The following is a 72,089-nucleotide window of genomic DNA, read 5'->3' as shown; positions in this document are numbered from 1 at the left end:
GCCCCACAGTGAACCAGATCAGGGAACTCATCCAGGTTGAAACTAACCTGGGGAAAGGAAATTGTTTAGTTTTAACCTGGCAAAGTTCCCTGGCCTGGTTCACTGCACAGCCATGTGTGTGCTAGTGCCAGCATGGGGGAAGGAGCAGCCCTGGGCCAGGAAGGAGGAGGCAGAGGAATGGGAATGGTGGACCTCCCTCTGAAGGAGGTTGTTGCAGGGCTGGCTTATGCCAGCTTAAAGTGTTTGTAGAAATGTGGCACATATTTAAAATCTCTCTCTTCAAGGAATATTTGTCTTCAGAGGATTAATGCTTCCCAGGATATTCCAGCCTTGGCCATCTGTAGAGCATTGCTTCTCCCTCTCTCCCCCCTAGCCCAATATACTGGCATGGTATTAAAGCCCTGGGAAACATGAAAGCAACAGGCCTGGGGATTTTGTGACACATGCAAAAACGCTCATATTTGTCAAACCATTAGCAAAGGGGCACAGCTGTTGTGACAGTCTTGACCCCATGCCAAGTACGCTCAAGCCTGCTGAAGGTTGTATGCCTGAATCGTACTCAGTCTGGCAATTCCCATTGAGATCCCTTCTGCGTACCTGACAGGTGCCCAGACAAGTGCAGTTGACTCCAAGATTTCCAGAGGAAAATTACTGCATGTCACCTGAGCCACAGATATTTGCTAAAATGCAGCACTGTTTGCTTGTGGCTACAGCACTTCCAAGGACAGTCAGGCTCCAGTGCTGCAGCTGCATTTGCCCAACATGGAGCCTGAATGCAGAAGTCCTGCCAGACATGAGCCAGTTCCTGCAGGTCAAAGCAGGGTGGCTCTGTGCTGCATGACTAGAGCCTGTGGTGCTGGAAAGCCTAACACAGGAACAGTGGAGCAGCTCTGGATAGCAACAGCCTGGACCATGCCCAGGCTCAGTAGTGGCCCTGGAACTGGAGGCAATAGCTGCAGTCCCAAATTTGGAAGAAGACAAAATGAAACCACAGCCTTCACTCCTCAGTGTTGGGAATGAGGGAAGAAGGGAAGAAGGAGCAACCCTGGAAGTGTGGAGCAAGAAAAGAGGAGGCAGAAACTGGTAAATCCAAGGGTGAGGAACAGATGACAACAGGTACCCCTGCAGCACTGCTTCAGGGTACCGTATATTTGGTAGCTTCTTTCATTAACTTCCTTTACCCTAGGAGAGCTAGGCAGAACACAAAGCAGACATCTAGGGTTTGGTTCTGATAGTCTAGGTTGAGTCTACTAGAGACAAGGGCAGGACTGTTAGTAATCTGTCAGGCTTCCTGGCTTTGCACTGAGCTGATTGGTGCTGAACTGTCACAGCACAGAATTCCAGACGGTCTGTTAATAGCTAAGCCCAAAGCATTTCAATCTGACTAATCGTCCAAAGTTCAGGGCTGATCCCAAAGTCCTTGGTCAGCAAATCTGGCTAGAAATGTCATGCGATTTGGCCTCCACCACTTTCCCAGAAATCTGTGGGCTGAAAATGCCATGAGGATTAGGCAAAAGTGAAATCTTTCTCTTAGTTTACCTATATATATTTGACCCTTCTCAGCAGATCAAATATGTTTGCCTTCCATATCTGCCCATCAGTTTAAAGCTTTTTTGTTACTGCTGCCAATTTTGGGCTACTTTAAAGCCTGGCAAATCTTTCCCTTCTTCTGTACCATGTAATGCTTGCTGGGAGAACTGACCAACACCTTTCCACCCTATTCTTTGAAGAGCAATCTGTATGCATTTAGGAGGAGTGCCTCCAGGGCTACAGCAAGCCAGATAGAGCGATGTTTAAGAATGGCGCTGCCTGCTAAAATAATCAGTACTAATTCTGGCTGATTTTCATTGCACTCTCTGACCTTTGGTCAGACTCCGCCACATTTACTCATTCTCAGAAGATGTATATTTTTCTTATCTCTAGGATTTGTACATCCCTAGTACTCTGTTGGGTGGAATGAGCGCTAAACACTTTGTTTGCACAGTGTGGTGTAGAGTGAGAGACACTTTCACAACTTCTACTCTAACCAGCCCTGGTGACACAGGGCGGCAAGTGAAGTCAGCACTGAGGAAGGTTATGTCATGACTTAAGCCAGGGAGAGATGTCCTCTCCTCCATGTAGCTGTACCTGTGTGAGTTGTCCCCAGGTATGTGACACTGACTTGCCTACCAGAATATATCACCTTTACCTCTTTAGACATGCTGATGGAGCAGGCTCATGTGAGTGTGCTGTAGTTCACTTCCTGCAAAATCACTTGGATCAGTTCATCCATCCTTCCACCTGGTATTGCTTGAATTCAGGGTCACTTATCGGATAGTTCATTGGCAGAATGGCCAGGGCAGTAACCTCTAGCAAGGTAGATTATAATCTCATGGGAATAGCAACATCTTCTACCAGCACAGCTGGAATTGTCTACAGCTGTGTAAACTTTGACTAGCTAAATCCAGCTAGTCAAAAATAGACTTTCAAATCAATCCCAGGCCCCTTGAGCTCAAGTTGAGTGAAGTCTCCTCTGTCACACAGCCCTTCAGCTGCTGGGAAGAGCTCCAGCAGTTAAAAACAACTGAACATGCAACAAGGGAGGAGGGGGTATCAGGCCTTGTAAAGCTTCCAGTCTCAGTGCTCCCTTCTCCAAACAGAACTAACACCTCTCTCAGAGCAATTTGAGTAAAAAGCATTAAAACCATTGCAGTGCTTTAAGAGAGATAATATGATCAAGAAATGGTAAGTAAAATTGATAAATACAGATGCCCACGCACAGATCAAAGACAAAACAGAACTCTCAAATGGCATAAACAAGTAATGTTATTAAAATCTCCCTCAGCCCCTCCAGCAGTGGCTCCTTTAAGACCTCTGGATAAGTAAACTACTCTTTAGAGCTACAGGTAAGCAAGTTTATAAAGTAATGATCATGTCAATTGAATGCCAGATTTTCCCCCCATATACAGTAACTAATGTCTTTGTAGTTGTCAGTCAATGTGCTGTGATGTGCAGTTCAAACAGCAGAGACAAGAAAGAGAGATGTTTCACAGAGATACTACTAGGTATGCATACGTGTACATGCAGTCACACACAGATACAGATACAGATACAGATCTAGGGCTCAATGGGCAAACAAACATGTTTTCAAGAACATTTTCCAAATAAAATAATGAAGAAAAACTCAGAACTGAGAAAACAGGGAAATAAAACCGTATGGGCGTTTTTCCAGCTGTCAGCTAACTTTTTTTTCACTAATTAAAGGAAGAAGTGGATGAAAAGAAAGGAAAAGAAAATAATTTAGGGAATATCCCAGGTTGGAAGTTTAAGAGGTATATTCAGAGGGAGGGTTATAAACCCTTTGTGAGGTAGGAGACTTAGTTCTGTAGCCTGCCAATCAAGACACACAAAAGCCAGGTAGAGTGAAAATTATTGCTGTGAACATTATCAGGAGTGAAAGAGAATCTGTGCCTCCTCTGTGCTGTGAATACAGATAAGTCAGTCTTGATGGAGTCACCAGGAAAATGTCCGCTCTTTTCAAGGGATGCTGAATCAGACTAACTGTGGAAAAAAAAAAAAACAAAACCAAAAAAAACATGTAGAGACTGGAAGGAACATGAGCCACCCCGAGTAAAACTCATCTGGAGCACACGCAGGGACAGCTGAAATTCCAGAGCCTTTTGTTGGAAAATGTCTACTGAAGGAGCAGGGGGCTAGTGTGAGCTGGCTTTTTCACGGCAGTATTCACCCATTATTATGCCAAGGATGATTTCCTTTTATTCAGAAAATTAAAAAGGATCTAAGAAAAATGTTGATGAAAAGAAAAAAAAAAACTGTAACTGAAATATTTTCCACTGGAAATAAAGGAGCCGAGCCATCTGCCTGCTGGCAGAAAGTGTGTTCACTCATCCCACTTGAACTAACCCTCCACATCCCACCTGACACCTCTTTGCTTCTACTGAAGACTGGCCTCCCAGAATTGCAGCGCAATGCAACCCCCTGCCTAAGATCATAGGGAGAACAAGCCAGTCTTTCCAGTCTGCCCCAGCTCCCCAGGTATTTTGGCATAATTTCACTGACACAGGCCTTTTCACTTGTAAGGAATTCAGAACTGGAAAAACTTGAGATATTTGAGGCCAGAACCAGGCATGTCAGCAAAGCTGAGCTGAAAGGAATCTTGCACAATGTCTGTGTACTCCGTGCCAGGAAGCAGTTAGTCCTAATACCCCTCCAGTTCATTAGCATCAAATAGACTTACAAGGAAAAAAAATTAAAAAAAAAATAAAAAAGAAAGAAGCTGGCTGTCCTTACTCCTACAGATCGATTGGCTTCTGTACATATCCCCTCTCCTCACTGAAATGTGTATCCCCCTTGCACCTAAATGCCATTGCCTCTGGCAAGGGTGTCTTTCACATGAGGGATTACACTGCCTAATTGCCCTGAGCTATGGAAACCTAGCATTCTGCTGGGTCTGCAGAGCTCCTTTAACATTCATCCCATCATCCTCTCAAGTGCAGCTGGTGTGTTTCTCAAGAGCCAGACTGGGCTGATCCCATCCTCTGGAAAACGACTCACATCATTGTTGCTCAGCAATGGGTGTGCTGGGAAGAAATTCTCGCTGTGGCAAGATTTCAGCAGGCAGTTGCAGTCTGCAGTAAAACTGAATGCAGTTGGCTATAGCCAACCCTTATGTGGTTCCTAGCGACTGTTCAGTCAATCATGGTCCCCAGGGCCGACTACACCTAGGCACTTGCCCATTTTCACAGGACATTCAGCTCTTTCTTTGCCTTGAGGTCTGTCAGTGGGCAGGCATTACAGCCACACTTGGTGTTTACCCTTTTCTTTCTGATTAAAAAACTATACTGAACCTCAAGTGATACCATCCTGTGCGGCAGATGGGCTGTGTTCAGCTCTGTGTGCATGCAGGTGCTGAAATGGTAAGAGTTCTGGCCTGGAGATCAAGAAATGCTGCTGTGGGACACGTCCTCTGGTGTGATACACTGGAGAACTGCATTTTAAGTGCCAGGCTGGCATGCAGTCATATACTAGCTTGTTATAATCACTCTCTATACGAAATGCAAACAGTGACATAGTAAAAAGCAGCATTTGCAAAATTTTTGTCAAACGCTCTGAAGTGCTCACTCACTTTCCTATACAACAACTCAGTGAGACATGGCAAAAAGTTCATAATCGTGTGCTTAAAGACTGGGCAGATTTTCAGCCAATTTAAGTCACTATATGTAATATCCACTAGCTACATGTATACAGCATGCTGCCTGGTCAAGGACTCCACTGACTCTAAACAACGTTCTCACCCAGCAATACACGTATCATTTTACGAGTTTTTGATTGTTGTAATTTTCAGTGTCAAAATATTCTTACTAAACACAAACGGTGTTTTCAAATTCCACCGAGATCAAAAAGCATTTCAACCACCTTGTTTTGTTCATACACATTTATGGAAACCCTATCAATTATTAGTATCTTCTTGCAGCTTCAGACAGTGTAAAAATCCATCCCAACTCTTTCCTACCCCAATTACGCATTCAGACCCTTTTGTATTCTGAACTGACTCTCACAACATAACTCTAAGGATGTAAAGTTAAGTGGATAAACAACTATGAGAGGTTGAAGTTGTGTTTAATGAAAATTACATCCAGTAGAAATCTAGGGAAATCAAGCTTTTCACAACTTTTGAAAAATTGTACGGATAGGAGAATTTTGGTTATTGAGTCCAAGCATGAAAAGAAAAAGGGAAAGGAGTAGACTTGTTTAGTTAAACTCTGCACTGCAGCCTGTGTCTGGGTTGCCTGAGCAAAAGAGAGTAACCAAAGAGTCCTTGTACTGCCCAAAGCTCTGAATTCTCTCCAGCACCAGATGGGACTTAATTCAGTCCATGGAGCGGCAAGAAGATTCCAACACTGTTTTTTGCAGGAAAAATGAAACCCTTTCAACTAGCTAGTCAGAGCCTCTGGGCACTTATGATTTTGTTTTCTTTATTACTTTGCTGTGAGTGAGCAGAATTTTCCTTCCCCAAGTCACTTGCATTTTTTACATGACACACATTAAAGCCAAGCTGACCAATACACAAAACCCCTGGGAGCTCTCTGGGCTACCTGCAGACACAACAGTGATATGAAGACTGTTGCAGCAGCTCAGTTATTCCTTCCTGACACTTTGTATCCACGGCACCCATCCATGCTCGGAGTCAAGCAGTTTCTCCGAGACTTCATACCAAGATCAGAGTTTTAGGAAATGAAACCAAATATAATAATAATTCTATTCATTAAGGCTAAGGCTTGTAATGGTACTTAGCCATGAAAAGATGCAGCCAGTGGGATTTTCAAATTGCCTAAGTAGATTACGCATCTAATTCCCATTGACAGCCAACGGGAATTAGGTCCCAAACTCCCTTAGGCACTTTTATAAATCCTATTAGGTGTCTGTCTGCATCTTTGTATGCTTAAATACCTTTGTAAACCTGGGCAAGAGTGTGCTCCCAGGCTCCTTAGGTTGCTTTTCTGTGTTTCGGTAATAGAACAAAGTCAGACCTTCTAGCTTATTTTGCAGATCTCGAGATTTGGAGTTTGAACTACAAATCAAGTAATTCCCTGCTACCTTTGGAACTCTGATGTTAGAGCAGTAGACCCGCTGAGCTGTGTGTTCAGAGGTTGCTCACTAGTGTTGGCTCACTGCTGCTAGAGCAACTCTTTTTGTTTGTAAATCAGCTGCCCATCCCCTCAGCACTGCTAGAACAGGTCAGGGAGCCCAGAGCAGAGCCAGAAAGCTCAAGCCTTGTGGCTTGAACCTAAACACTCAAAAGCGCTTCCTCTTTATTTTATGCTGCCATAAACATAGATACAGGAGATTACAATGAAGACACAGTTCACTTGAATTTTGCTGTGGCCACAGATGGTTTGTGCGCTTCTGGCTGAAGGGCACATGGAGTATGCACAGAGTACTAATTGGACTAAGCCGATTCCCTGGAAGCACAATGGTGGAATTTTTAAAAGACCACAGCCATGGTTTTGCTAAGTCTTAGAGAATGCATCCATTACTGAAATGGCTTTGTCACAATATGAAACTAAGCAGTCCAAAGTGAAAGCAAACATTCCCCCCCTCCTCTGAAAGGCTCCAGTGTGATCACAACAATACCAGTTGAACCCTACTCTAAGCTACAGTAGTGCTGGTGACTATTTAGAAAATAATTAACTGAACTTTACATGACATTCAGATGTTTCTTGGCTCAAATACCAGCCTATTCCTCTGCTGAATTCTAGGGATTCTGCAAACAATGAAAAATATTTGCTTAATGGTAGACTTGCATACTATGTTCTTGTTGGGCTGAGTCACTGGATCTGTGAAGACAAATGCTGAAAAGAATGTTAGATAGGGAAACAACTTTGCTAGACAGACTTTGAGTGTGATGAAGATTTGTCATAAATATGAAGCAAAGATGGAGTGGTTTTATGAAAATGTGTTACTAGGTTCGAAGGCACTTTTTTCAGCTCCCCAAGGAGATTCTTCAAAGAATATGGAATTTTTATTTTGTTGAGATAAAATTGCTAATGTAATTGCTAGAAATGTTAAACAATCTTTGGCCTGATTATATCAAGAAGTGAAGAGTAGGTTTGACAGTGGACTTAAGCTTGCTAGGCATGTGCCCCCCTGCATTTCCGTTTGCATTGCTGGCTATGGATTGAGATCAAAGTACTCACGTAATGCTTCAGAACAGCCATGTTCTGGACACCTACTGCTGAAACAAGAGTTAAATCCAGTACCCTGTTCATATGCACTCACACCATATGAATAAAACTGCTAAAGTTTTCTCCAGCTCTCAGCTCTGAGGCTGGGACGGTGCAGACTTGATAGTTGATGCTTGATGCTTTACCGCTATTGCTTGACTTGATAGTGCCTGATAACTCTTGTCTTGAGAGTGGGCTCAAACTTATGTCAGGGTGACGGTGTAAATGGATGTGCTACATTTTATCCTGAAAATCTGAATAAGGAGAAGCTTGTTGCTTGGCAGCCCAGAGAACGTTCCAAGACAAAATTGCCAGCTTGTAAAGAGAAAGAGAAAGGCAGACAGATTATGAAAAAATCTTGGTTGAAACAACGGGAGTAAAAAAGAAAGAATGGAAAATTTAAAAGTACAGCTTAGTCCTCATGATGTTTTTCCTTTTACTGATGGGTGGATGGGCAGATGTCTCTATGCATGCCCACAGATGTGTGTGTACACAATGCTGGAACTGGAATTTCACATATCTGATGGAAACTGCATTCTGAATTGTCATAAAACCCTGGATATTCAATTTATTCTAGAGAATGACATCTTCTAAAAAGCACCATGACAGATCTATGAAAACAGACACAGCAGAAACCTAGATGGCTGGTAAAAGAAGCAAAGGTTTCAAATTTGGCCATAGCAACTAAGCGGACTTATGAAACACTTGCACCTAATATGCATGTTCTTAAAAGCATCTGTTGCCAGCCACTGTTGCCTGTTTTTTGCAAACAACAGTTGCAGTGTTTCAGTTTCACAAAGATGTTTTTGTTACGAAACAAATATGTGTGCAGGTGCATCCTAAAACAAATGGCTTAGATGCCATTAGTGGAGCTGGCTTTCATTTACGAAGCAGAAAATAAAAATGACCCAAAATAGATCTTTCACTAAGAAGGATTTAATAATGATCATAACTGTGGCCATGCTGAAATCAAGATGATGGCAAATAAAAAGTACACAGATTGTGCAAAGGTTAATGTAATCTCAAAAGAAGAGAGATGACACCTAGTAAATATTGGTATGGAAAGATAAACTCTGAGCAGCAGCTGCACACTAGACACTTTCTCACTCAAAATGGAAGTGTTTCTCAATGACTTACAGTTGCCAGATTCTTACTTAATGGTGCCTTGACTAGCACTCTCTGGGCTAAACCATTTAACACAATCCTTTTAGCATTAAATAGTTCCTACTGTCAGTACCATAAAAATATCTCCAAACACAAAAGCATCCTTCAGATGTACTAAATACAAACTGCAGTTGAAAAAGCTATAATGTTGGATGTCTCCTCAGAAGGATTTGAGAAATTCCTTTGAATGGCTTCTGCAGGGTGTGTTTGTGCTCCAGAACAGCTCAGAATGGCTCAGCACTTCTAACCAGCTAGGCGAGGAGCCAAGCAGGTTTGCAGGGAAGTACACGTCACTTATAGCAAGTACTCAGTGGCAAAGAGCTAAATAGTTTTTGAAAGATCTGATTACTGAACGGTTCCCTTTTATTGGCCATGTGCTTTCTCCATGGATGGATTCATTGGATGTGCAACAATAATTGAGTTTCATCCCATGGGTGAAGTCCATTTGGCGACTTAAGTGCAGTCACTTGTCAGGATGGATTTTTCCACAAATGTACGTTTTTCAAGTTTGCATGTCTTTTGTCAATACCTCAGCTCTCCGAGGGACAGCATGTCAACTTCCTACACTCTCACATTTGACTGGTACCGAAAATCCGTCTGCTATGGTTCTCTGAAGTCTGTTTGATGGGGAAGGCTTTTTGACAACTCCTGCCTCTCCAGAGCTCTTACCTCTTTGTTTTTGTTGAGGGATTTGGTTTTGTTTGGGTTTTTTGGTTGGTTTTCTTCCCCCCCACCCCCATAACAGAACCTTTCATTCAGGCTAGCAGCATTTATATTCTCTTTTCCATTTCCTGTCTTCCAAAACAGCAAGCAGTTCTCAAACCAATGAACTCTAATGAACAAGCACCTTGAAGCTTAAGGGCTGCTAATATTTCTCTTGCAACTCAGCCCTCAGCCTTCATCCAAAGGTAAGTACTAAGTTCATGTCACAGGAGGAGACGGTAAATAAAAGCCACACTAAAGGGAACAAGAGAGGAATTGGAACTATTGCAAATGAAGAAAGCAGTAGAACAACTGGTACAAAATTAACCAGGCAACTACATTATGGTCTTGTGCAACACACTTGTTTTACTGGGTGGTACTGTGTGCAAGGCAAAATTTTAGATCTGTCTGGCACTTATTCCAGAAGGAAGAGACAGGCAGTTGGAAGTGAGCATCACTTTGTTCCCAAACCTATCCTCAAGATCAGAGAAAGAGTAGATGGTAGCTCTTACTTTCTTTGTCAGGATCTAAGGATTGAAGGTCCCAGACACAGTAAATTCAATACTGAATGAACTGTGAAGAACCTCACAGAAGAACTTTGGAACTGGAGATGATCAATCTGTTTAATTCAAAGAATTTTACCTGATGGTGGCCAGTACCAAATAATCCTGAGAAAGAAGCTGTAGTAAATGACTGTGGATAAGCTCACTCAATGCTGCAAGAAAATGTCCACTTAAATCTCAGTGGATCAAATCTGGTTCTTGCAGACAGCACAAGAAATACATGCTGTTAATTTATGCTATTTTTTTCCATCTGACAATCCTCTCCACTTGACAATAAACCTCATCAGTTTCACCTCTGAGATTGATTTTGCTCTTTCAAGTTTCCTTTTAACTAATTAAAACCTCAGTAGCTTTTATGCTGGTGATGGTGCTTGCAGTTTTTGTAAAATACTAATAGTCAACAGCAGCTTTTAAAGCCTTATTTTTGTAAAACACATGAACCAAAACAACCACATTCCACGCAAGCAACTGAAATAGAAAAAAAGGATGAGGGAAGCATGGAAGTAAAAGTCGCTAAAGCACCATTTCCTCCCGCTAAGAGAAGTTACTCAGGTGGGAAACCTTCATTACAGGCCTTGCATTTGCACTGTTTTCCTGTAGATGCATATAAATTACAATGTGAACTGATAGAGAGAAAAGAAACACATTAAACAGCTTTTCTTTTTTCTTGAATGTAGAAAAATCAGCAACACTTTCTTCCATTCTTTTCTTTGGAACATGATCTAATTAAAAATTGTGGTCAGGGAGAAAAAAAAGGCATTTTAAAGCATTGTCTCCCACTTTGAGATAGAAAGCCAGTTTCTCTGACTAAAACTGGCTGGATAATTCCAGGCTGGAGAGTCCCAGCCTGCCAGTCTGTAAAAATGTCTCCATCTACTGTGTTTCAATCCAAGTCTGGCTAAACATTCTGAAAAAGGAATTCAAAGACCATCTTGTAAAAGTGTTCTCAGTTTTAATTTCCAGCCAAATAAAAACGAGACTAATTTTTGACTGTTCAAACACTGTTTTCATCTTTCCTTTTTTTTTTTTTTTTGTTGTTTATTAGCTTGCAACCATGCAAATATGTATGTATGACCTTCAAGAGAAAAAAGTTGTAGTGATGTCACTGATGATGTTTTACTGGCTTACCAAACAGCAGTTGCCCTGGACCATAACTTGAAGATGATTTTGATTTGCCATTTCTTTCACTTCTTTAGGCGGCTATTTAGTGGTGTCAATAAGGAAGCATGACTACAAGTCTGTCTGGTCGTTCATAGCTGATGGAAAGCCATTGTAGGGCTTTATCTGATGGGGCATGGGAGACATTTATGATACTCGTTAATATATATGAGAGTAGCCAGACCAAAGAGAAACAAATGTCTTCAGTCAGCAATGAAGGAGATCTGTTTTCCTATAGTTTTGTGCCTCATGGTTGGATTCTCCTGTGTGTAAGAATGAACAAGCTCCCTCAGAAGCAGGAACACTGGTAACTCTGCTCTCCATGGGGATTCCTAGCTATTTAATGGAACTCCTACTACAGCCTCTCTACTCCTTCTACATGCTTACAGGGCATCATATGGTATCTCTCTGCATACAGCTGTGCATTTTCACAAAACATAACTTCATATCTTCAAGCCTGCCACCCCTGTATCCAATTCGTTTGAAATTGGCCCAACAGTAATTGCAAGGGGATTGAGAGACACAAATACAGAGACAGCAAGATCTCATAAGCTTTGTATCCTTAGGAAATCGGGCAAACAAGACCTTTCTGGCTTGGGATCTGGCACAAAGCTGAGTGACTTGGACTACAGTCAAACTGACAACATAACAAATGAGAACACTTACGGCTGCAACCATACCCAAGAATTCTGACCTCACTAGTCTGGCATGTGCTTCTGGTTCAGCCCTGTTCTGCTACCAGTTTTCTAACTCTGGCCACTGTCACAGGAATTTTGGAACTTGAAACCCAGACTTCTAACCAAGACAAACCTGTCAAGGGCTGACTGTTACAAAAAGCAGACAGCAGTCTGTCCTTTTCTGCTCCTCCTGTATAGTTTAAATGCTAGAGAGAGATGGATTGTTGTCAGTGGACAAAAGAACTTACTGAAACAGCTGCACAATAGCAAATACCAGCTACAATCCACGCTCTAGATTCTTAGAATATACTGGAGTGAAAACAAAAGACTGAGGCATCTGGAGATGAGTTTCTGTGAGAAGAATAAAGATCATGCATGATTCATCTAAGAGAAGAGAACTGAGGGTCAGTTCTCAAAAAGAACCTCCTAAATGTCCCTTGGAAATTACCACAGCCACTTAAAGGAGGTGTAGAAGGGCATGACAGAGAGAGCTGTGACATCAGGACATAATTCACAGGAGTTTTCCCCATATCTTACACTTCTAACAGTGGGAACTTTTTAAAAAATATGGCTCCAAAGCCTCCCCAAGAAAACTGTCAGACAATGCCACATCATCAGCCTGAAGGAAAGCGCAACATCTAGTATCAGCCATTAGCTGGCAATCCCCAAACACCACATTTTCATCCTAATTTGGAGCCATGCACACACTTCCAGTTGCTAATGGAGAAAATGAGAAACCAAAAAAACCCCAAGTAGCTCTGTAAAAAGTGGAACTAATGAAGACTGCTTCCCTGGGGACATTTGTCTCGCAGCTGATTGGTTTGATAATTTAATGGTAATATTTTGGCAGTGGGAATTCACCCCTTTCTAGACATCAGGGAATCCACAACAAAGAGCAACATTGTGAATGCCCTAAGCACAGGAAAAGCCAGAATTTACTGTTTACTGGACAATGGAGAACCCCAAGAAGAGAACCTTGACCTTAAATGCTTTCCATTGAAGGCTGAGCTCAGCTTGCACTACATTTTCAGGAGCAGTAACAATAAGGTCTCTCCTATTCTGTCATTTATTTTCAGGAAACCTGTAAGAATATTGCATGAATTTGCAATTGCCTTTGAGAACTAAGAACCTCTGCCCCATCTAAGTGAAATGGTTCAACTGTTTCAAAAGACTGTGAGGAAACAGTGAAATCCACAGTACGACCACAGTATGGAATCAACCTTCATTTCTTCAGGGTAGAAAATAAAGCAGCACTAGGGCTGATGCAGACCAATGTTAACATTCAGTACAGCCTCCCTGCGGGGACTTCCTGCAGAAAAACTGCTAGTGTTATCTTGGCAGAAGCAGCTGTCTGAGTGGCAGAGTTGTCCTCTCAACTTCTGAGATAGGTCACCACCTCTGCCTGGCACTCCCTGTCTTCCACAAGCATAACATGGGCAGTTGTAGTCTTGGCTTTAAAGCTTAAAATAGGATCATTTTCACTTCTTAAAAAACTTTGAAGAAGTTTGCTACTGACATTCCTTTATAGTGAATCAGTCAGGTCCTGGACATGCAAACGCTGTTAGTAAATGGGTGTAACACTTTGGCGTAGGGCGAAAGAGGACAGTGTTAGGAGGGATAAAGTTGGAACAGCATGCATCACTGCCAGAGTCTCCTTTTCACTCTCCCCACACTTTTCACAGAGGATATTCACTGCCAATATTCCCTGCACCCCAACACTCTCTCCTTGTGATGTAAGTGTGATATGGGCTTGGGTACTGACTAGTGGAAGCTTTACAGGCAGCTTTATGACATGGAAGTGACTGGAGGATTTTACCATTTTTACCACAGGCAGAACCATTCTGTGGCAGAGCAGGAAGACAGTTTCTGAAACAGTGCACCTAGCGACCTTCTGTTCGTAACACGACATTTTCGTGTGTATGGGATGAGTTATGGGAAGACAGATTTGGATACGGAGATGCTGCAATTGTTCAGAAAAAGCCTGGGACACTAACCAGCCTACAAACAGAGAATATTTCCATGTTACTTTTGCCCTATTGACTAATTCTTAGAACAAACAGACTTCATGAAATTCAGACTTCAGCTGTGTAAGTGGGTAAAAAGTGGAGCTTTATGAAATCATGAAAACAAATCCTGCTTTAAATGAAATGTTTGTCTCAGTCTGTGCCACAGCCTCTCTCCCCTGCCACAATGTGATTTTCCCTGACATTCCTCTTTTTTTCCCCTACATTTTATTTATAAATTAATCACTGACTTGGACATCTCTCTACTGTGCATTAATATGGTTGATATTAACAACAATATTGCTCTCCAGGCATTTGGAATGTGCAAGACTTTTTGTGCACCAAACGGCCCATATTAACTTCTGGAATAGCCAGGTGCAAACTCTATTGCAGTGTTCAAATTAGTTCAATTTCTCTAACTGCTTCTCCTGTAATTGATGGCTCAAATTATAATAAAGTACAGTTCCTCTACATGATATATGTTACAACTACTACCTGTTATGCTGAATATTGCATCGCTTTGAAACTGCATTACCCTCTACCTACACTGATCAGACCTTTCTTTTAAAGGAACTACTTATGAACCAGAAAGTGTCTTCACATCATTCAGAAATTATACATATGCTCATGCACTTTATCAGTAGCTGACAGAATGGGGATGGCAAAATTACTGTCAGTCATGTTGCATTCAATCTCACATAAAGACCTGCTTTTTAGTATACCTTAAAATTGACAATAAATGCCAGTCGTCTCTCCTTGCCCCATTACTGCATCCAGACAAAGCTAGTAATGCTTAAGATACACACCTTCATCTTAACTGCTTTTAAATTCCAGCTTCATTTTCTCCTTCTTCTGTGCATTCTGTTATTCTGCTATGCCTGCATCTAAAATACTCTCTCTTTACTATTCCCTTTTTCTGAAGTGTATGATTGCAGCAGGTTGTGATTTTTTATCACATGGAAATGAAGATTTGTAAAAAACAATCAAATCAACCAAATCCTGATGGCTTATTGGCCCCTAACTCTTTCAGTCCAGATGTCATTCCTGATGGGAAAATAGGGAGGAATGGGTGGATTTGACTCTGGGGTCATGTGCACCTTCAGGTGTGGCTAGAGTCTGGACCCTGAAAACTGCCTCTTGCAGCCCATCATGAGTTGTCAGGTCTGTTCCAGTACTCAGAACTCTGGGAGCAGCTTGCAGCTGCTCAAGGAAACCAGCACTAACAAGAACAACAATTTCATAGCACCACAGCAGAATGTGGGGAACCTGCAGTTCATCAGAAATATATTTAGAAATTTGCTTTTGATCCAATATGGACTGAAGCCAAATTTAAAAATAACAACACTTCTAGCAAATCAGGAAAGTTGTATCTCTGCAAGCCCCAATTGTAATACTTTATTCCTTCTTTAAACAGAGGTTATAAATGTCTTCTCCTACTCCTGAAGACCAACATCCTCAGTTTATTCACAGAAAAATATGAAGGGCAGATATCAAAGAGCAAAAGTCCTCACCCAGCTTGCTTTGCCAGGTGTTAGAGTATGAAATTAAGGATCTCCCTCCTCCCAATCCATGATGGAAAGGCACGTGGCAATGTGCCCCGCATTTGTGGGGACAGCAGAACTGGTGAAAGACCAACCACAAACACTCACCATAGATGTGCTGCAGATTAAAATACCATCTCCATGTTCGGTAGCATTCAAAAAGGCAAATTATGTTAAGAACTCTTTTGAAAGGAATTGAATAAAAAAACCTACACAACATCAGTAGGCCATTCAGTGTCTTCACTACTGCACGCAGTGCTGGTTCTTTCTCTTCAGTTTCAAAATGATACTGTAGAATTGAAAAAGTAGGCACAACTTCTGAACAAGGAGAAACTAAGTAAACTGCAAGTCTTAGGCACAATGAAGAAAACAGTGCAGTAAGAAATCTACAGATTTCTAAATTCGCAGCTGACAAGGAAAGGAGCAGTAAGGAATTGTTATATACTAATTCTCATAATACTTGAATTAGTAACACTATCAAGCAGATAATTTAAAACATAGAAAAGGAAATATTTTTTCACACAACAGTTATAACACCAAAATCATTGCCACAAGGTGTTGTGTAAGCTAATCTAAAAGGATTCAAAAAGCAATCGGTTAAATTCATAAAACAAAAGTCCATCCACTGCTCCTACACAGAAAGCTTTAGCACCAATGTTCCAGAACCAAGTCCCTAAGCAACAAAAAACTGAAAATGGGAAATATGTACCTGTGGATTGATCCATCCACATTCACCAGTTCTTACATTCTTTACATTAACATCTAACAATTACAACTCTTAGTGAGAGGATGTTGGATTTGATGATCCATTCAGGATGTTCTTATATTCAAATAGACTTCACTGAGATGTGCAGGAGACAGAAGCCATGAAAAGTACCTATGTAAAAAATATAACGGGATGTCAGAAAGCAGGCAGGTGATCAGCAGTTTAGTTTTCTTGAACAGTTTAGAGAGCACCAACTTTTAAAAGAGGTGACTGTTATTTGATCAGTAAGTGCAGTTGCAACTGGTCTTTCTCATGTATTTTTTTGCTTGTTCAGACTAAATAATTAAAAGGCAAAAAGTTTACAGATACATGTTGCCTTTGGGTAAAAGTTTGCAGATGTATATTGTCTATAGGGAAGATATGTTCATTTATGTCACAAGCACACAAACAAGAAATATACATCAAGAAAATATTATTGACTAACTATAATAGGTAGGTACTCTCTTCATGTCCTGTGACCTGCAAAGAAATAGCCGCCAGACTTCCACTCCTCTTGAGAAGAAAATCCCCCCATCATGACTGGTCATCCAAAACTCACATTGAAAACAAGTTGATGGAAAACAAAAGTGAATGTACGTAGTGAAACTGTCTGACAATCCTAATTATAACCTCACTTCACTGACTTCACTCTTTTTGTTATACCCAGGGAGCTGTGATTCCTGTTCAATAGCCTGCATAAGCAATATATGAAGACGGTCTTGCAATGCTTGTTGACAAGTTTGCTAAAACACTTATTCTCCTGAGGCAACTTTAATATATGGGATTGTTCCTTGGCTTTTTGTCAATTGACTCCATCTTTCTCGAGAAGTGGAGATAACGCTCCCACACGTGCTGTGCCACTTTGGACTGCGCTGTCATGCACAGAGCACATGCTGCGTCCTTTCACCTGCTTTTCTGTGTCACATTTCTCGCAGAAATCCCAGTCTTGGCATGCAGGAGGAACCCAGAAAGTCCACCCAAAAGTCATGGCAGTCCGTACACCACAGACAGGCAGTCATGAAGACAGAATGCTGCTCTTAAATTACTTTCTCCCAATAAAAGCAGGGTATAAATCCATATTCTAGTCAGACGTGAGTCTTACACCTGCGTTTTGTGCTTTAACCAGCTATTTGCAAAGACCTTTCTCCCTCCTGTGCCTCGCCCGAGTCAAGAGGTTCACAGGGTAGATGCTGCAGCGGTGTGAGGGCGGGCCAGGGCCGGCCTGTACCTGCACCCCGAAGCCGAGAAGGGCACAAAGCCTCGGTTCCACCGCTCTGTGACAGTGTCTGCGGGACCCTCACGACGCGGCCCTCCCCGGCGAGGCCAGGCCCGCCCCGCCGCCCGCCCCGCTCAGGGAAAGCTGCGGCACTACATCTCCCAGCAGGCCTTGCGCGCAGCAGAGCCGGCGTCCTTCACCGGAGACTAAACTTCCCAGCAGGCTTTGCGGCCCAGCCCGGCCTCCCGCCCCGCCCCGCCGGCGGGAAGACTACATCTCCCAGCAGGCCGCGCGACCCTCCATTTCCGGGAACGGAGCCGCGTCCCTTGCTTGGCGGAGGCGGCGGCGGGCCCGGAGCGGGCCTGGCTCGGCGGCGCGGCGGCGGCGGCTGCCCGGAGCGCGGCGAGCGGGGCCTCCTGGGGCCGGCGGCGGAAGGCGGCGGGGCCGGGGAGGTCTCCAGGTGGTCGGCGCCATGCTCAATATGTGGAAAGTGCGGGAGCTGGTGGACAAGGCGTGAGTACGGCGGGGCGCGGGCGGGCGGGGCGGGGGGCTGGGGGCGGCTCGGCTCGGCGGTGGCACCTCAGCCGGGCCCGTGCTCCCCCGCCCCCGCACAACATGGCCGCTGCCCCTCCCCCTGCTGAGGTGGCTGCCCGACACCCACTCGTTGCCCAGCCGACCCCTTCCTGCTCCCCCCGCCTCCCGCCCTGTTCCCCCAGTGCCTGCCCGCCCGCTGTGGCCCCCTGCCCGCCCCCCCGGCGCGGCTTGGATCCCTCCGGCGGGCAGGGGCTGCTTTCCAGGTGGTCTGTGGCCTTGCCGTTATGGCTGGCTGCTTTCCCGTCCCTCTTGGGCTCGTCTGGGCCGTTCCAGCTCTTGGCGAGCTATGCTTCTTCCTCATGTACCCTCTTCCCTGCCAGGGTCCGGGCGGGGGGGGTGTGCCCGCTTTGGTACAGGAGCCCTTAAAACCTCTCTCTGCTGGGCTGGCTCCTGCCATGGCCCCTAGGCCCCTGATGAAGAAACACAGAAGTCGCTCAAAGAAGGAGGGAAGAACCACCTGTACAGCAGTAAATTTTCAGAATGCTTCCAAAGTCGCTACATGCTGTCTGTCTTCCCTCTCCCTAAGGACAGGTTGCCGTTGTCTCGCCACCCCTGGGCTTTTCAGAGTTGGAGTGTGGTAGAGGAGTGAAATGCTCTATTCCACCCCTTAAACATTTAAATAGCCCAGATATCTGCAAGTTTACTTCCTTGACTAGAACCTCCTCCCACTGTAAACTTGGCTGCAGTCTTGGTTATTGTGATTGCCGCGTTGCGGCTTGAGAATGTAACGTCGTTGTTGCATTTTTCAGCCACTCCTTTATTTTTGATATGAGAAAATTTGATATGGTGGAGAACTTACCAAAGATCACGTTTTGCCTCCTTAAATAATAAATCTTTAGGGGGAAATCTGGAGTGCTTTTCCACCAATTGTGGACTACTTAGAGGAATAACTGGCTGAAGGTCTGTAGATGTGTACATACCACATGAGATTATGTGAACTAATAGTTCTGTCTAGCCTTAGATGGCAAAGGGCAAGCCCTCCAACACTGAGGTTCCATTCTGAACGTTTCTTACTTTTGTTTCTCCAAACAGTTCTTAAACTGGCCTGCTTTATATATAGGTGTAAAGACAGCAAACGGAGGAGAAATGGCAGCTCGTTCCTGATAATCAAGTGTTTTGCTTATGGTGCTGTATACCAGACTGAGACTTTTCTAGGCTAAGAAACAGATAACATTTAAAAACCTCTCCTGAGGAGGTTGTTTACGGCTCCTTGCATGGAAAGACAGCCCTTACTAAAGTAGCCTTAATAATGTGACAAATGAGATCTGTGGCAGGACAGCCCAAATAGGCCCGTCTTGAGTTCCAGGACCTAAAAGGACGCTTTCAGGGAAATCAAATTTTTCTAAGTTTTCCTTGTGTACTTTTATTTGTGTAGGATTAATGATCACTATAGCATTATAACACTGTCACTGTTTGTAAAATGTTTACTTTTAAGGATATTTCGTTAGTTAAGTCAAACAGTACATCCAGATCTGTTTGGGAAAAGGTATTTTTGCAAATCAGGTGCAAGAAGTGAACATTTCAACTAATCTAAATGTTTTTTTTGAATAAACTTCAGTTTCTGGGAATAAAGTCCAAATAAAGCAAATTGTATATTTAAAAAAAAAAAAAGGTGGAGGAGGGCAGGGGGAAGTGGAGCCTGCGGAGTAAGGAGTATTTAGAGACCTCAAAATCAATAGTCCCATTGTGTGTGGTGCAGATTTGTCATAATGTTTTCTGTCTTAACGCCATGACTTAGAAAATTCTCTGCAGAAGAGGCTGAGTGATATTATCTGCCTCACAAATAACGGCGGATGCTATGGCAGGAGCATACTGAACTTTAACAAGAAAGTTTCTTACTTTCATTAAAGGAATATGATTATATGGGGATTTTGAAACAGTGCAAATAGCTTAAAATTTTGCTGGTTCAAACTTTGATAGGTTTGTTGTGGTTTTTAGCTCTACGTCTTGGTTCTATATTAATCTGATACTTATATTTTTAGAGTTTCAACTTGCTCATCTAGTGTTTTTTTTAAATCCTCATTTGGGCTTCAGGTGGCTGAGAGCTTGGTTGGGTCAGATATTTCAAGGTGGAGGACTTGAACAATTCTCAGATTTTTCAGTGTGTGAAAGTTCAGTAAGCAATGGTACATAGTTAAGCTACTATTAATTTTTTTAACGTTTGCAGGCTACTTTAACAACAAAACACCAAGTAAAAACAGAAACCTATTAAAATTCTCCAAAATTTTAGAACCAAAAAATAAGTTAACAACTGCAAAATACACAGTGAAACTTCAAGTTTGTATTTAGTATTGTTGAAGTATTTTATGTTTGTTTTTCTTCAGTATGATAGAAGTTGAGTGATCAAGTTCATTAGGTCAGTTTTGCTTTGTAGTTCTCTTCATGCTAGAATCATCTCTGTTATTTGTATTGTAGCATTTTCTAGAAACTCAGAAGTATGGATCTGTATCCTTTTGTGCATTAGACAGTTATTTTTGATACTGAATGTGGTCCTATTATATATGAAATTTAGGAAGACTGATAGAGTACTAGATTTAGACTATTCTAAGATGCAGCAAGATACTTTGTGTCTTGTTCTCTCTTTTTTTTTTTTACTTTATTGTTCTTAGTTCCTAATATAACACACACACCCTTGAATTTTAAGTGCCTTGATTAGTTACGATTGAACAGTAATACCTTGTTTCTAACTGGGCGTTGTGAAGAATTTGGGCTTAAACCAGATAACTAATAAAGCCTGTCTGTGCCTAGTCAAATTTGCTTGTCCTAAGCTTTATTCTTGCAGCTTCTAAATAAATGTCAAAATCCTTTCACCCTCCAATTTCTTCCCAGGTACTGCAATGTTTGTGAGAGTCCTTCAGATGTGTGGAATTATATTGAGTTTCTGTTGAGTTTCTGGTTAGCATGTAGTTTAGAAGGTATAGGTCTAAATTTTCTTTTTTCTTCTGGAATAAATTAAGTTCACATTATTATGTGAATAAATCCATTTCAGAAGGCAGCTTTTAACTAATTTTTGGATGTTGACTTGTATGGGTTCTTTCTCCCCAGTAGGTCAAAACTGAATTGGAAAATCAACTGTATAAATGCAGCCCTCTGTGCTCAACTTGTTTGCTCTATAACAGTAAACTTGGTTTAAATGGCAGAGGTTCTGATGGCTCAAGTCCAGGGTGGTGCTTGTTAGTGGTGCAAAGTTAGTGAGTCAGGTGGCACTTCTGAGTCACTCCTGAAGTAATGTAGTAGACTTGATTCTGTTTTGTTATAGGCTTAGGGTAGGTCTGCAGTAGAAATATGTAGCCTATGCAAGAGGTGCCCAATTTTTCTGACCTAATGAGCCGAATACCAACATCTTAATGTGACAGAGCGCAGAGGCAAAAATCACATGCTTTAGATAGCTGGTGGGAGTGTGAGCTGTAAGAACATTTGGCAGGTGAGATGTTATGCTGGTCACCAGCTATCCCACTGCTGTGCTGCACAGTGGGTTTTGCAGCTTTGTCTCTGATGACCCAGTGACAGTAGTCCTGGAGGTTCTGTGGCTCCCATAGCAAGGGGTTCAGGTTACCCCATGCCTACTCTGAAACAGCCCTGTAGTTGTAGTGAAACTTGAGGGTAAGCGTTGTGTTTGAACAGCTTGTGAGCTGCATGAGACTAAGGATCTGCAGGCTGGCCAGTACAGTGTAGAAGCAGCTTATACAAGAAATGTCATATTTGTATTGGTTTAGGTGCATTTGTACTTTTGATAATCAAACCATTACAGGCCCCAACCAAGTATCTCACCACTGTGTGATAACAGAACCTGCAAAAGGTATTGTTGTCCCTGAGATATAGTTCTGGAGTCCTGCCTATGGAAATCTAGAGTATTATGCAATTTAGCAACTTCCTTTTTTAATCTTAGACAAGTGTATGTTGTCCTTTCTGTTCCCTGTCAAATTTCTAGGGGAGTTCTAAAAAGTAAACCCCATGGATTTTTCAAAAGAAAATAAGGAATACTAAGAAACCCTGTCAAAACAATTTTTAGCTTCACAGAAGCAGGCGGGGATTAGCTCGGCCTTGTGGCTCAGTTCAAAAGCCAGGCCATCACATCTCTCACTAGTTTTGTTGAATTCTCTTTTCTTGAAGTGGCATCTGCTTATTCTTATTTTCCTGAAATGTTACTCTATGTTGTTAATCTAGCAAAAGTTTCTTCTGCTAAAGCAGAACCCAGCAGTTGTGCATATATGCTTAGCAAGGCTAGTTGGACGACTCATGGCAATAATTCCTCTAATATAAGATGTCATTGTAACTTAAGGTTTTAGCTAACTAGTTTCTGTCACTGACGTATAGGACATGCAGTAAGCAGGATGGAAGACCTTTGGATCCACTGAGATTAGACTGCTTGTGTCACAATGTGATGAGACTTTACAGCCACTTTCTTTAAAATTTCATTGCCATTCTTAGATTTTGTGATCTTCTACATGCACAACCAGAATGTGAGTGAGCTCACTTTAAGCACCTTCCACACATCAAAGGGTGAGAAACAGCCTAATTAAAAATTTGGTGAAGGTGACAGATCTGTATGTAGTAAGGATGGTATAATCCAGATGTTCATTTGAATTAGTGAAGGTGGGCAAGATAGTTGTCACTGAGTCTTTGAGCTTCTTGTATGTATACTTAAAAAGATGTGGAGAGAGCCTGTGAATTTCTTGCCAGTATTTGGAATATGACAGCTGCCATTCTCCTGTTTTTTCCATCCCCTTTCCAGTTCAGCTGTTTGTCCACCTAGCTGAGTTCTAACTGCTTTGCTAGTACTGCTCTTAGCCACACCTTTCTAGTGACCCAGCAGGAGTGTATTTGCACTCCCTCGTATTGTAGACTGGAAGTGGAAGCAATAGAGCTATGGTTTCATATATTTTGCAAGCTTGAGGGATTGCCCAAGTATGTAATATTTTAAGCTGTTTTTAAATGGAGAGCAAATTGTCTTGTTTAGAACTGATTGTAACGCTTGTGTGAATACTAAATGCTGGACACATTTATAACACTTGAGAATTTGTAGAGTTAGGGACTAGGGTCCTCTATTATTTGTTCTGATGTTACATGTATGCAAGGAGGAAGAATTTTTAGTGTTAGTGGAAAAGGAATGATTAAAGGAGGTGCTGTCATCAGCTCCAATACAACTAGGTAGGGGAGAAGTTCTTTTAGTTAATGAACAGCGTGTTTTATTTAGTACTTGTAATTATACAAGCTGTAAAGAGAAGGGTAAATTATTGGTAGAGTGAATTACTGCTTCGGCTGTCATTGCAATTCCTAACTGTTGCAGCCTAAAGCATGGCATGTAAATTAGACCTTGCACTTCAGTTGGGGAGTAGAGATTTCTGGATTACCCCCCACTTCACAGATGAGGAAAACTAAAAAGATATAATTGTGTCAAGTAAACCCAGTCACAGTGAGTTGATAATGGTTAAAACTCTGGATTTGCTGACTTCCAGTCTCATGTGGCTATCTGCTAGCCCATGCTATGTCTGCATTATATTTATTAATATGGTAAATGCATACCAGTAATTTTCTCTACAATGGCTTACAATTGTTCAGTTGCTTATTCCCTGTAGTACGCTCATGTTTGACCAACATATAAGCAGGATCCTACATATACCCAGCTGCGGGGTTTAAATCATTTTGCCTACTTTATTTTTCTAATGTGCCTGTAATTGTTCTTGTTTACAGGTGATTTCCTTATGGTTCATGGGTTTGTCCACCCAGACTGTCGAGCTCTTCTGTAAAGAAGTGCTGTTTGCTGGTTTAGTAATAGCAGGTATTATGGTAAATGATCCATCATATCATACATCCAGTGAAAGGGTAAATAACGGTCCAGCGCTAGTCCATTGCTATCTGACCTTCCCATAAGCTCCCTTGCTCCAGTTCCAGGACCATTTAGTTTTCTTTATATTTAAGATTTATTTTGGTTTGCATAAGCAAGATCTTCAGAGCAGTGAACACTTCCATCGTTTTATGTAAGGGACAGTTAACCCTCACTGCATGAGTTATCCTCCTATTGCTGCTTAAGAGATGTCCTGCTGATAACTGCTTTAAAAACAGCATTTTGTATCATTGCTACAAGCAAGGTGATGATTATTATCTCCAGACTTGTCCTCTGCCTGGTTACTAGATAGTGAGGGAGAGAAGAAATAGTCTTGGGAATGCAAAGGAAGACTGTATTTGATCATAGCATTTGGCTCTGCAGCAGTCTGTGGCTGTGTCTGCCCAGCACTTGTCACAGCACGTATTTCTTAGGGCTTTCCTTCTTCCTTTAAAAACTTCCAAGAAGTTGCTGGTTCTAATAAGGAATAAAAAGGGTTATAGTCTTTGGGCCACGTAATTTAGTATTGGTGATAATCGTCTTTGAAAGTATTATGCTCTGTTACCTCATGTACATAGATATGTCGCTTCCCTGTTTGATTACTCCACTAGTTGAATATTCAAAACTAGGCAAATATCACAAGCTGAAGTATATACTAAGAGTTAGCATAAGGGGGTTGTGACTAAACACACAAGCTTCATCAACACACACCTTCTAGTGGTGCTTTCATTAGTACTCTTTGCCATTTTACACCCTGTGAAGCTAATGAGTTTGTATTGCATTCCATAAGGCTATCCAATGAGTTGGCCTTATCCTTTTTCAGGGAATCTAATTGATCTGTGTATGTATGACAACTTCTATGTCCTTGAAGTATTTTTAAAACATAGCTTTGCATCGCCTTGCCAGAAATAAGACTAGGCTTCTGCTTGGGAAGTAAATGAAGCTAGTCAAAGATAAGAGCCTTACCTACATCACCATGTGCAACTGTGGTCTAAAGGATCAAGGTGCTTAAATCAGTTCTGTGCTAATTCCTCTTGGTTGTGTTGCCAGCTAGTGTATTAAAAAATATTAGCTGACTTGCATAATTATTTCATATACAAGGTATAATTATTTCCAAAGCATTGTGCAAATGTGGAACACACTACTGCTTTCTCTCCTCAGCCTGCCTATTTCAAGGTGCAGCTCTAAACATTGCAGTGGTCCTAAAATGCAGTCTTGAAATTCTAATTTGATTCTTGTACCTCATCTCTTCCTCCATACATTTCAAGTTTTAGGTGAATTTCTGTATTTATGTGAAAATGATAAGCTTTTGTAAAAACAGAAGGATGAGATGGCAGAGAAGGAGCGAAGCGTTTTCTCGCAGAATGGTAGATTTAGAACACAAAAATTTGTTGATCTTAAGAGTTCGTCTTCATTTTGGAACTTCTGGAATTCCTCTCATTGGTTTATTCTGAAGTTTGGGCTACAGCTTGTCCACAAGTTGTAATACAAGAAGTCCTGTTTGAAGCTGGGAAACACATCCCCCACATGAAGAACATGACCTTTTGCTTCTAGTATGTTTCAAATATTTTGTTTGCATGTGCTTAATGTGAAACTTCAACTTCCTGATTACCACTGTGTGTTCTGAACTAATATTAAGACAGTATTTTAAAAAGGGAGGAAAATTGACACTCCTTGGTTTTGGAAAAAGTAGGACAGCTACTCCCTTTAATTGCTGTTTTACTAAAACGAAGATGTATGGTAGCATAGATTTCTGTTTAAAGTTGACTGTTTAACAGACTTTGTTTAAATGCTTATATCAATTTTTTTAATTCATAAGGCAAAACTAATATAGGGTGAGAAAGTGGAAAAACTAAATTAGAAGCAAATGCACCAAGTGAACAAAGTATTCAGTTTTGTGATTGGTCTTTTTCCAGCTCCTTATAGTGTGTTGGATCTTATTGGCATAGGTCAAATATGGGTCCAGTTATAGACAAAGATTGACGGCTGCTGTCATCTTTTAGCTTAGAGCATGAGCTTTATTTACCTGTTCCATTTGGAATGAACAGCTGTGGTATAGCTAAAACTTTCTCTTAAGGATGCTTGGCGGTCTCTTTTTAAAGAGTGAAGTGTAGAGCATAACTCTTTTATGACAAAACAGTCCCTCTCTTCTCCCTTTCTGAAAAATAAGATCCTATTCTAACTGGGGTGCACTTTATTTTTTTAAGGTACAAGTGGCCGTTAAGATGAGGTGATGTGAAATTGTCACATGCTGGTAGTTCACTTCTTTCCAGAAACCTGTTAGGCTGTGGCTTTCTGAGTATTTTTTTCAATAAGAGTGTTAGAAGAAATATTAATTAATTACTTATTTCTGTGTTGTCTGGTGCGTAAGTATGGTGGCTTGGGTTGCTGTGCAGGAACAGATCCAAATAGAAGCTTGCTTTCTTCTGTCTCTCTCACAAAAGGACTTTGTAGGCTATTTATTTTTGAGTTAGATTAGTTCCCTACACTGTTTGCGATGCAACTGCAGAAGTGCTTGCATCGCACATCTGAGGAAGCAGCACTGAGATGGGATGGGAGGGAGGGGGAGAGGAGAGAGAGAGGGTTAAAGGTAGTGTAAGCAGAGGACACAGGACACATGGCTGAGTCTCCCCTTGTAGTTGCTCTGAAGTCTCAAAGACCATCAGCACTATCACAAATATGAAAACATAGCCTAAGCCATGAAACCCTAGGCTGTAGTTTCACAGTCAGTGTAAGCGTAGGCTGATGGTAAAAGAGGTTTCACAGCCTTCTGTCTGCCACAGACTGCACACTTCTCTCCCTTTTGCTGGCACTAGCATACTTTCTGCTTGATGAGAGAATCTCTCTCTGACTAACCAGTTGTTTTTGCCAATTAATTCTCCACTGGATCGGTTCCCTGGTATAGTTAACTCCATGTTCACACAAATACTTGTACTGGCATACAGATAGGAGTGGTATATGGGTAAGAATAAGTAGCTGGGGGCAAAGGAGGGCAAGGTACAGGTTTAGTGCTTGAACTACACCCTTAGTGTGTGGTTTCACAAGCACATTGAGGAAGGTTATTCTTCTGCTAAAAGCAAATGTCTCGCTCTTATACCTGGCTATTCACTGTCTTTGCCTTTGTTATCTGCTACTGTGTAGTTCAGTATTTTATTGTGCCATCATGCTGATATAGCTGAAAACCAGAAGGAAAAAAACCCAAACCCAAGCTTTTAGGGTTCATAACTGATTTGGCAGCGTGCTGCATAGGCAGCTGCTTGTGGCACCACAGTCACTTGTGTTGATAGGTGAAAGGACAGGAAGATAGGCTGGAACCGGTTTTTGATGATGATACATTTTTACCTAACTTTATTATTTGAAACTGCACTGTTAGTGGTTTGTTAGCTGCAGAACTGCTCTAAAAGATCACAAACTTAGATAAATTTCTTAAGGTTGCTCTTCTACTTTGTATATCACTACTTCAAGCTCCTGAGCTAATCTTTCTATGTTTGTATCACTTGTGTTGGAGGGTATGCATCAATATTTCCAGTTCCACTCTCAGATCCCAATTTGGGAGGAAGGATATAGATCGAAATAGATAGTCGTGTGTCTTGTGCTACTTGGAATGATTCAGGCTAGAAGAGGTATCAGGATCCAACAGATCTTTTTGAGATGCTTTCGATTCAATTTAAAAATGCTGCTAATTATATTAGAAATACTGGTGGTATGTATTTCAGGTATTATAGAGTGGTGAGAGGTATTCTCTGTGGACTGGCATTTTTAATAGATTAAATCATTCTGCATGTGTTTGATTTGCCACTAGAAATGAAACTAATGTGACAAAAATCAGTATTGTTAGTGTGTATTTGTGTGTTTTAAGGAAACTGCCCCAAAACTGTTGTACTCTTCCCTCCCCTCTTCCAAACAGTGTGTCCTATCCTAACCAGTTAAATATTGACTGCATGCTTAATAGATATTAACTGGTTCATTTGGGATGCAATTAGAAATATTAGTGTATATTCAACTTGTTTAATGAGACTGACCTGCATTTTTTTAATCTGTAGCAATAATAATGAGACCTATTGGGAGTTAGGGAGTATGGGTTTTTTTCTCTGCTCCATTCTGACTCATAACAATAAATGTTTTTCTTGTTGGTTGCTCTCTCAATCCTGCCAAGCTGTTTAGAAGCATCCTAATATACATTACAGGCTCCTAAGTGTTCTCTCTCAAGACATAACATTATATTTAATAAACATACATCCCTATGTGATTCTTGGGAGGTATGTGTTTTGTGAGACTACTCAGTTGAAGGTTTCTCTAAGTCTGTTTTGAGTGTAAAGAGAAGGCGGCTTTTGATAACCTTAGATAATTTTATTGGCGTTGCAGTGGGTGGATGCATCTTCTGAAAAATAAATTACATTCTATTTCAGTTATATCTGCGAATAGAGCTGATACTTTAATGATTGCTGTCACCTTTAATTATTTCTTGTTTTGATGGTTATTTAACCATTTTAACTATTCTGTTCACAGGTGTTTATTGTCTGAGTTAACTTCTGTCACTGGTTTATCTCTCCTTGCTACCAACCAGATGATAGCATTTCTTGAGACAGCTTGAAAACTTAGTGCTAACAGACTTCTAACTGAAAAGTGGAGTCTCAGCCTTTAAACTGCCAGTGTCAGGTTTTTATTAATTACACAGTAACTGTAACTAAGTAATGTAGCTGCAAACATTAGATCATAAAAATCCAGTGATCTTGCCACTAGTGAGTAAGTAAATAAATAGCTCCTGTAGTGAACCATAGTGAAATTGGTTTGTTTTAAATACACAGTGTAATTTGACATTATCCTCTGTATGTGGACAGGAACTAGAAACTGGGGCTCCGAGGCAAATGAAACAGCTCTTGTTACCTTTTTAGGACATAAGAGTTACTTGATCTCCTGGAGGAACCAGTTTAACAAATGATACCTATGAAAGGAGAGGAAACATCATTATACTCCACAAATAAACATGGCTTGTCATTTTGAAAGTTAATGTCTATGTAATTTGCCAGACTTATTCCACAAAAGAACATTTGCTTTGAGTAAAAATGTATGTTTGTGAACTTGTGGGTTTTTAGTTTGCCAAGCTACCCTTTTTATTTAATGTGAGGTCCAATCTGAAAATTTGAATGAAATAATGAATGTTAATATCATAGCATTGATATCTTAATACTTATTCTGAATGGTGTGTTCATAATGCGCCCATTTTTGGATACTTTGCTGTGAGAAGCTGTAGAAGGACGCTTGCCTTTAACTATTAGCCAAAGTTACTTTGTCCAACTGCCTAATAGGGTAGTAGAAGGATTTCTAGGTTGTGAGCTGCCTTCATAGAAAATTGAATGGCAAGGGAAAATAGGTATTAAGCTAATTTAGTCTATTTAGGATTATGGTGACTTCTTTTTATTCTTAGATATGCTTGTAGCAGGAAGGAAACATACTAATTCAGGGTGTTTAAAGGATGAATGATCTGAAGTAGGAAAAGATCAGATTTTTTTTAAAACTATTTTTTGGGTAATTTACAGGCTGCAGTATAGGAAGCTGAAAACTAAGAAATTGTGCTACTCCTAGCAACTGCATTTGAATTTATTTAAATTCTGTGCAAGTATTTTTTCCCCCCATGTGTTTTTGGAACAGTGGTGTTTTCTTTCCTGATGTACTTTTTGCCTTGTAATTCTTCCAACATGGTTTACTGAGAAACTTAAGTTTTGTCTTTCTAAAGAGCCATCTGAAATCAAAGACTTGTTTATGGCAAACAAGACTAAAATATATCCCAGTAAAGTCCTAGAAGATACAGTAAATAGTAATAGAACTTGACAGGATAAGAGGCAGTGGGCACAAATTGCATTTGGACACAAGAAAACACTTTTTTCCTTTACTGTGAGGGTGGTCAAACATGTAATCCCATGTAATAAGATGTTATAGAAGAAACAGTGGGGAGATGGCTGATTGTCAGAAATGGCTGTCACCATAACTTTATTATGATGAGACTAAATTAACTGGATCAGGAGATGTACACTAATTTAATGGGAGGAAAGCCTCCAGTTGGTGAAGGGAAAAATAGTTCTTAGAGGTCTATTGTACGAGATGTATGTCTGTTACAAAGTAGATCTGTCTTGGTTTAAGACAGATTTTAGAAGACTGAAGAATAAGGTGGAACCTGGAACATTTTTCTTTCAGAAAAATTTTGGATAAATCTGTTCTGGCAGTGTCCCATTTTAAAACAGTGTTGTTAGCAGGACTCCATTATAGGCTAAGCACAAAATAACACAGGCACGGCTGAACATGCTGAAGAAAACCTTTTCAGACCAAATTAACAAGCAAATTGTGTCGATCGGTCAGTGCCAGTGAACTGAAAATTAAGGACTAAGGGCAGGAGGGCAGAGCAAGAACAAGAAGAGGGAGTGTATCGCTCAATATCCTCCCAAGCCATGTGGATGTCAGAGAGATGATGTGGGCAGGTAACGTGATAGCAGTGGGTGACTTCATGTATTCTATGTAGGTTAGATACGCGCTGCATCAGCATCTTATGCTGAGAATAGGACGCGTTCAGGTGATCAGAGACTGGTTCACCAGAGAGCTAGTCAAAAAGACAGAATTGTAAGCCTTGACTTGATCCTGAGCTGTGCATTGAATCTGAATCAGGATATTTTTCAGCCGCTCTGTAATAGTGACCATAAAGGACTTGGGTTAAAAGTCTTTGTGAGCATTTAAAAAAAAAATCTTTTGGGGTGCGTTTTTCAAAGAGGTTGCTTACATAGGTCAGGATTTTTTTTTAAAAAAAAAGCTTTCAGGAAGAATTGAATCTTTGCAGATGATGCGGACATTACAAAAATGCTGTATTGGTGGCTCATAACAAAACTGTTATCATTTCTCAAAGATGGTGATGAAAAAGGAACCTTATTGGTAGAGAGGAGGGTTAAGGAAATCATTTGAAGCAGAAACATGTTTCAGAAAGCTGAAATGTCCATTTGAAGAAAATACGAAGTTTAGAGTTGCTGCTCACTGTCATGTAAAAACAAAAATGAGACAGGTGAGCAAATTTGAAGAACAACTTGCAAAAGGCCTACAACCTAGCTCAAAACAAAAATTCAGAGAGTGCCGTTAGGGCCACTAGATGCTGAAGGAGCACTGGCAAAAGATGAAGGCAGAGCAGGAAATACCCTTGAATTCTTTGCCCGTAGCTGTAACCTGTTGGATGTTCACAGCTTATTCTGCCAAATTATCACTGCATACTTGCCTTTACTACTTTTTATACAATAAAATAGGCATCTTTTGACACTGTTAAAGATTATGACACAGAACAGGATTCCCTTTGCATAGCCCTGCTTATGCTGAAGTAGTACAAAGTACTCACTGGGAGACTGTGAAATCTTAATTACACTTTAATTTATAAGGTGTTGAATTTTTTCTTACCTGATGAGGTGCAGGGAGAGATTTAGTTTTTGAATAGCTTCTTTCCTAGGAAAAGGGAGATACTCTTGGAGACGCTGAAACACAAATTGAAAGGGCCTTAATTATGTTCTTGTGGCTGTGTATAATGGAGTCAAGAAATAGGGTTCTTGCGTCCAGACATACTCCATGTAGCCTTAATTAAAGATAGCATCTTTCTTAAATTGTGTGATGGATGTAATGGTCTTTTCTGGATTGGATCTCAGCAGTGGATGTGAAAGAAAACACTGCAGGTGCATTAGAGCTATGGGGTGTAGCAGGTATTGTAGCACTGCATAAAATAGTGCAATAGTTCTTGCTTTCAGCTTCAAACGGTAAGCAATCATAGAATGTCCTGAGTTGGAAGGGACCCACAAGGATCATCAAGTCCAACTCCTGTCCCTGCACAGGACAACACCAAATTCAAACCATGCCTCTGAGGGCGTTGTCCAAGTGCTTCTAGAATATCGTCAGGCTTGGTGCTGTGATGCCTCCCTGGGGAGCCTGTTCCAGTGCTCCACCACCCTCTGGGTGAAGAACCTTTTCCTAATACCCAACCTAACCCTCCCCTGGCACATCTTCCTGACATTCCCTTGGGTCCTGTCATTGGTCACCAGAGAGAAGAGATCAGCACCTGCCCCTCCTCCTCCCCTTGTGAGGAAGCTGCAGACCGCGATGACGTTTGCCCTCAGGCTCCTCTTCTCCGGGCTGAGCAAACCAAGGGACTTGAGCCGCTTCTTGTACAGTTTCTCCTCTAAACCCTTCACCAACTTCATGTGACATGGATTCATTGACATATTTTGGAACCACTGACTAAAAGGAAAGTCTTTAGCTTAGGTTAGTAGCTGGACTCTGATCTTTCTCAATACTAACTAGAACATGTTATTGCTTGCCAGGTATTGGCACGACATGAGAAGGGATGTTGCTTTTAGCCATTCTGCTGTTATCAGCATTGTGTGATACCATGATTGGGAGGCAGTGCAGGAAGCGGTGGGACTAAAAAACTATGAAGAATTAAAGTACCCTCTAATTGTCTGAAGGCAGTCACTATAGCTAAAGCATCTTGTTATAAAGTTCCAGAGAAACTCACAGCTCTGTGCTTTAGTGCTATGGCAGTTTCCAACAGTTATTTTATCACATCTTCTACTAAAGTTCCAGCTCTTGGATCAATTGATCCCATGAGCATTTCAGAATTGGACTGTAAGGAACTGATTTTGAGGAGAGAAGCTGATCAGCTGCTCTGTAGTGACATCAGTATTCATTTTCTGGTTTTAATTATTTTCAGGAAATAAGAGGCCTGAAATCTGATGTTGAAGTTGTGGGATTTTTTGCAAGCAGCAGCAACTATAGAATTAATTCCAGTGTGTTTAGATCAGTAAATGATAATGAGGTTCACTTTAGAAAAGCAAATATGAAGATAATAGTCTCAAGTGTTTCTCCTACTGAACAGCTCCTGCATAGCAATTCCACTGAAAGACACTTGAATAAATAAAGGAAAACAACTAGTTATCAGCCTGCAACTTGATAACTTTGTGTAAACTGTTGCTTCCTCTTCCTTTGTTCTACTCTGAAAAGCGCAGTGCAGCTTCTGCCTTGGTCTTAAGACATTTTCCAGGGCACAAGGCTGTATTAAAGCAACAGTTGAAGGTTTTCTTCTTTAGTTGCTTCACCTGCTACTGGGATCATGCTTCTAGATGCTGTTGTTGTTGAGATACACATCTCAGGCTTTCTTGGGTAACACGATGTTATTACTTTGCTACATCATAGATGAAATGTGAAGCTGTACAGAGTCATAGCTCTGTAGTTGAAGGTAGAAGGAAACTGCAAGCTCTTCAAAGCTAGTCTGGGTGTTGGGGAAAGAGTGCAACTTGTGTTGTAAAAGTTGGGTGTGTTTAACGTGTGGTTTACGTGCGGTTAGGATGCTGTTGTCTGACTCTGGTTGCCTTGAGCCTAGAGGGGCAGGGAGAGGAGCTGGCAGGAATTAGAGCCCTCGGACAGGCTGGAGGGAACAAGGGTAGCACTTTCGGAGTGGGACTTGGACACATCTGGTAATCTTGGCTGTACCTTGCCTGTGGATCTAATCAGAGAAGAGCTGGTAACAGGTGCTTACTGCTGGCTTAGAGGAGTTACTTGTACTCAGGTTTATTCCTCCCTAAATGATTGCAGATGATGATTGATATTGCAATGCATAGGTGTGTGGGATTGCAATGCAGAGGTGCATGGGATGTCACAGTACCAAAGTGGTTATATATTGTAGCAGAGAATGATCGTTTTGTGTGTTAAAAGCTTCAGCACCTGCATGGTTTAAACTTTAATCAGCCCTCAATAGTAGAACAGCGAGCATGTGTTTAGAGTAATGCTTAATTTGTAATAAATTTGAAATTAGGGTAATGTTTTAATGGTACTCAGCTTGCAATGCAGAGATACCCGAAACTACAAGCGTCGTTAAGCATGGTCCATTAATGTTAGAGGGTGGGGGTGGTTTTTGGCAATATTAAACTCCATATTATTGCATGTGCATTCTTCTGTCCACACCAAATACTGTCAACTGACAGAGTATTTGAAACAATTCTTTTGAGTAATGAAAGTTTAATTCAGTGTGATTAGTAACACTGAATAGGTCTGCACCATTCATAGGTGTACTCACTAACCAGGCAGTGTTCCTGCTTTTCAGATTAAAATCTCTTACCTGTAACTATTCAGCTAATATATTTCGAACGTGTAGCATCAGGAGGTTTCCTTGGCCAGTTGTTGCATTACTGTAAACTTACAACTGTTACAAGTTCTTCATGGTGTCAGAAAACCTAGTATGATGTTTTTTGGTGAACACGTTTCACATGAATAGTGATCAGTTACAAAGAGCACAGGGTTGCAGAAGCTTTAGAGGTGAGGGGGGCTTATCAAAGGAGTGGTATCTTTGGGGAGTTGTGTTAAGGCACTAATGGAACAGCTCTTCTGACACTCTGGAGACGTGTTATCATAAGTATAGAGGTGTTGTGGTTTAGCCCCAGTCATCAACCAGGCACCACACAGCTGCTTGCTCACTCTCCCTGCTCCCCTGCCTCCAATGGGATGGGGCTGAGAATCAGAAGAGTAAAAGTGAGAACTTGTGGGTTGAGATAAGAATATTTCCATAACTGAAAGAAAATAATAATATTAATAAATTGTAATGAAAATGAGAACAGTGGGTGTGAGAGAGAGAGGAACAAAACCCAGGAAAAACAAGTGATGCAACTGCTCACCAAGCGGCACCCAGCCCGTCCCCAAGCAGTGATCGTTGCCCTGAGGCCAACTCCCCCAGCTTATATACTGAGCATGACGTCATATGGTATGGAATATCCCTTTGGCCAGTTGGGGTCAGCTGTCCTGGCTGTGCCCCTTCCCAGGTTCTCACTGGCCGGGCGGGGGAAGCTGAAAAGTCTTCGATTAGCTTAAGTACTACTTAACAATAACTGAAACATCAGTGTACTACCAATGTTATTCTCATACTAAATCCAAAACACAGCCCTGTACCAGCTACTAGGAAGAAAATTAACTCTCTCCCAGCAAAAAACAGGGCAAGAGGTCATTATACAACATTCTGAAGGGTCTGGAGTGTTATAGCCACTGGCAGAGTATTCTTTTTACTGTCAGGTTGGCTTTTTGTTTTTTTCTTTTCTCCCTGTTTTCCTCCTCCATCCAAGGTCCCTCTCAAAATTTTTTTATGGTCAAAAATAGGAAGTCTGAGGCACACAAGGGAGTTGAAGTTACACAGCTTCAAAGCTTACTGTTGCCTCAGGTTGTGAGTAACTATAACTTGTCCTCTGAAAACTTTTACCCTTTTTATTTCTTAAGGGTCAGACCTCATTCTTTTTGTAAATAGTTCTCTCTTGGCACTAAAATATTGTGCCCCAGTCCTGCAAGCTCACTGACTGGGAGTACTTGAGAGTCTCTATCTTTTGAAAGTTTCTGTATGCACTTAAAATGCTTAAGCTGTGGACTTGAATACAGTATCTTAATACTTTGTGCATACAAAGAAGGAAGTAGTGTTAGATACCTTGTTCAGAAGGCAGCTTATGAAACCTGTGAACACCTGAGAAAAGCTTTTTATTTTCAGGGAAGTTACTCTTGAAGTTATATAAATGCCACAAAGCACAAAGAATCACAGTTGATTGGAGTGTGTAAGCCATGGTGAAGAGTGTTTCAGTCTCTCTCCCAAAATAATGTATTTAAATTTTAGTTTTATGTTATAATTGTCTAGCAGTTTATTGGGATTGACTTTTTTGTGCTGGTTTTTTACTTGTAGAAGAAGCACTCTACAGAAAGTGTGTGTTTAATTAGATTTCTGTAGCTCTTTGCGCTACTTGGTTAAAAACTTGTTTTCAGTATAAGTCATGTTACCTGATTGGACACAAATATGGAAAAATTAAACATGCAGTACGTGATGGAAAACACATAGCGGCTCTTGCTGAGTCTTGAAGGAGGAAGTGCAGTCTGACTGCATTCTGTAAAGAAATATAGTTAGTTCTAAAAATTTTTAAAATTGCAGCTTGTTACAGAAGGAAAAATCTGAAGTGTACGGAGCAGAGTAGCAAATCAGGTCTGAGGACTGAGCAAAAGTAAATCTAGTCATATGATTACAACATACATATGGAAGTCTCTTTAGTTCTGCAGTTACAAAACTTGGATAACCTTTTGTAATTCCATTTCTTTTTTGACTATATGGCTGCTGTTGTTTAAACGTAGTGTACTGAACTTTGAAAGCAATTAAACCCACAGAAACAGCAGCTACAAAGCAGTGACTTCAATCTGATAAACCAGATGCAAGCTCACATGAGTGCAAGGAGACTGAAAACTTGCAAAGGGCAGTAACAGTCTGGCCTTTCTGTCTGAATCAAAACCAGAGTTGCTTTTTTAGCTTGTGACTATCGCGCCAAAGTGTCAAGTGTTGCCTGAAAGGCAGCTTTATTCCACTTGGTTGTGAAATTGGTTTTCATGCTTCAGATTAATCAGATTTGTCACAAGAATGGTTTAGGTGTAATTGTACTCTAATTTCAACTAAAATTTGAACTAAAAAATGTGACCTAAAAACTAATACTGAAAAAACAATGGAAATACTATTGTGGTGGTCTTACATTGTAAGTTAAAAGGAAGTATTTTGATTCATTCTACTTGCTGGAGAATAGCATTTATTTTGGTTAGCCACCTTTTAAAGAAGCTTTTTTGAATGAAGTTTAGTAAGCAAAATGATGACACTAAGCCTTTAAAAAAGGAACAGCGGAAGTATGTGCGTGAAGTGAAGATAGACTAATCGTTGAAGATAAGAGGATGCTAACTGAAGAATGTTAGGGTGGGTGTTTGGAACCAAAACATCCCATAAAGAATAGGGAAATAAAGAAAGGGGCCTGGGCTTTAGATGAAGAGATACTTTCTATAAAGGTGGTACAAAACCACAATCGATAGTATTAACATGGCAAAATCCTCAGTGAGTTTGAGAAGTTATTTACCACCACGTATTGCCACTCTACAATTGTTGACAAATTAAGATATTTAAAACAGCCATGTATCTGTTGGTGTAAACCACAAGGGGTGGTTTTATATAAGAATATGAAAATATTAACACTGCAGGGAATCTGCAGTAGGAGAGATTAAATCAATCTTAAATCAACTTGGGGGCAAAGTGTTTGTTCCTTAAGCAAATACACTTTAAAACTATCATATGATTAGTCACCTCATGTTCCCAACATCTGTAGAAAAACGGCTTCAGCTGTAGCATAGCAATTACAAAAACATGAGGAATACAGCAAGCTGCAATTGCGTAATTTTTGAGGGGGGAAACCTTGAAAGGGAAGACTTCAGCAGTGTGCAGTGGTGGTTTCTGTAAGTGAGATTTTCTGAGTTCTCTAACAGGTTTCAATTTATTTCTTAAAGTCACTGTTCTTTTTGAAAGTGGGTGGTAGATTTTTGGGTTATCTTGTTTACTTGGTAGTCTTTGTGATTAGAAGTTGTAAGGCACAGGAAATAGCTATATAGTTCCTTCCTCCCACAAGTCGTAATTCATTTGTGGCCATCAGGATGTTTTTCTTGGCTTATCTCTTTCTGTGCAGTTTGCCTTGCACATCTGCCACATAAATTATGAAACTGTTAACTTGAAAAGCTGAAAACGTATTTCAGATCCTACTGTACCGTAATGAAGATGGTATCATTGGTCAGAAAGGGCATAATTGCAACTTGCATAGAAGGTCTCTAATAATACCCAGTATTCATGTACTAAATTGACTGGTGTCATATTCATAATGCTTCTGAGGAGTGGCTTAAAAATAAGTAACTTCAAACAGTCAAGTATCAGCTAATGTTGCACTGTTACCTCTGTGTAACCTGAGGTATTTCACCAGGCATTTTGGCAGATGGGTACCCATCTGTTTCGTTGTTGAATGTGGACTGCTGGCTTCATATTTGGTATCCATATGTTTCATCTGTAAGGCTCTAAATCTAAGCTGCATGTTTTATAACGAAAGTGACATTACTGACAGGAGCAAAATGAAAGTGCATTAAGTTCATTACATGTTTTTTTGTTTGCCTTTGCTGAGCAAGGAGAGAGATGCTGACTGAGATGGAATATACGAGTTCACTGGGGGAAGAGCAGTGCCTTCTTTATTTCAAAGGCAATTAACATATCCTTCTCTGAATTGTTAGTAATATTAGGTACATAAATTCCTGAATGTACATTTTATTGTTTGGGAAAAACGAGTGGATAAACGATGTCTTATCTTTCTGCCCTCTGTCTGTGAACCTGTCTGCATGTTGAACTTCCTAAGATAAGGGCAGACTGTCACAGGGCAGTGAAATCTGGTGCTGAAATGCATCTTTTGGTTTGACTCTGTCTTAAATCCTTTCAGTTTCTTGAAACACAAGTTTGGACCAGTGATCAGCTTTAATCCTTCAGAACTTGAAGGAAGCTATGCTAACAGAAATAAGTACAGTTAATACGCTGCCTCTTTTTGGGAGGTGCTGCTTGCATGGTGTGCTGGCCCCTGGTGGTTTGGGGGGCAGGTGCTGTGTGGGTCGGGACCGCTTCTTTTTTAGCTCACCAATTCAAATGCTCTGTAGAAAGTATTTCATGCCCAGATGGATAAGTTTTAAATTATTTTTTTAATTGGAAAAAATGTTTCTGGAAACTAATTAACAATCTAATAGATTCCAGGATTCCCACACCTGGGAGCTGGGGAGGTGTATTGTATACTCAGAGTTGTTTAGCTTTTTTTTGTTGTGTACTCTTGGTAGTTGAAGCTAACTTCTGCACACAGTTTAAAAATGGATCATTTAATATTAAAATAACTTTATAGCATTCTCAGAAAGCTTCCCTCTATTTCCACTCTTGCTTTAGAGGAACCTTTTAATCTAGATATTAGAAGTAGTTTAGCTGTATGACTCGGAGAAGGTGAATGGTGGGGGTAAGATGGTGTGTGTGTGTTCCTTCCTCTCCAAAGGCTTCATCTTAAATGCATGTGTGTCTGTGGGCGGGGGGAGGGTGTCTTTTTAGATAACTGTTGTGAAAATGTTACCTTATCTCTTCTTCTGATGTTGAATGTTTGCTTTGCTCGTATTATTTTATAGTGCATTCGTTCTTTTTTTAAAAAAAATTACAGATGCAGTCTCAAATGTCTAAAAGCAAAGCTACATTAAACTTTTTTTTTGCCTTAAGTTGTCAGCCCTTGTACTGATTTTTTTGGGAAATCTGAAGATAAATTGCTGCTGCTACATTGGATAGTATTCCTAAAACACGTACCATGGATCAGATGAACAATAGCTAGTCCCAATCTTGTCTCTATAGTTGGAGGACTGCTGGCTTCTCAGCTGAAAGGGAGCAGACAACCCAACTGTTAGGAGAAAATAAGCTGCTGGAAGACAAAGCCAGTGCTTGAACTGTAGGAGCAGAGCATTAGCTCAGCCTCCAGATGTAAGTTAGTGCTGCCTTTGTTCAGAGGTTTATGTTGAAGCTACCACAGTGCTGGTAACAAACCGTCTGTATGGGAAAGCACTCCTGTTCTTATCTCTGTGGCTTTCCATAAAAATCGTAGCAATGTTTAGACGGAGATATGCAAGATGAATAGATGAACCAGCTGCATATGTTCTTCCTTACTCAGGTAGAGCTAGAGCAAACTTTCCTTATGCTGTGATTTAATGATTTCTTAGCTATTTATTTTTCAGATTGCATTTACGGTCATTTCTGGTTGGACAATGCAGTCTATTCATTTTTAAATCCAAGCAGCACATCATAGAGCTGTGCAAGTGTATTCTTACTGGGTTTTGTCCACGAGGGCTTTAGAGGCTGTTACTGTAACTATGTCCTTTGCCATGTCACCCAAGTGAGGTGATGAGATTTCAGTCTGAGTCAGTGTCATCTGTTCTGGTATTGACTGAATTTAAAGTTTATTTTGCTTTTATTCACTGTGAAAGTCAGGAAATGTGGAGACTTTCTAAAAATAGAGAAGCTGCTAACAAAATTGCAGAAAGAATGGGATTAAAGTATTAGTCTATGAGACTGCCTATTGAAAAGATCATGCTAACCATGTAGTTACTTAAAAGATAAAATTATGTTGTGTGTGTTTTGGCACCTTAAATAACAAAAGGTTAAAATACTTTGTTTCTTGCAAGACTTTGGTACCGCACTGCATATTGTTGTACAGTAACAGAGCTTCTGTTGTCCTCTGTTCATCCAGACTCCTCCCTCCTCAAGAGACTAAATTTTTTTTCTGTAAAAAATTATGATTTTTAGTGTTACTCTTTGTTTGAATAGCATTAATGTTAAAACTATATGAACGATAGACATATATGTGGATAATGCTTGAGTTTCTTTTTTTTCTTCTGCACTTAGACTTTAAAAAGGTATTTGCAGAATGGCGTCTCATTGGAAACTGTTAATGGTGATAAAATGTAGAGTTTCTCATCTCAGCTTTTAGTATTTTAGTGTTCCCAGTTGTAAAATTAAAAAAAGGAAAACAGAAGGTGCATAATCCAGTGATGTCCTTGGAGTAATAGTTAAAGGCATAATATTATGCACATAGGAGTCCCATGTATACATGATATTGTAATTGGTTTGAAATGTACATTGAAAAAAATTTTTAACTGTATAACCAGGTTTCTTGTTCCTGCTGCTCAGTCCCTCAGCACAGTGGGCAGCTTCCCAGAGGTCTGCGAAGTGTTTCTAATTAGGCTCACCCTGTCCAATCCAATACCTTCATCATCACTATAAAGAAACTGTTGTAACGTACCCTCTCCATGACTTCTGTTTATTTTAGTTTTCACAAGATTAAACATGGCATTTCACAGATCTTCTGTGGATCTAATGTCCAGAATTGTACTTGTGTCCTCAGTGACACCAGCGACATCAATAGCAACTCTAATCCTAATGGTGCTTTTAATGGAGTGGTCTGACTCTTGCCCCGGGGCATATTCAAGGCTTTTAAGTTTGTGCAGAAGCATTGACTAAGATCTGATAGGTTTTCTGATTCCTTAATATGTTTTAAAGTAAGTTCCATTCTGGCTGGATAGATATTTATTATTCTTTCATTACCTTTAATCTATAAATACCTTCTTTTCTCATGGCACGTATTTCTTCTATTGCAGGTTTCCTGTGCACGTGCTATTTAAAGGTTTCTGTATGTTTAAGACTCTGCTGCTATTTAAGCATTAATACAAAATGCTAAGTTTACATGTCTTTTGAAGACCTGAAACTTTGAGATATAGCTCTTTACTCCTTGCCTGATAAACACTTATCTTGGGAATACTTCCTTCAAAAGAACATTGCTCCCAAAATCTAGCAGTGAACTGTAGGCTTCCTTTGAGTTGCGATTTCATGCACTTGAATGTATTGTCAAGGTGACGAGGGAACAGCACCACTAACCATGGAAAACATCTGGAAGATATAGGGTATGCTGGGGAGCATGAAGTGGAAGTATCTGTGTGGCGTTCTTTTGGGAAGACTTACTAGTGCAGTATGCTGCATCCAAGGTTCTAACCGAAGTGTGGAATTGAGTGAACAAAGCCAAAAATTGTTGCACACTTTCCTTTAGCGGGTTTGCTGGTAGTATATGTAAATCATTAGTATGAAATGTTATTTGAGGGTTAACCTTAGAGTAGAGATTAGCTGAGAAAATGGACTTCTTCCATTTCTTTTGCTATGTTCAGAGCCTCGTGTTTCCACATTCACGTTTCCAAAGTGTTCCTGGCTCAAGGGATATGATATGGAGAGATTTAGGGTTTGGGGCTCTTTCTTCAGAGCGGAACCAGCAGTGGTTGTGGGATAACTAGTTCAGGCACAACAAAACTGGTTGTAATGTTACCAATTGGAAACTATTATGGAAGTGCTGTAGTTGGAGTTGTGTAATACTTTAAGTGATGCTAATCTCCTAACAGATAACTGAGCTGACTTCAGTTACAGCATATGAATCTATAGAGAACACGTTGTGGTCCTGAACAATGAAAAATCTTTACTCTGAAACAAACATTTCAATTCATGCTATTGTGATTATTTTTTTAACAGAAAGTTGGCTGGTAATACAATTATTTTACTTTCCTGGCATAAAAGTGTTTTTTTTTTTTAAGAAAACTTTTTTCTTAGTCTAGAAGAGTAAAGCTTGCTTTCTTCAGTATTTATTTTGTGGCTGTTTTATGGAAAAAACACTGGAGAAGCGCTGATACGTTGCTGAGAGAAGAGTACGTACACCTCATCCTCACTAATACTGTCCTTCTGAGCATTAGTAGTTTGATTCATGTACCACAATGTAAGGTCAGAAGCCTGAGCAGAGAAGCCAAAATACATCTATCAGAGCCTTATACTGGAGTATGTTGAAATAAACACAAATAGCAGTTTTCTGCAGATATATGTATCACATACTAGTGTTCATGTGCGTTTATGTCCACATTGTGGGTTACATTCAATATCTGCTGATATGGTGGGGTGGGACCCCTCTTAGGAATGTATACTTTAAGGCCTACTCTGTGAAATGTACTTTCAGGCTGCAAGGCTTTATTTTCAAGCAGGCCATCCACAAGCTATCCTTCGTTTCCGTGTTTCAAAGAGTAGTGCTCAAAGGACAGTCTCAGACCTGTAGGGGTTTTTATCTTACGCCTGAAAGCTGAAGTGCTTTTCAGGCTGTTGCAACTGTAAATGTTGAAGTGGCAGATACTTGGTAAACTTCTGGATCGCACCTTGGTAGCTTTTCTGATCCCCTTAGCTTGATATGGGTAGATCTTCTTGTCCCCTCTTGCTTGTCCGCTTGCTCTCCCTAATACCAACCAAGCATTATTTTTACCTCAAATTATACATGTGAGGTATGTGCAATACTTCGTCTCACCCTTCACATCCCTCTCCTCTCCCCCTCTTGCTTATTTTCTGTGGTTTTAGCATGCTATATGGTGTGGCACCTGCATCCAGATGACAGCTTATCTCAAAATGCAACTTAGAACACAATTTGAAGCTATGTACGATTGGTTGAACACTTTGAAGGACTTTTGTGTGAAAAATGCAGGCAAAATTGTGGACAAAATAGTAATTTGAGGGTATTTATGGTACATCTATTCAGTTACCAAATATGTTAAAATACAGTTTATAAAATGCATGTAAAACTTCTAAATAAATATATATGTTATCTAAAAGGGAGTGTCTTATTGTCTGATGCAGTTGGAGGTGATCAGATATTTATGGCTATTACCCGCTGGCTTTTCACTAGCAATGCCCATTTATTCACGTGGAGGAATTTAGTCTCTGACTTGAGGTACCCACTCAGTATTACTATAAATTGTAGATGCAAACATTTAAAGTTGAGCATTCTCTCACAAGAAATTAAAAGCTAAAGTTTTGCTCGCCACCACCGTGCTTATTGTTTCATAGAGATGTGACAGTGCCCTCTCTTGGCTTTTCTGAAGAGCTTTTTTAAAAAACAATAGTAAAATAATTTTTAAGGGGCACAATAAAGAGTAAAAATCATCTGTTAACAGTAGCCTATGACTGAATAGACTGGAAAGAAATGTAAGACAAACAGAAAAGAATGCAGCAGTTTGTAATGTTCATGTCAGTGCATTTATTTATTTACTTGGCGTGCCTTTATTTTGGATGTAACTTTCAATATGAGCTTTGTGTTTAATGTCTTTGTCCATGTCAAAACTTTCTGTAAAAGTGCTTGTCACAAGATTCCAGCTGTGCAGGGTGTCAGTTAACGATTTGGGGTAAATCCAAATGCAGTCTTACGGATAATGGGGTGTTTTAAACACTGATTGCGGAGATACTTTCTGTCAGTCTTGACTGCTGTATGTCCATTTGTTTGCAAAGCAGCCTGTGTCCATGCAGTCCAGCACGATTCCCTGGAAGCTGCCCAGTATAAACTAATCAGAGAGCCCCCCCTGGTGTCTGAAAGTGTCCTCGGATATTAAATTTATATCAATCACAGGAAGTCTTGGCAATCAAGCTAGTCACTTTTTCCCTTCACATCTGGACGTAAATTATTTTTTTGTTGCAAAGGTCACAGGAATCATGGGTAGGGCATGGAATGAGGGCCATAGAAAACATGGGAAAGGAAGAATAAAACTGTATTTCCACCTTTTTAGAAATGGTTATTTTTAAGTGACCTGGAATGATGCCAAACTATACAACAGCTTTTGGTTGTTCTTTTTTATTTTTTTCCTTGAAGTTTACATTTGTTGCTGAATTAAATGTGGCTTAAAGATACTTTGTTTTGGAACTCGTTGTGCCCTTAGATCTCAGCTTGGCATTTATAAAAGAGCTTTCTCCTAGTTGCTGAGAACAATAACTTTACTGCGGGAGGGGTTTAGACATAGAGCATGCTTCTGTGCTTAGAAGGGTTTAACTGCACCTTCTTTCTTTCGGCATTACTTAATTTCCCTTGTTTTCCTTCCGTTTCCCCCTTTCAACCCCGATGCCACTATAGCCGTGTGCTTTGAGCTCCTCTATAGCTAATGCTGGCATTTTTGTTTCTACAGTAAGTTTGCATCTTTTCATGCGTTTTTCCAATGTTAAATTCTTTGCTCTAAGAAATGAAGGAAATGCTTCATTTTATGCTTCCCCCCAACTCCCCATCAAGTCTCTCAAACAAGCGCTTAAGGAGGGGTTATAAAAACAAACAGAACCTTTCCATTCATCTCCCTGCCTTCCCTTGCTTTGGACAAGGGAACTAGTGTGCTGAAAGCTGCAAAGCGCTGAAGCCCGTAGCTTTGGGGTTGTATTTTGGTTTTTTTAATGTCCTGTGCATATGGGAAATAAAGATGGTATTAGTTTACGTTTGTCTGTATGGTAACGAAAATGTCAGAAACAGAAGCTTCAGGAGCATTTAGCATAAACGAGTTTGTAAAAACCTTAATTGCTGTTCATAACTACTGCTGTGTTCCTACAGTCTTTTTTTATATAGATAGGTTCTGTTAGCTTGCTGATTATTTATTCAGTCATGTAGCTTATGCTCTGTTTAGACACTAAGTTGAATAAAATCGTACATCAGAATCTGACAGCAGGAATTCTCATGCTGAGAATCCAAGATTAAGTCCAGGAATTTTATTCTGTTTTAACAATTACCTTTTGTGTCCCCTCTCAGACTTAAGGAGATCTTATTCTTGTTTCTGCTGTTTATAACTCCCAGTTCCAAGACTTTGGCTATCCTTACGCCAAATAAAATTGAACGGGTATTGCTTGAATGCTGCTTTGTGCCAACTCCTGCACGGACAGAGGGGTGACTATAAGAAAAATCAAGATACTTAACAGTCCTTTCAGGTTAAGAGGAGGTTTTTAAGCAGCAAGTGCCTTCTCCACGTTGTATTATAAGATCACTAGATCTCTCCTACAGTTTAATCATTTTGTCTTTACAGTATGGTTTGTATGTTGAATGCATTCAGCTTACAGGGGTTGTTTTGGCTTCTGAAAGCAGTTGTATGATGCACTTTTAACAGTTAAGTAAACTTTCTCACTTTTGATACAGTAGGTGTAAACATACAATTTCTAAGTTATTTCAAATACAGTGTGAAGTATGTAGGGAAAGCGGAGGCCACTAGGTTTCCTTTTACTGACGTTTCATTGCTCGTGTCCTATATTGCTCCATAACTAGAGGGCTGTTTTTCAACTGTTCTCTGTGTGTACAGAAACAAATCATTATTCACTCACCTTAAAGTATAAGGAAAATCATTGTGTTATCAAATGTATCTGCATGCTTTTAAGGGCACAGAGGAGGTTGCTGGGCTTGTAGCTGAACATTACCCATTTGAGAGATTGGTTAAAAAAATAGTCACTCATTGACTACTTTTAATAAAAGTGATATGGAAAAAGTGCTTCATTTTTCCAGGTTATGTTTTTCTGTGAAGTCTTGCAAAGACAGCCTGAGGTCCTTATAGTATTTGCATTGCTTTAATTGTAGCACAGTGTGCTCTGCAGCTTTTATTTTTTTGCTGTTTTCCTTTAATTAAATATATTCAAGCTAGGAAACAGACTTCCTACTGAGTCTTATCTCCCTTATTTCAGTCTTCTGTGTGATTTTTTTTTTTTTTAAAAACGAGAACCTGTTTGATACAGATATTCTTGAGTTTCTCTTGTAGCACTCATCATTGGAAAAAAAAAATCTGCTTCTGACTGAGTTATAAAGCTTCTTGCAAATAACTATACACTATACAAACCTGTAAGCAAACCATATCTAGTTGGGGGAGCTATCAGCTTTGACTCTAGTGGTTTGGTTTGGATTTTAATTTGACCAAAAGCCGTTTTTACTGGACTGAATCCAGCTGTAATGTAATCCCTGGTTTCCCATCTCTATTCCTGAAGACTAATAGAATAGCAAAACCTTCTTAAAGATAACTTAAATGTGTTGTATAGTGTCCTTAGGGTAACTTCTGCACTAAAGATGTTTTCTTTCCCACCCTGTAGAGAGGTATCTCATTAAGTGAGATACACACTAGTGTCATTATTAAGTTTTCATGTGTTTCTCAGTTTTGATGCTAATCTTCATGTGTGTTAATTTTTTTTTCATTTGCAGCACCAATGTGGTTATGAATTATTCAGAAATAGAGTCTAAGGTTCGAGAGGCAACCAATGATGATCCATGGGGACCTTCGGGGCAACTCATGGGAGAGATTGCCAAGTAAGTGATAATTTGGCTCACTGATGAAGAAAAGTGCATTTTATAGAGGAATGTGAAATTTGCTGCTAAATCAACTCTGGTATGCTGACTGATAATGCTGAAAAGTTGCTGTAAATCAAGTCTTATTTTTTTAATGCATAATCTTGTATTGAAAACTGTTAAAAATGAAGTAAAAGTATTTTTGAAATTCTTTATTTTTATGGAGTGTCATAATTCTTTCTGATTTTTTTGGAGTGTTTATTTTCAAACGTCTTTCTCGTGACTTTTCCAAATAGAGCAAAACATGTAAAATTCTTCCTTGAGCTTTTTTCCTGTTAAAATTAGTTTGGAAGTTGCATGTTTGACTAGTTGCAGGGATTATTAGGACATTCGTGTTAAACATTATTTTCTTTATAAATTAGTGAAAGTTCTTTTTACTGCCTTAGACTTTCACAGCTACTTTTTTTTTTGTAGTACCACTATGTAAATTACTTCTATATGAGTAAGAAATAGGGATAGCTTTTTCCCTTGTAATGTCATCAGATGTGAATGGGATCAGATCAAGTCTGCCATCTACTGTCAGCCCTGAGTCTTAACAAGCTATTGTGGCAAACCACGGAGAATGAAATGTCTTTACTCCTTTTGTTTAATTCTTTAGGGCTACGTTTATGTATGAACAGTTTCCAGAACTGATGAACATGCTTTGGACTCGAATGCTGAAAGATAACAAAAAGAACTGGAGGAGAGTTTATAAGGTGTGTATGTACATGAACTGGAAGTATTCAAGACTTCAGTCTACGAAGGACGTAATGCTTGTTGCTGGTATAATGTTCTGATGTAGTGTCTTGTTTAGATACTGTTATATCACTTACTCTACCGGCAACCTATAATTTCTTTCCTAACTATATGCCTTATAATTTGGTTGCTGAAGTCAAAGATGTCTTTCAAATGCTGTATATGGAAAAAACCAAAATTTCTGCTTTTGGAAGTGTGTCTAAGAAGCTACTTAACAAACATAATAGAGCAATTAGATTTTGCTGATACTTAGGTATTGGAGTCGTGTTCACATTTTGAATCTACCCAAAGGAGTTGTTATGGTGCTCCGTGAGAAGCAGATGATAGGTTATTGTGCTATCATGAAAAAGTTTTTGAAGGAATTCAAGAATACCTGAAATAAAATGGAAACTAATCTTAATTTTCTACCAATTCATAATTTTCTAAAAACTGTAGTTTAGCTTTGAGTGGACCAAATTTTCTTGCAGATCTTATCATATGAGGCTTTTATGTCCTACTTGTGTTCTGGAAAAAGAACAAATCATTTGCATTTTTCTTGTCTGTGGCTAATTAGCATGGTACAGAAACTTTTTGCTTAAGATTATATCATGCTGCACTTACAGTGGTGTTCAGTGTTCACTGAATTATGCAAATATAACCTCATTTTTTAGAACTGTTGAATTAGACTAGCCTATATTTTGTTTTTCTTGATGCCAGGATTGTAACAAGACAGAATTAATTCTAAGGCATGGCTTGTACTTTTCACAGGTGCTTGATGTTTTGTATTCATAGTAATTGTTTTCCCTGAAGTACAATATAAATTAATATTTAATGCTATCACACATAACTACTTAATGTTATAAAGACTGCTTAGAATTGCTTATCAGGTTTGGTCAGGTTAAAATATGACGATAGCTTTAGCTGATAAAGGCACTACTTTGGAGAAAGTGCATAAATTTTTTTCTAGATAGAAATCCTCAACATGAAAAATAGCCATTAAAATACTATTTAAACTTCATTTGTTTTGTTGCTTGCTTAAAATTGTTCCAAAATACAGTTTTGTATATCCACTGCATCATGCAGAAGGCTTCTTAAATTTCTGTGGGAGTTACTTTTCGGCAAAAAACATTGGAAAATTGTGACTAAAGAGGCAAAAGAAAATGCTTAATTAAACAGGGTTAACTTTTTCTCTTAAATTGCTACTGCTGTCTTTTAAAATCAGCGGTAGCTGATGAAGGTGACTACTTGTGATTTAGTAATAACAAATTAGAGTTTGACAAATACAGTTTTGATATTCTAAAGGGCCAAAGGTTCATGTGGGGCAAATGTTTGTTATATGCGAACCCATATATAGTAAGCATTTATTTAAAAGGAGAAAATCCTATTACTTACTAATTTGGGGAGGGGGGTTAGGTTTGGTTTTCTATTGCTTTTTCTAAAAAAAAAAAGATAGAGCTTTTGTTCATGCAATCATAAGGTGCTTTGTATTTTTATAGTCTTTGCTGCTCCTAGCTTACCTCATAAGGAATGGATCAGAGCGTGTTGTTACAAGTGCCAGAGAACACATTTATGATTTGCGATCCCTGGAAAATTACCACTTTGTAGGTGAGCAATAGAAAAATCTTATAAGCAAATTAAAACAGTAGTTGGAGTTGTCAGTCACCTGAACCAGCTTAGAAGCTTCCCCAGTCTAATTAGAATGTGACTGTTGCCAGTTGTGTGAAGAGTGCGGAATCCAAGACGTGGGACCCTAGAGTATTAATTAGTGAAGACAAGAACTTGCAGAAAAGACTGGCTAATAACAACAGAACCAACACAACATGAGTGTTCGGGTTTATATTAAAATATGCACTAGAGACTGGTCCCCTGTGGTGTCCGTAAAGGAATAGCTTTAATCATATGGGAAGAAAAGGTTAGAGCTCCAAAACACACACATCTGTTTGAAGCTGGGGTTTTTTTCCTCCCACCAAATAATATTTACAGTGCAAAGGCAGTAAGGCCAGTGTGTGTTTTGAATGTGAAAAAGGCTGGGAAAGGAGCGTGTTTAGCTTGTAGTACATCCCAACTGAAAGCAATTTTTCAAAAATTCAGTTTTGTAATAAGACTGAGTTCTTGCAATTAAACTTGCAAAAACTGCACTGAAAAGACTGAGGAAAAGGGGTTGTATTTTGAAGGGTTAAAATTGTTCCAGTGGAGAATATAATTTCTATCTCAGTCTTTGTTAATCTTTCCAGTGTTTCAGCAGCAGTTAGATGTTTCTAAATACACCATTCAGCGAAAACTGTCATTTATCTAAGGATGAAAATTTGTGTTGAAACAAAATATTTGGTCCCTTTTAAACAAATGCAGTGGACCTGAGCGGTCATAAGATCTTTCTCTGACTGCTGTGTTGAAAATTCAAATTTTCTTATCAGTTTGATGTTCAGTATTACTGCCTCTGATTTTTTTTTTTTCTTCCCTTTCCCCCCTTCTTCCATCCATCGTCTCTGTCCTGCATTACTTATACAGATGAAAATGGCAAAGACCAAGGTATAAACATACGTCAGAAGGTAAAAGAAATGGTTGAATTTGCTCAAGATGATGATCGACTTCGGGAAGAGAGGAAGAAAGCAAAGAAGAACAAAGACAAATACATTGGGGTTTCTTCGGAGAGTGTTGGAGGGTTCAGATACAGTGAGTACTAGGCTTTCTTCGTCAAGGATTGACAATCTCAGTTTGGCTTAGATAAGGCAAATAACTTACAGAATTTCGAAGATGCTCCTTTAGATGCTTTTTCTTTATATGTATTTAACTGCTAGCATTACTATTTTAAAATAATATTGCACATTTTCTTCCACATACAAATTTTAATTACTTATTTCAAAAATCTTTAACTTAATCTTTTTTTAGATAATAAACTAACTAGAAACTTATACAAATGACATTAATGCATTGGCTTAGCCAAAACTTACCTGTCTTGGTTTTATCCATGGCAGAATCTCATTAAGAAATGAATGTTGCTGTAGCAGAAGTAGGTAAATAAATGCCCTTGTAAGCCAGAATTTCTTAGTCTTTAATTAAAAAAAAAAAAGTGGTGATACTTCCTACCACAGCACAAAAATTGCTTCACTGATTCCTGCCAATCTCCTTTAGAACCATTGGTTAATTTGGGTTAGGGCTTTTAGGGCAGCAATACTGTTTGGGTGAAGCCATGTAGATATTATATGCCATTAAACTTTTTGGTTTCCCAAGTAATACTGTTTGGACACTTGAAAGATATCTGTGGATTATCTGTAGGGATTCTGATGTGTGTCAGATCTGATTTTGAATGTATGCACTAAGTACCTTGTAAGTGATGGAGCTTATGTCAGGAGTTTACCAATGCAGTTGTTGCTTTCTCAGTTTGTGTGTTTTAAAATATTGTTTGATTAGGATTGTACACATGCTTTTTGGAGGAGGGCTCCAAGAGGTAACAGCAAATTTACTTTGTGTAGACGCACTAAGCTTGCAGCTGGATGTTGGTTGCACAGCAGACCTGTATGCAGGCTGGAAACTCGGTGCACCAGTGTTCATCCCTAAATCCTAGGGAATAGCAGCTGCCAGTGAAGAGGTCAGAGTTAACACCAGAACGGAAGTTCTAAACGTCTCATTGAAAAAGTTATATTTAAAATATGTATATTATATATTAAAAAAAGATGTGTGTGAAGGATCACTTGGTCATCTGCTCCCTCACAAAAAACAAGAAAACCTGCCATCAGATTCTGAAAATTAAAGCATTCAGCCATCCTGAATCTCAGCCATCATTGCACAAGGTGCCAGTCCGCTATCCAGCACGGCTCTGGTACTTGCAATAGGACCTTCATCACCAAGGTCCTTTATTTAAAAACATACACAAAACAAAAACAAAGCCACAAAGAAAAATAAAAAACACCCAAACATCTCAATGCTGTTGACAGGTAGTCCGATGTACCCTTGCTTCTGGAAGTACATTCACCTATTTTGCTAAGGCAGCTGATGTTCACATGTGTGTTGAGATCTGTCAGACTATTTGCATCTTCAGCATAGTGTGTTCATAAGATCTTGGCCTTAGAGGATGTAATGCCATCAGCTTGTCTTTGTTTAGAGAGGAGACAGTTTTCTCTGGCAGCCTTGATGAGATAAAGGCACACAACCAGTACTGTGTTTGGCTTCTTAAGTCCAAGTGTGCAGCTTCCTCCTTGCACCCCAGGCCCTGCCATAATGTGTAGCAAGGATCTGAGCTTGAACTGGCTTTTATGTCTGATGTACCCCAGCGTGTTGTCCATGATCTAGCTGTCAGTCCTGAGATGTTTATCTGTGTTTTCTTTGGCCTGAGTAAATCCTTGGCTGCTTTTATTAAGGGATGAGTCCCCAAGTCACAATGGCACAAGGCTCTAGTTTGCTAGAGTCAGTGTCTTCTTTAAGAGAAGGGTTTGGTATAAGATCTGAGTAGTAATTGTGCAGGACTTAAACTTTGCCTGTCCCTCCCCGGTGTTATGTATGTTTTTTACACCACTGTGAGCCTTAAATGTTGATTTGCTCCTTTCTGTTTTAGATAGGTGTCTCTGTGTTCCTCTGTTCTCCCTTTTCCTCATGTGCAGGGTAGCTGAAAGTCTATCTCCATGGCAGGATCTGCCTTGTTTTATTATATTCTTCTAGGCTGTTGCTACCTGCTTGGAATTGTGGTGATTCTCTTTTTAGGAATACTTATGAGTCACTGCATTTGTGCTTTAAGTGCATGTCCCTCTGCTCTTTCACTGAGCTTATCTTTTGACTTGCTCTGTAAAGAGTCGTGATCTATCCCTGTATGCTGGGTAGAAGTATTTTTCCATATGCTCTTTAGTTATCATTGACATTTTTGAATTTAAAGGGCTATCTCTTTTGTCTTGTATTTCATTTTTATGGTAAAGTTTTTTAATTATCCCTTCATTTATTGAGTAAAGTTAAAAAAAAAAATCTTTCTAGCAGCAGACAGCAAAATTTATCCCAGGTCAGACTTCTAATCTAAAAGATTCTACTTATTTAAATATAAAATGCTTGAATTTTCAGAGTTTTCCTTAGTTCTTTTTGTCCTGAAAATACCAAGCTCTCGGAGCTTTTTTATTTATTTTAAAATTCCTATCGCACAAGGAAACCATCTAATGGAATCTACATTAAAATGCTTGAGAGCCTGACATAAACTGAAATAAGGCTATTTCATTCTCTTGCAAAATTTAACAGTAGTACATTTCTTAGTAATTCTTTTTTCAGTGATAAAGATCTTGCTGAGTATCTCATGATTTGTAACAGGTTCTCCACTTTGAAAGTTTGTCAGTCCTTTATGGATCTAAACAAGTATCACTGGAGACTTGCACTTACTACTTCAGTGAGAATATACATCCTCTGGTATGTATTGGATGCATAGAACACAAATTTTGCACCTTCTAGTGCTGGAATCCATCATTCTTTCTATTAAAAATTGCTTAATTGAATACATCTTGAACATAACCTGAGCTACGATATAATTTGTATGTAACTTGAAGTAATGAATTTTTCACCATTCTTCCTTTCTGCTGCTCAATTTTACTCAGCCTAAGGAAAAAATTTACCTAGTGGTTCATTTTTCAATAGTACAAAAAAAGCCTTGTTTCATGTGTGTGATGGCCCAAAATAGAAAATGTTTGTCTAAGTATTGTCCAGAAACTGAGCTATATTGGGCTGTTTTGTATACCTATATGTTCAGCAGAAGGCCTGATATAAGATCACAATACAAGGTAGTGTGCCATGCTTCTGACATTTAAGTTGTTGTGAAAATGTAAGTGGTGTGGGTTTGGTTTTGTGTGTGTGGTTTTTTTTTTTTAAATTAAACTCGAGATGGCTGGGTGTGTATAAATAAACCCAGGCTTAAGTTTTTTAAACTTTCTTAATGAGATTGTACAGCAAATGTACTTTTAAGTAAAACTATCAGCTGTTTGTAAGCTAAGATACCAGTATGGAGGTCTTGAATACTTGATTAGAAAAAAAAATGTTTTTGATTTCTTGATAAGTGTTCAGTAAAGATGTTCAGGTACTCAGTTACTGCTGAAAGGGTGACTTGCTTTACTTACCTCTTCCTTTTTTATCTCTTTAAAAGGTTTTTTAATCACTGAGTGTGGAAAGAAAAGAACAGAAAGTTATCATGCATTGCACACTTGTATCTTTCAGTATTTTGGTACTGTGCTTTTATGTGCTTATGAATGGCAATGTATTAAAAAAAAATTGATTTACCTCTGAGAACACAGCTTGGCCAAGAATGGAATATCATGCATTAAGTGACTGTTACAAAACTAGCATGTCCCACTTCTGATAAGCTGCTTATGCAGCCAGGGTTGACTGTGCCTCTTTTGCTTCTCCAGCAGAGTCCAACAGCGTCCTGATGTGCTGTGCTGTGCAATGCATTAGGATTTTGTCGTTGTCATAAACAAAAGTCTTTGAATCTGCATTCCTGCCACTTAATGATTGGCATTACATGCTGTGCCTTGCTGTAATAGTGTTGATTCAGCACTGTGGGAGCTTTCAGTTTGCTTTGAAAACTTGTAAGGTTTACGTATGTAGGGCAGGGGGCTTGAGAGTGATTCCAGAAAGACCACAGACATTTACTCTTTTTCCTGTTACCTTTAGTGTTTCTTATCTTAATGCCTTACACAGGTGAAAGATATGATCCTGAGCCCAAGTCAAAATGGGATGAAGAATGGGATAAAAAACCAGCCTTTCCATTCAGCGATAAGTTAGGTGAGCTAAGTGACAAAATTGGAAGCACGATTGATGATACCATCAGCAAGTTCCGAAGGAAAGATAGAGAAGACTCTCCAGAAAGGTGCAGGTACTAGTTATTTTAATGTTCTTTTAGTCTGTGAAATTGCTGTTATAAACCTTTTTGACATTGCTACTTATTAGTTACAATACTCCGCCATTCTTTTTGTCTGTATGGAAGCATGTTTGGGTTCAATACCTGCTTCCTGGACTTCTTATGCAGTTCTTACTGGCCTTGGGGGATAATGTAGCTGTCAATAGTTAACTGCTCATGGCTGCCTTCCATTACTGCCCCTAGCTTAGATAGCTGCTAGCAAAGCACGGAATTTGGCTGAAATTTCTAAGCTTTTCCTTGTCACAGCAATTCAGTGGTCTTTGTCGCACCAGTATACTGGAGGCTGCCATTTAATGCTACAGTTGTTCTGAATGCTGAAGTACCAAAGAGGAGTAAGATGTAAAATTGCGTAGACCTGCCTTGACACAGTAGTTCTTCCCAGGGCTGATCTCGGGAAGAACAGACTTCAGGCAAATTATTTCACTATTTCAAAAAAGAAAAAAAAATTCAGTTGAACCTTCTCAAGAAACTTGTATTCTACATCTGGCCATTAAATTTTTCCAGCAAGGAAAAAAACCTACCCAGCTTTGCCTGCAGAAAGAACTTTAAATATGCCACACTTCAACAGGGGCATTGAATTTTATTATCTGGAGATCAAATTTGTACTTAACAGATTCTGAAATTGCTGTAGAGATAGTGCTTAAGTATGTTGAAGTAATTCCCTTTGGGGAAACAACTTAAAATTCAAATTTGCACTGAGGTTTGATTAATATTTTTACAGGAATATCTTCAGAAGTGTTCACACATATGAGCGTATAAAAGTACACATGCACGTGCACATACTTGTGCATGTTTGAAAATTCAAGCAATTTTGCACTGAGACAAATCTAATGGTAGCATTGCTGAGAAAAAGGCAATATGGTCCTCTTGCAAAGGCATTAATAAATCATAAAACTGGTATTCTTTGCACACATCAGGGTTCCCTCTCAGAACTTACTATCAATAGACTACAAAGGAGGGATCAGAAGAAAAGTAAACATTTAAAATTTAACAATGGTATATTGCTGTGTGATTTTCTGTACTTAGCTTTAAAAAGCAACTTGTCACATGACATCTGTAAAGCTTGCTATCCACACTTCATGTAGAGGAGGTACAGTAAACATTTTTTATCTTAACTTCCTTTACTTTATTTCTGAATGGCTCCCGGTGTCTTGCTTTTGCTGACACAAAGTGTTGCACCTTCCAGTGTTCCAGACAGTCCTTTCTGCAGTCTAATCTTTATAAAAAGCAGCTTATTTTGAGGACTTCTCCACTGTACATCTCTTCCCCAAGTTACATTCATCTTTTCTGTGGCTAACACTACATCTTTCATTTTTGTTTTGGTCTTGTAACCCTTGTCCCTTTGTTACTTTTCTTCTGGGTGGTTTTTTTTTTTTTGTAAATGTCAGGTGTGGTATTGTCTTGAAACTTATGAAAGTAATAAACCCAGAACTTGAAAAAAAAGGAAGATTTTTTTGGGGGGGCGTACATCAGCAAAAACAATTTGGTAGTTGCTGGTTATCCTGCCGTAAAGATGAATCCAAGTTGCAGCAGCATGGCTTCACTAATGTTGCTTCGGCTACCAGCCTGAAACTTCCTTTTGGAAGGTTATTTTATCAGTATATTGAAATGAAGTGATTTCTTTCTACAGAAGGCATCAAAGGATCTAAAAAGATTGAACTCAAGGTTATAGAATGTCTGTCTATCTATACTTAAAGATACTGTAAATACAAATTAATTCATGTTATATTAACAGAATACTATTTTCTCTATGAACTTAAATATTGAAACTGAATAGAAACATGAAATTTTAGTTATCGTATGACTTAAGCCTACAACAACTTAAGTCTCTTGTAAATGCTTCATGAGATCCATGAATTTCTGTGTTTTCACACTTCAGCAAACTTTTTTCTAAAAACAAAGAAGCCTTGCAAAAATTTGCTCGTTCATTTGTAGCCTGCTGCTATATAACGATATTGAATTAAGTTGTAATTTTCCTTGGAAAAGTGACTAAATGGTGATACTTGCTCAGCTGGCAAATCTGCTGTTGTATGTTCTATTGTTTCAATCCTAATAGCTTTATAAATCATTATTACTTCAGTACTGTGACTTAAGGCCTCTATTGGCTTTACATGTATTCTTTGTGCTTGATACATTTCACAGTAGTTAATGGGATTTGGATGAGTCTTTACCTCCAGCATGCACACCAGAAGAACTTGGCCAAACTTCTGGATTTCTGACTCTACTTGCAAAGCTTGTAGCTTGCATAGAAGGAAAAAAAATGCTTGAAGTAACTAAGAAATTAACCTGAGATATAGCTGGCTTGAGCTGACAGTAGATTTCAGTGAAACTGCAGTTCACACAGCTCACTCTGGAGAAGCCTGGTCTGCTCCTTATTCTGCAGAAGAAAAATGTTAGTACTGCTGTGGGGGAATTGGTTTCTTTTTTCCGGTAATATATCGCCTTGGAAGTAGAGAAGACCAGAAACAATACCCCATGAGGTGGGAAAACCTCCTGTTTTCTGTCATAGTGCTTGTTAGTTCGTAGGTCTTCAGCAAATAAACCAATTGCTGCCCTGAGTCTAGCCTTGTATGCTGAAGTTTTACTTTCTAAATTCCCTGCAGAGAGGCAGAGGTTTTTCTGAAACATTACACTTTTTTTCATAAGAATTCTTAAACTCTGTCCTTGTTTCTCCAGTATTCGGAAAGGTTGATGCAAGTAACAATGGAAAAGAAGCAAAACTTCAAGTACTAAATAAAAGGATGCAACAGTCATGTTTTAAAGGCAACTTCCATGTAAGGAATTACTTCTGTAGTAGGGGTATAATTCATTCAGATAGTCTTAAACTATCAGTAAACCATTTTATTGCCTTAAAGAATGTTGGGAAAAAAAAAAACCAACCTACTATACCACAGAAACCTCAAGGCAAAGAAAAAGAACGTGTATCCATACTTTGGTTCCTGGAAGTTGCAACCATGCACTACTTCTGCAGAAGTTACTTTTAATTATTTGGTACAATGCTAGCTGTAATTTTTATTTTTAAGTTCATTCTGCAGTTCTCAGATGAAGCACTGCAATTTTTACATTCTGAGCACAGTAAGCACACTTAAAGGGAACATTAATCTGTAATGTTTCTTCTTCCTTTTTTTGTTAATGTGACCATTAAAGAAAAATAACAAAAAACCCCAGATCTCCTGAGACAGTTTGGAAGCAGTACAGGTTGTCACAGAAAATTGAGTATTGTAATAATTGTCCTGCTTCCTGGCATATATGTTTAATTTTTCTCAAAATTATTTAGACATTTATTTTGCTGTAAATCACCAAAGACTCGCTTTTTTCATTCTTACATTAGTGAGATTAATTGCTACTAGTTCTGTAGCAGTAGCTCCATTGATCAGACTTAGACAGCTGTCAATCACTTCCTCAACCCACAGAACACGGACATGGACTAGGCAGACTCTGTAGTGATGGCGAGCAGTACGCTGCAGCAGGTTTTAAGATGCTGAGCCTTAGTTTGTGATTGTCCTGCTCCTAGATACTTTCAACACGCCTCTGAAAGGCAGCATCATCCAGACTCCTCGGAGGCGTTTAGGATGGATGTACCACGTGTGCCATGCTCATGTGCAGACGAGTCTTCTCTAGGGGCTTGTATTAAAATCCGGATGACACAAATGACAACGCGGTCAGTGGTCTGCTGTGATGCATTTGTGCACGTAGGTAGGCTGTCAGCAGAAATCCAGAACTGGAACACCAGGCCTGTGGTTGCAGGTCAGGTTGAAGTGCCTTGGAAGGACAATGCAGTTTGAGCTCTCTTGTCTGTGTAAGGCTGACTCAAGCAAATGCCGGTAGTCACTAGGCTGGCTAGCAGCTATGATATTTGTCTTTTAAAAATAAAAAATTTAAAAAGGGAGTGAGCATTTATATTCATTGATGTTAATGAATTGAGCCATCCCCAGTGGTGAGTAGGTAATATGCATAGAGGAAATGACATGTGCAATGTATTCCAGAAAGCACACTATTGTTAACAGAAAACAAAGGCTACCCTCCAGAGTATATTGTAGTTACTGTCATATTCCCACTGACAAAGGGGCAGCCTTTCTTAAATTTTGCAGTTTTAGTATTCTAATGCATTATTAAAATATTAAAACCTTCCACTTTCCACTATGTTGCTAAGGGAATTACTATTTCAAAATACATTTCAATATATTTAAGCTTTCTCTACGGCAATTTTCACTATTATGTACAAATCTTACCTCAGTGATAACGGGCAACATGACTCTTGGTGGGGGGCAATTGGTTTGTTTGTGAAAGACTTAAAATATGAAAGTAGAAAATGTAATAGCTCAAACAACTATTATGCAGTGACATCTAAAAAGTTTTCACCTAAAATGGTGACACTTCTGTTCTTTTACATTTTAAGAATAAATGTGTGTTCTCTGATAGAAAATGACTAGTATCATTGCATTGCATATTTCTGTAAACATTCTTTTTCCACAAACATTTTAAAGAATATAAAAGCCTGTTTCTCTGGAAAGGGACATGAGTTTAAATAGGAATGGAATTCTTGAAATCTGAAAGGCAGCACCTGTATTTGGTTCACTGCTGTTGGTGTAAGTACTGTGCAGACCTGCCAGCTTTCTGTTGCTGAAGAGTTATATACTGTGTGTGGGAATTCCTGTCAGAAGGTAATTAAATGGGCTGGATTTAAACACTGATTTCCTATTATCCTTTGCCATGGATTTGCAGTTCATGTTTAACAAAACAACTTGCTTTTCTTCATCACTTTTCGTACAATAGAGGCAATGCGGTGTTGTGTAGATGCATTATGTAAGGGTAAAACATTTCCTTTCTCAAATGTAGGAGGAAGCAGTATTTTTATTATGAACCATTACTACGAGGAACTACAGTAACCAAAACTCTTGTGGCTTAAGCCAAATGTCCACTTAAGGAACTGAGTCGTCCGTGACGAATGGTATTCTATCACTCTTGTTTTTCTAGTGACAGTGATGAGGAAAAATCAAGACGAGGTAAATCTCCCAAAGCCGAATTTAAAGATGAAGAGGAGACTGTGACAACAAAACACATTCATATAACACAAGCTACAGAAACTACCACCACCAGACACAAACGCACAGCAAATCCTTCAAAAACCATTGACTTGGGAGCAGCAGCACATTATACAGGGGATAAAGCAAGTCCAGAACAGAATATTGCTGCTCATACTGCACAGCCGACAGCAAAGGTGAGACAGCAGAGCACGATAAAGCATGACTTTGGAAACAGTTTTCTTCTAACCTCTGAGACAATTTCTAGTTCAGGGTAGAATTTTTGTTATGCAGCTTCAAGGGAACTGTTTTATCAAAAATGTTTAATTGGGGTTTTCAAAGGCAGGGGAACAGTTTAATTACAGAATGCCTTTTTGTGTGATTGCATTAAGGTGTAGAATTTTTTAAATGTAGTCATTACCATCATTATCTTACAGCAAAGATAAAACCTTGGCCTGAAGTGTGAAGGATTCTCTAAACCTGCACACTTATTGACAAGTTATCAAGTTCTTCAGTTATCAGAAAAAAACCTGAGCCGTTCACTGCTTGATTTGAAATTTGGCCAGGTTCCAGTGATTGTTGGTGTCAAAGACAAATCTGCCGTATCTCCAAAACAAAGCACCCAAAAAACCCAGAAAACTTCTCAGTGTCATTTAAGATGAGTGATGACATCATGAGATGAGATCTGTTGTGTGATTTCTTCTTCAGGCTTCTGTTCCCTCTGGCAGCAAGTCATCTAATGACCTGGTTGATCTGTTGTTTGATGGAACTAGCCAGCCAGTCTCAACAGGTAGGCACGCTTTGGTTTTATTTTCTTAATGCGTATTTTGAACCATTTCTGAGGCTAAGCCTGTTTGTTATCTAGATAAAATAGTAGATAAATTGAGACATTAATACTAAAAAAATTTAGAGCTGCCAAGAACCTTTTGTAGCAAGGTACTGTGTGTGCTATTGTATGGGACTAAAAAATGTTAGCAGCACAAAGATTAACTGCCAGATATGTCTGTCAGAAACTGTGATTGTAACAGTTATTTATAATTAACTCTAAAAGCAAGTGCAATCCATTCACATCCAAGCATTTCTCACGGTGCAATTCAAAGGCTAGGCAGCTTGGAGATAGACAATCTTCATATAAGCTTATCTAAAGTATATGATGAACATGTTTCTTACTTTGTCTTGGCACTTGGTTGATCCCAACCCTAACACCAAAAAGAAATTGCTACCCAAAAGTGAAATTATTAATTGTGAAACACATCCCTTCAGTTTCTAAATGTGCGGTTGAATTTTAAGTCCATTAACTTTCATATGGACTTACCCTTATGCTCTCAAAATGCTGTTTCTTTTTAGGAGTGTGTTAAATTTCAGTAAATTGCATACAGGATTGATAGAGGGGTTCCGGGGTTTGGTGGTTTGCTCTTCAAAACCTAAAACTTTGAAGACTTGTTATTGTGCTTACAGGTTCTTAATATTGACAGTTTTGATTGTGGCCAGCATGGAATAGAAAAGGGACTTCCATGCACTTGTGGTTTAATGCCGCAGTTGGGAGAGAGTTAACTGTGAGCAAAATTTTTGTTTAATGATCACTTTGAATAGCAAATAAAATGTGAGCATGTGCCTTTTCAGATAGAAACCTTTCCTATGACTTCTCTCCCTTACAAATAAGCAATTTCTATTATTATATATGGGATCATATTCACAGTGTTCGTAGAAATATATGTGTGTATCTTGGGGCCAACACATACTCAGCTGCAGGCTTTGTTTTAAAGACAATGTAACATCACATGAGACTGTACCAAATTTAAGGAACAACTTATTTTGCTTTAATAAAATGAAAAAATAACTTCATATACAAAGGTGTTCATTGTGTATTGGAGTTACCACAGTTTCATGGAATTTTAAGATCCTGGATCAGACCCCAAATCAATACTGAAACTTCTCCTATCCACCTCTTAGGGGAAAAGAGGTTAGAGCCTTTTTATTTTATTTATATACATATGTGTATGTTTTTATTATGTATAAAAATAAAGTCACATTGAGAATAGATGTTTCCACTTCAAATTGAGCTTTCCCATATTTCAAACAGAACTATGTCAGCTTCCGTGTTACAGTGTAGTTCAATCTTTCATCAGTTTGGTTCTTTGCTCTGTAGTAAGCCTTTTTTTCTTTTTGCCCTTTTTCTTCTTTTTCCCAAAGCAGCATTTAGAAATGGTGTTGAGAAGAGGCGTATTACCAGCTGGTCCTGCTAAATAACCTCTTTGCTGACCTGCGAAGGCAGATGGAAAGGGTTCATTTGTAGTGACAGATCTCACATGGGAATCTTTGAGGATAGCTCATGTTGAGAAGATTAGCGCTGTCCTTCACGTGCAGGTCACTTGTTATGACCACTGTTCCTTGCAGCACAGGGTGTGGGAACATTCCCAGTGTCAGGCAAGACTCAGGGAAAGGGTCAAATGCAGCCTTTGATCTGTCCTGTGAAGGAACTGGCAGGGAAGTCATGTGAATTCAGGGAACTCAGAATTTGCTTATCTATGTATTTTCAGGTGCAGAGATGTGGAAGAAGGTTGGTGAGGCTTGGGGGTTACATATTGCTAGAGCAACACAATTTGTCTGTGAAGGGGATGGTTGGTTTCTGTAAAGGAACGATCTGTTTGAGAAGATGTAGAATCTATGGTTAGACCTGCTAGAAATAATTTTATGGTGTTACTGGAGGTGTTACTTTAGTCTTGGCTGGTGATACCTTTCTCTAAAGTGCTACTGCATTCAGCTGAAGCTCTGCCGTCTCTTGAACTGTTTCATTAGAAGACAGGCAATAGAGGTGGAAGAAAAATTGACTTGACTAAAAATGTTACAGTATTATTTTGGGTTTGTTTTAAAATTAAATTAACCCCTAGATACTCTGTCAAACAGCCCAGGGATAATAGGTGTAGCATAAGAGCACTGGGTTTGTTTTTCTCTCGAGGATGTGGTCAAGAGTGTCATCTGGGGTGCTCATTCTGATATAAACCCTCAAATTATTAACCTGTTCTGAACTCTGTAAGGACACATGCGATGAAAAAAATTATTTGACAGTGTTCATTGCAGTAGGCAGAGTAAAGATGATCAGAACATGTGTTTCAGCTTGATATTTCACTGGGTCATTTTACCCTTTTTCATTTCAGGTTGTAGTCAGTATAAAACTTGTACACAAACATATGCAAGATGCTTATTAGATCACTTCAGCTTGTGTTGAAGAATTTTCTTAACTTTGTGTGAAATCTTCTCCCTCTTGAAAAGGCAGTAAAAGGATTTCAGTAGAGCTATATTTCTGAAAATTCAAAGAGACCATCCTTGCATTCCCTTCTCATGTCTTGTATCATATGCTACACACTCAGCAAGAAAAGACATTTCCCCTTGGAAGAACAGTCGCCTTCCTGGCAATGTCTACAGTAAAATAACATTAAAAAGAAATACAAGTACACATGTATTAGAAAGTGAATGGTTCCTTTTATTACTGCTAGCCATTTATTAAAAAGGAGATGGTTCTAGTTTAATTAACCCAGTTGAGAGCAGCAGATGGGGCAGAATGTCTTGCAGCGATAAGACAATTCAGAAATGGCACCAGATGTTGGAAGCTGTCCCTGGTGGTGTTTGAGTGCAGCACAGATGTTCCAGTCCCACCTGGCTAGTTTCTAAGCACTGCAGGCTAAGCAGCTGTGATGTAACCTATATAATGTATGCATAACACTAAAAGCAAAATAATTGAACTGCTGCAGCTTCTTCTAAGGGTGGGACTGCTTGGAGGTGAAATCTTTGAGGACAAACAAATAAGGTCAACTTCTTAGCTTTCTCAGGTCAGTGGAATACCTACCTAAAAGCGATAGCAAGGAAAATTTGTTGATTTTTTTTTTGTAAACTGGTCTTTTATTTATTTGGGGAAAAATAAACCAAAACTAGCATTCCAGTATGGTTCTTATATCTTTCTTCTGTTTTTACATCTTGGCTCTACTTTTTCAGTGAAAAATTGTTACTATGCTGTATTCAGAAGTTAATAATTTATGTGCTGTATACAAACGTCTGGTTGAGAAACTTAATGTTCCTGCTGTAGAAAGGAAGCAAACTCATAAAAAAATGAACACAAATGCAAGCTCTGTCCTTGAAATCCCAATTCAAGATCACTGCAGAATCATTCAATGTTTTAAGTAACACGAACACTAAATATAAGGCAACATGGAATTTTTCATAGTAAGCATAATAAACTTAATTTTTTACATTAAGAATGTTTGGCTTTTTACATATTACACTTCCAAAGGTTTAATTTTCCAAACTGCCAAACTAGTAGCATCCCTCACTAGTTAAAACCTTGCTAACCTTTTAATCTCTCTAAAAATAAATTTAGAGATAGCAAAGACTTGTGTCTTTTTAGTTCTTCCCTAGGAAGACAAAATTGCAAGTTCTGCAAGGCAGTTGGAAATAAGCCAGTTTATTGTTGTTCAGGTCTGTATAAATATGGTATGGTGACGAACAGCAAAACCAGTGCCAACTTAGGGAGCAGAATCAATAAATCCATCTTGCCATATACAGAAAAGCTTCTCTTCCTGAATCCCTCACGCAGTTGTTGCAATGGATCTTTGCACAATCCTGTAACAGCAGTTGGCTCCCTTCTGTTTCTAGGTGGATCAACTGACCCGTTTGGAGGATTTGCTGATTTTAGTTCAGCTGCTGCTTCAGCAAGTTTCCCATCATCTCAAGGTAGGATTAATTTACAGATTGAAATTGAAAAGCTGTTTAAAGGCAGAAAAAGGGGAAGAGATGCCACATGGCATTATTGAAAGTCACTTCCCTTTCCAGGGCAAACTGTGGTTTTGTTATGTGTGGGTGGGTTGGCTTGTTTGTTTGTTTGTGTTTTTCTTAGTGAACCACAAGTGCTATATTGAGTAAGGAAGGCAGCTGCTGTCTGGCACAACACGTGTCTCATTGGACCTGAAACTTTTAATGAACTTTATTTCAGAAAAATGTTAGTAGGAATTATAAATATATCCCTGTCCGTCTAATAATATAAGAATATAATAAGGCTTAAAACGTAGCTCTAATTTTCAAATGCACTGAAACAAGATGTGACTTCTGGAGTGGGAAAGTAAAAGCCTGAAATAAACAAGTGTGGGTCTAAATGCTGGCTGAAGAGCGCTCATCACACAGTTCAAAAAAGAGCCCAGAGCATCCCACCTCTGCAGTTGTGGGCAAGGGGTATTCTGATTGGAGTTCTAGAGTGATGAATGCTTCAGGATGACAGTATTTGTTTCCAAAATGACTGGAAAACTGGCTGTAGTGGCAAGACCATTCAGTTTATTAATCATCATAGTCTTCCCAGTGTTCTATGTAAGGTTATTCAACTATTAAATTTGCAATAAAAAGCATTCATTTTGTAAATCCTTGAACAGTTTGCAAGCTTTTCAGATACAGGTAGGTATTAATTATAAAAAAAAAAAGAAAAAAGTTAGCTGCCCTGGTGGGATAAAAAGACTTGCATGAAGTGCTTGATAGTCTGGTTTGCTTGCTTGTGGTAATGCTGTGAATTGGAAAGTTGTTAGAAGGGTTTTATGCTGCTGTTTATAGTTTCTGGTTGTACGCGAGGACTCAGGTTGGTCTTAAAAGCTTTAATAATATGGGCAGAACAATAAATTAAATGGTTAAGTTGAACAAAACCGAAAGGTGGGATCTTGTTCAATGGAAAATAGCATCCCACCTGTGCTAGAAAAATGAGTCCCTAAAGATGTCCTCAGCTCCCACCTGTCTCCTAAGGTTTTAAAAAAAGTTTGTAATTGTTTAGAGAGACGTAATTGCATTGGCCTTGTCAGATGGCGTAATGAGGGGAGCCTGAGACAGGGCTTCCAAAGCTTCCAAGGATGTCTGGGTTACTATTGGAAGGCCTTGTACATTAGAGGGGGAGTCAGTCACATGATGTCTTTTGTACCCACTACAACCTCACTGATGGCTTTTGAAGTTGCATATATGCACTTGTGGGATGAAGCTGACCAGCACTTTATTTTAGCTTGGCTAAATAACAATTTGTTACAGTCTTTTTCCCTTTTAGGAGAAGCCTATTAAATAAAAGATACCTAGTTCCTACTTAAGCGAGGCATGAACAAGTCCCTGCCAATCACAAGAGCAAGACTTTAGTAATGCTTGCTGGGACAGCGCTCAGTTTTGCCCTTGCCTGGTTGCGCAGCACAGTTTAGAGCTGTCGCGTGTCTGTACGGTTGGCTCAGTGCATGTGCAATCATTTTGTATGCAAACGTACAAGCTGTTATATAGACATGGCCAGTGTCTGAAAAATGTTTCCCTTAAAATTGGACTGAAAAAAAAATATGCTGGGAATTTGCACCAAAAGCAATCGACTTCCTTCTGGCGAAGTGTTTTTGGGAGCCTACAGTGCTACCCAGACAGGACAGCGCTGCAAACAAACATGGCGTGGAGGGAGCTGGCTGGCTATCTTAGGTGAAGTTAATTTGGGTAGTAGTGGTGTTTGTGGCTGGGGGTTCCCAGCAAGGGTGTAGGATTAAGTCCAGAATGAGAAAAGAATAGCAAAGAGGTTGATCAGCAAACCTACCTGCCAGCCAGCTTTTAGTCAGCATGTTTATAAGCTCTTCCTTTGTTTTGCTGTGTTAGGAAAACTGCTGGGCATGAATTAGTTAATACACCTTTAACTTGCATGGCAGGAAAGAGCTGCTCTTTTTTTTTCCAGGCTTTCATAGTCAAAACCAAGTTGTTTTGCAAACACAAAGCCGCCTACTATGCAAATAACTTGTGTGTTAATACAGTCTAAATTGATACAATCCTTTATCTGCATTAACATGATTAATCTATTCCAATCACCATTATGCAAGGGACAAGGAGTCCTGTGAAATGATTAATCATTCCTGAACAGCGTAAGCCCCTCTAGAAATCTTTTCCTTCTTGATTAATCATCTTTGAAGTTCTACTGAAGGGGCAAAACCTTATACCTTTTACCCCCACTTCCATTATTGGTGCTCAGTGCACAGGTCTGAACACAGAAGCAGCTCACTCAGCATTTACTCATCTATCAGGAATATTTAAAGTAGGTTTTAATTTTTAATATGTAATGCTAATTGAAACATTCTTATATAGCCCCTCTTTGTGAGGGAGATCAAAGCACATGTTCTAGTAAGGCCCTAAGCTAATGAATATTTGTCCACTTCATGCACTGAAGTTGTCAGCAATACTTGCATTTTATGAACAGATTTACCCTCCTACTGTTCTTTAAATTCTAATGTATTGGTAAAGATGAGGATGACTGAATGTTGAAGGTGTGTGCTGATAAATATTTACATGGAGTGTAAAAGACTGCTGCAGTTACCTTTTGAGTGGGTAGAAAACAGTTGTAGAAAATTGCTGTGGGTGGCTGTTACAGAACTAGCCATTGTATAGGTTAGGAAGTGGCAACTGGCACTAGATTCATCTACCCCAGCTTTACGTGCTTGTCTTCATTTGCTCGTCTAAAGAAATTCAAGGGATGATTTAACTGGTCATTAGAACTTAAAAGTTGATTTCATATGGCAATGACATTGCTTGTGACTAAGTACTGAAAGTGTATCAGTGACATAATCAAAAAGCTGACCTGTACAATGGCCCAAACTTGGAGCAAGATTCACTGTGTAACAGTGAGAGCTGTTTAAATGGCGTTGCTTTATTTTTAGCATCTCCTGTAGATGTTTTTGTAAGCTTTTCTTCCTCCATCACTCCTTTGAAGTAACCCTTTTCTTGTTAATAGAAAAAACATGGTTTTGAGGGAGATAACATCTCATCCCATTTGACTCAAAGGTTATGACATATTCTCAGTTCACTGGTTTGTGTCTCTGGACATCTGTGCTCCTGAAGTAGGTACCCTTGCTGTTGTCTACAAACAGCTTACACTATTAGGCTCTTCACAGTGAGATACAAAGAGCTGTAAGTTGCTGTGCTTTGATTTAAATGCTTGTCTACAAAAGCCCTGGTATATTGAAATGAAACAAAGTTTAAGTGATGAACTAAGAGTTCAGCAAAGCTGCTGCTGAGAGAATTCTTAGATCCAAGATTGAATTTCTGCTTCAAGCTGAGGCATTTAGTTCAGGAATCAAATTTAGAAAACTTAATGTGGTTTTTCATGAGCACTTCATGGGATGGGAAGAAATTATTCCATATCACCTCAAATAAGAATTCCCTGGCAACCTGCTTTCAAAGTTCTGGTTTTTATTCCCCTCAGCATTGTTTTATACAAAGAGCTACTAACTGTATATAAACAAATTTTAAAGTAGTTCTTTTATCATGATGGATTTTGCTTTATCGAGTGGCTCATTTCTGACAACTGTTCTCTCCGCAAATACCAGAGCACTGAGATAAAAAGTTGATAAATATTATCAAAGTTCTAGGTGTTGTTTTGACTAGAGCTTCCAATCTACCCCTAAGTTACCTTTTGGTCATATTTCAACTAAAGAAAACCTGTCCCTGCATGTCTCACATCCACAGGTGACATTATCAAACATCCTTCTTACTGTATATGCGTTTTTCATATTTACTTCGCTACCTTGTTAAAATTGTTGGAATATTCATGAGAGGGAATGATGTCCAGATGGAGGTTCTACCTGCAGATGTTAATCTGGACGGACACAGATCAGCTCTCATTTGTTTCAGTTCATGGACTATGGCATTTGCTCAGTGTCTTTCTCTAAGTCTTCTGCCTGCCTTCCTCCTGCACTGTTGCCTTTCCTGCAGGTACAGCAACAAGTGGAAATGGAGACTTTGGTGACTGGAGTGCCTTCAACCAAGCTTCTCCTTGTCCCAGTGCTTCATCTGGAGACCTCTTCAGCAGCACAGCACAGCAGCCAGCTATAGAGCTCTTCAGTAGCTCACAGCCAGCTTCTGGCCAGCCTCCAACTGCTTCAAATTCTACTGATCTTTTTGATTTGATGGGCCCCTCTCAGACAACCATGACCTCTTCTCAAAGCATGAATTTCTCTATGATGAGCTCCAACGCTGTGGGTGTCAGTTTACCCATGTCAAGGTCACAGGTATGCTGCTATTTGTACAATTTGCTAATGACCTTCCTCAATCAATCTTCTCCGTAATCACAATTTTGACAATTAATCCGTTCCACTCCTGGAGTCCATACCTAGTTGCTCAGATGTTGTGTTCAGCATTTTGTAAGACAGTTTTGTCCAAAAACGTTTGCATAGCCTCCTAAAAAGAAAAGGTGTCAAATTTTCTTGAAAATCCTCCTTTTATAAGCTGATCTTCATTGTTCTATGAGTGTTGCTCCTTTGATGGGAACGACAAGGTTGGTGATACATTAAACCTTAAAGGCATCCTCCACAGAATGGTACAGGTTTCAAGTGGGTGGAGGTGAGGACTGGTCTGTTCTCCAAAACACACAAGTGCCTGCTTCACTAGAGAGTGGGTTTGGAAACCTTAACAGGTCAGCTTGGTGTTATGAGGGAAAAAATCGGTATGTTTGAGCTCAAAACTTGACCACAGAGGATCACTGTCATTCCACATATTGATATGGGGGCTTGGCTTACGAAATACTCTTTTAACACACTCTAATGGTGTAACAGCACATGGCAACACTGCTTTGGAAGAGCTGAAGTTCATGGCTAAAAGCCTCAATGGCTTTTTGTTGTATTCTGTAGAAAAATTAATGCCTGTCTTTCAGTCGAGACACCTATTAGTAAATTGTTTCAAGTGGAACCCAACAAGCTTTTCTTTTTTAGCCTCTGCAAAGCTTGAACACTATGATGCCGAAGCCTAACCCTCTTTATAATGCAAGCACAGAGATGGTCCAGAAGAACACAAGCAAAACTCTACCCTCAACTTGGTCAGATCCCAGTGTAAATATCAGTTTGGACAATTTAGTACCAGGGATGCAGCCTTCCAAACCCCAGCAGCCATCACTTAATACCATGATGCAGCAACAAAGTAAGTGATCATTGCAGTGGTTTGCATGCATGCTGAGCCCTGTATGTGTTTAGTAGGTTGTCCTTGAGATGGAGTATTCTGTCAGTTGCTGTTTTCCTATGTTTAGTCGTAATTGTTTCTTAAACTACTACAATGCTTCTGACACAAGTGGTATTTTGAAATGGAGACTAATGTGCTAGGAGGCTGGTATCTGCACGTGTGCTTCCTGTGGAGTTTGCACCATTGCTGAATTTTGATTTCAAGCTCCCTAATCTGTAGATTTCTCTAGAATATGCATATTAGCATATATCAGTATAAAATGCTATTTAAAACTTCTAAAAGTTTTTGAGGCTTCACATAGAAAATAGGAAAACAAGTGAAATAGCTATAGTTTTGGCCATTGTATCTTTTGTTCACAGCAGTTACCACAAGTTTCTTAAAATACGTGAGCGTCTTCAGCATCAGATTCCGATTAATGTCTTTTGTGTCCTGTTCTCTGTTTTGCAGATATGCAACAACCTATGAATGTCATGACTCAAAACTTTGCAGCCGTGAACCTCAATCCTCAGCCTAACATGATGCCTGTTCGACCCCAGACAAGCCCATTGATGGGAGGGCCCATTCCTGTGGGGATGGGAATGCCCAGTGTGATGTCAGGTACGATGGGAATGACTTCCATGGCACCCACACCTATGATGAACCAGGGAATGATGGGAATAAACATGAACATGGGCGTGCCAGCTACAGGAATGGGTTTGACGGGCACAATAGGAATGGGGGTACCCAATATCGCTATGACCTCGCTGACTCCTGGGACTGTACAACCCAAGCAAGATGCCTTTGCAAATTTTGCCAATTTTAGCAAATGAAGATTGTAAAATAAATAAATAAAATGAAATAAAAATTAAATGAGCAGACTGAATGAAGGATTTTTAGCTGCGTAAATATAGCTGGGGAAGGGATGGAAAACGCTGATCAATACTTTTGGTTGTTTTTTTTTTTTCCTTTTGTCAGTTAAAGTGTCTACATAAAGAACCAAAAGCTATTTTCTAGATGTTGATGTAACTAGTATTCAAATTCTGGAGAGGTGAAAGGCTCTTCGAAGGCATGTTAGATGATTTTGCAAAATAATTTGTATTGAGACCATCAAAAAATCTTTCCTACGTAGAAGAACCAATTTTAACTTTGAGACTTGATGGAAGACTGGAATGGGGGTTGGGTAAAAATGTTTGAATCTAATTTTATACTTTTCTTTTTTCTTGAAGAGTTTGACTTTCTTTTCCCCTTCTCCCTGACCACTTTGGCATAATTGGATCATTCCTTTTACTACCACTGAGTCCACAATTGAAGTCACTCAAGTACTATGATCAGTTTTTTATAAGAATATATATTTTTGTCCAAAAAATGGCTTACGTATGTGATTATGGCTAATTCAAAGGGACCTGGAATGTATATATACTTTTGCTAATGTTCCAGCCACACTGCTATATTGCCCAAATTTTTATTGTAAGAATCCTCTGAGCAATTTGGTGATCAACCAATTTTTTTGGATCTTAACGTCCTTCTATTGTTATAACTGATATCCAGTGCAAGTCTGGGAGAAGCTTTATCCAAGACTGCTGGAAGGTTTCCTTTCCGAAAAACTCCAGAAAATGCACTTTCTTATGCCACTTTTGCAGTGGCAGTTAGCATCCTTTGTGCCACCAATATCCCGATGGAGCCACTGGTTTATGGCATCAGCAGCAGTCAAAAGGCAAAAATATTTATTTTTTGCATCATTAGAAATAAATAACAAGGTGAATTACACTTAAGTTATGTAAGTCTATAACCCTACCTAATCCAACACCATTGGATTTTAGCTTTTATACAACCTTTGATTTTTTTGTGTGTGTGTAAATATGGCATTAGCAGCTGTGGAATCCAATAGAGGAGTAAAAAAAATATATATTAATAAAGGAAACCTGTAGCAGTCAAAGATTTTACTGATTTACTGGAAACAAAAGAATGAATTATGGTTTTGGGGGGTTTTGTTTTTCCTTCTGTAATTCTGCATTTAAGTTCACATGAATCATGATTCTAGGATCTGGAATACAAAGACATTGTTACATTCACAAGCTGGGAATATTGTTAAGAATGAGCACTATACTATAGGTATGAAATTTATTGCCTCCCTTTTCTTATGTTGGATTTCTTTTTTTATTATGAAATTGATAAAACTTTGTTTCCATTGTATTCATCATGTTCTGTTATACATAACATTAAAATGTTCATTAAAATCAATGTTGGGCTGCTTTTCCTTTCATTCCATTTGACATTTATGAGAGCATTTGGGAAAAAAAATAATTATAATTTGGGCAAAGTAATTTTTATAAATAATTTAAAATTGTTTAATGACTTCTTATCTGAAGCCTTTCCTATCTGGTTCTACTGTTAGGAATTAAAAATGAAGCAGGCAAGATATCCTGACCCGCTCCAGCCTTGCTAATGCTCCATCTACAACATTTCTAATTAGGCAGAAATTCATGTACTTCAGCTAAGTGGTAATGAAAAGTGATTCATTTGCTGAATAAGAGATGAGAGTGAGTGTAATTAGCTGACTGCGGTTTTTAATCTTTCAACAATTCAATGTGTTTAAATTAGTTTCAAAGAATAGGAGCTTTCAAGTGTTGTTACATCAAAGTAATCAAGGCAGGCTTTAACGGCTGAGTAGGAGAGTGCGCTCTGGTTCCTGTTCTGAAACCTTAAACTTATTTGAAATAATAATCTTCAAAACCTCTAGTTCTAACAGATGGGAAGATTCAGGCTGGTTCAATATATGCAAAAATTGTAGTGGGAAGAAAGCTAGTTCTACCGCTGCGGTAGATGGGTGGCAAGGAAAACAACCTATAGTCGATGTTGCAATCTTAGTCATGCTGAAGGGGTGCAGTGCTTCTCAGTAGCCTTCAGGAGGTTTTTGCATGAGGAGGATGAGCCTCTTCATAGTGCTGTCCTTCTGGGGTAAGTTTAGCTGGTTAAACAGTTGGCTT

General features: G+C 39.4%; 1 protein-coding gene across 2 annotated transcripts; it reads left to right on the top strand.

Moving 5' to 3' along the window:
• The first annotated feature begins 17,782 nt into the window (after nucleotides 1–17,782).
• Nucleotides 17,783–71,343, top strand: CLINT1 (clathrin interactor 1). 2 transcript variants are annotated; one of them, XM_064458567.1, is made up of 12 exons: nucleotides 17,783–18,006; nucleotides 46,372–46,476; nucleotides 47,114–47,210; nucleotides 48,726–48,834; nucleotides 49,738–49,902; nucleotides 53,893–54,067; nucleotides 59,090–59,333; nucleotides 59,845–59,926; nucleotides 63,787–63,864; nucleotides 67,885–68,180; nucleotides 68,880–69,084; nucleotides 69,571–71,343. In XM_064458567.1, exons 1-12 carry the CDS (start codon nucleotides 17,966–17,968, stop codon nucleotides 69,930–69,932), a joined length of 1,959 nt encoding a protein of 652 aa, XP_064314637.1. In that variant the 5' UTR covers nucleotides 17,783–17,965; the 3' UTR covers nucleotides 69,933–71,343. The 2 variants fall into 2 exon arrangements, with proteins under 2 accessions (XP_064314637.1, XP_064314636.1); XM_064458566.1 differs by lacking the exon at nucleotides 17,783–18,006 and having other exon boundaries at nucleotides 53,893–54,061.
• The last annotated feature ends 746 nt before the right edge of the window (nucleotides 71,344–72,089 follow it).

The sequence above is a fragment of the Phalacrocorax carbo genome, chromosome 8, assembly GCF_963921805.1.
Source record: "Phalacrocorax carbo chromosome 8, bPhaCar2.1, whole genome shotgun sequence".
NCBI lineage: Eukaryota > Metazoa > Chordata > Aves > Suliformes > Phalacrocoracidae > Phalacrocorax > Phalacrocorax carbo.
The sequence above is the reverse complement of the archived record's forward strand: the minus strand, read 5'-3'. Positions and strand labels throughout refer to the sequence as shown.

Coding starts and splice junctions, on each gene's coding strand:
- CLINT1 (XM_064458567.1), top strand. CDS start 17,966: ATGCTCAATATGTGGAAAGTGCGGGAGCTGGTGGACAAGGC. Junction 18,007..46,371: donor CGGGAGCTGGTGGACAAGGC/GTGAGTACGGCG, acceptor TTTCATTTGCAG/CACCAATGTGGTTATGAATT. Junction 68,181..68,879: donor TACCCATGTCAAGGTCACAG/GTATGCTGCTAT, acceptor TTTCTTTTTTAG/CCTCTGCAAAGCTTGAACAC.